Below are 54724 nucleotides of genomic sequence, written 5' to 3' on the forward strand. Positions count from 1 at the left end.
TTGTCAGTTTATTTTAGATTTATGAGTTTGACTGTCCCTTGGGTATCTTTCGTCCCTCTTTTAAGTTCATAATCCTCCAATCCTGTAGCTGCATTTAAAATTCCGCGAAATATAATGACGTTTGCGGTCAAATAGTTTCACCAAAGTCCAATAGTTGGAAATTTTTGACCGGTCCAATAGTTCAAAGCTTTTAATTTGCAAAATAGTAAAAACATTGTGTACTTATTTAATATAGAAAATGATAACTGAGATATAATAAATATATATATATATATCAAACGTCTGAATAATAGTCAACGATTTTTCCCACGTGGGAGCTGGATCGTTACAAGTAACGATACATGTACACAATAAAATAAATTATATAAACGCCTAAAAAGTGTACATAACAACACCAATGATATAAAAAGGAACTATATCAACTATATATACACAACTCGTCTAAACATCAACCCAGCAATGTTAGATCTGTAAATTTGCTTTCGCAAATGTTTGATTCTTCCCTCGCCGGGATTCGAACCCATGCTACTGTGATATCGTGACACCAAATCGTCTGCACTACAGCCGTCCCGCTAGACCACACGACCACCTGGGCTCTCAAAAAAAGAGCTTTCGCTGGCCGTGTGTTACCTTTCCTCGCCAGTTTTAATCAAGCGGCGTACTACAGTACATGAGATGTTATTGTTACAGATCAGCTAAATTATCTATAGTAAAGGATCCTACAAATTAATGTAATATACAGTCACAGAAAATAATTATATTTATAAGTACGTCTGAGTCAGTGACAACTCTACAACAGATGTATCCATCGGATCGCCATCAATGATGGTGATACATGGCTGTGTACATAATGTTTATACAACTCGTCTAAACATCAACCCAACAATGTTAGATCTGTAAATTTGCTTTCGCAAATTTTTGGTTCTTCCCTCGCTGGGATTCGAACCCATGCTACTGTGATATCGTGACACCAAATCGACTGCACTGCAGCCGTCCCGCTAGACCACACGACCACCTGGGCTCACAAAAAACAAATTTACAGAATTAACATTGTTGGGTTGATGACCCCCCCTCCCCCCTCCCCCCACTCGTTGATGTTTAGACGAGTTGTATATATATATACTATACAGCGGGACGGCTGCAGTGCAGGCGATTTGGTGTCACGATATCACAGTAGCATGGGTTCGAATCCCGGCGAGGGAAGAACCAAAAATTTGCGAAAGCAAATTTACAGATCTAACATTGTTGGGTTGATGTTTAGACGAGTTGTATATACATTATGTACACAGCCATGTATCACCATCATTGATGGCGATCCGATGGATACATCTGTTGTAGGGTTGTCACTGACTCAGACGTACTTATGAATATAATTATTTTCTGTGACTGTATCTTACATTAATTTGTAGGATCCTTTACTATAGATAATTTAGCTGATCTGTAACAATAACATCTTCATGCCTTATATATCATGTACTGTAGTACGCCGCTAGATTAAAACTGACGTGGAAAGGTAACACATGGCCAGCGAAAGCTCTTTTTTTGAGAGCCCAGGTGGTCGTGTGGTCTAGCGGGACGGCTGCAGTGCAGGCGATTTGGTGTCACGATATCACAGTAGCATGGGTTCGAATCCCGGCGAGGGAAGAACCAAAAATTTGCGAAAGCAAATTTACAGATCTAACATTGTTGGGTTGATGTTTAGACGAGTTGTATATACATTATGTACACAGCCATGTATCACCATCATTGATGGCGATCCGATGGATACATCTGTTGTAGGGTTGTCACTGACTCAGACGTACTTATGAATATAATTATTTTCTGTGACTGTATCTTACATTAATTTGTAGGATCCTTTACTATAGATAATTTAGCTGATCTGTAACAATAACATCTTCATGCCTTATATATCATGTACTGTAGTACGCCGCTAGATTAAAACTGACGTGGAAAGGTAACACATGGCCAGCGAAAGCTCTTTTTTTGAGAGCCCAGGTGGTCGTGTGGTCTAGCGGGACGACTGCAGTGCAGGCGATTTGGAGTCACGATATCACAGTAGCATGGGTTCGAATCCCGGCGAGGGAAGAACCAAAAATTTGCGAAAGCAAATTTACAGATCTAACATTGTTGGGTTGATGTTTAGACGAGTTGTATATACATTATGTACACAGCCATGTATCACCATCATTGATGGCGATCCGATGGATACATCTGTTGTAGGGTTGTCACTGACTCAGACGTACTTATGAATATAATTATTTTCTGTGACTGTATCTTACATTAATTTGTAGGATCCTTTACTATAGATAATTTAGCTGATCTGTAACAATAACATCTTCATGCCTTATATATCATGTACTGTAGTACGCCGCTAGATTAAAACTGACGTGGAAAGGTAACACATGGCCAGCGAAAGCTCTTTTTTTTGAGAGCCCAGGTGGCCGTGTGGTCTAGCGGGACGGCTGCAGTGCAGGCGATTTGGTGTCACGATATCACAGTAGCATGGGTTCGAATCCCGGCGAGGGAAGAACCAAAAATTTGCGAAAGCAAATTTACAGATCTAACATTGTTGGGTTGATGTTTAGACGAGTTGTATATACATTATGTACACAGCCATGTATCACCATCATTGATGGCGATCCGATGGATACATCTGTTGTAGGGTTGTCACTGACTCAGACGTACTTATGAATATAATTATTTTCTGTGACTGTATCTTACATTAATTTGTAGGATCCTTTACTATAGATAATTTAGCTGATCTGTAACAATAACATCTTCATGCCTTATATATCATGTACTGTAGTACGCCGCTAGATTAAAACTGACGTGGAAAGGTAACACATGGCCAGCGAAAGCTCTTTTTTTGAGAGCCCAGGTGGTCGTGTGGTCTAGCGGGACGACTGCAGTGCAGGCGATTTGGTGTCACGATATCACAGTAGCATGGGTTCGAATCCCGGCGAGGGAAGAACCAAAAATTTGCGAAAGCAAATTTACAGATCTAACATTGTTGGGTTGATGTTTAGACGAGTTGTATATACATTATGTACACAGCCATGTATCACCATCATTGATGGCGATCCGATGGATACATCTGTTGTAGGGTTGTCACTGACTCAGACGTACTTATGAATATAATTATTTTCTGTGACTGTATCTTACATTAATTTGTAGGATCCTTTACTATAGATAATTTAGCTGATCTGTAACAATAACATCTTCATGCCTTATATATCATGTACTGTAGTACGCCGCTAGATTAAAACTGACGTGGAAAGGTAACACATGGCCAGCGAAAGCTCTTTTTTTTGAGAGCCCAGGTGGTCGTGTGGTCTAGCGGGACGGCTGCAGTGCAGGCGATTTGGTGTCACGATATCACAGTAGCATGGGTTCGAATCCCGGCGAGGGAAGAACCAAAAATTTGCGAAAGCAAATTTACAGATCTAACATTGTTGGGTTGATGTTTAGACGAGTTGTATATACATTATGTACACAGCCATGTATCACCATCATTGATGGCGATCCGATGGATATATCTGTTGTAGGGTTGTCACTGACTCAGACGTACTTATGAATATAATTATTTTCTGTGACTGTATCTTACATTAATTTGTAGGATCCTTTACTATAGATAATTTAGCTGATCTGTAACAATAACATCTTCATGCCTTATATATCATGTACTGTAGTACGCCGCTAGATTAAAACTGACGTGGAAAGGTAACACATGGCCAGCGAAAGCTCTTTTTTTGAGAGCCCAGGTGGTCGTGTGGTCTAGCGGGACGGCTGCAGTGCAGGCGATTTGGTGTCACGATATCACAGTAGCATGGGTTCGAATCCCGGCGAGGGAAGAACCAAAAATTTGCGAAAGCAAATTTACAGATCTAACATTGTTGGGTTGATGTTTAGACGAGTTGTATATACATTATGTACACAGCCATGTATCACCATCATTGATGGCGATCCGATGGATACATCTGTTGTAGGGTTGTCACTGACTCAGACGTACTTATGAATATAATTATTTTCTGTGACTGTATCTTACATTAATTTGTAGGATCCTTTACTATAGATAATTTAGCTGATCTGTAACAATAACATCTTCATGCCTTATATATCATGTACTGTAGTACGCCGCTAGATTAAAACTGACGTGGAAAGGTAACACATGGCCAGCGAAAGCTCTTTTTTTGAGAGCCCAGGTGTTCGTGTGGTCTAGCGGGACGGCTGCAGTGCAGGCGATTTGGTGTCACGATATCACAGTAGCATGGGTTCGAATCCCGTCGAGGGAAGAACCAAAAATTTGCGAAAGCAAATTTACAGATCTAACATTGTTGGGTTGATGTTTAGACGAGTTGTATATACATTATGTACACAGCCATGTATCACCATCATTGATGGCGATCCGATGGATACATCTGTTGTAGGCCTAGGGTTGTCACTGACTCAGACGTACTTATGAATATGATTATTTTCTGTGACTGTATCTTACATTAATTTGTAGGATCCTTTACTATAGATAATTTAGCTGATCTGTAACAATAACATCTTCATGCCTTATATATCATGTACTGTAGTACGCCGCTAGATTAAAACTGACGTGGAAAGGTAACACATGGCCAGCGAAAGCTCTTTTTTTGAGAGCCCAGGTGGTCGTGTGGTCTAGCGGGACGGCTGCAGTGCAGGCGATTTGGTGTCACGATATCACAGTAGCATGGGTTCGAATCCCGGCGAGGGAAGAACCAAAAATTTGCGAAAGCAAATTTACAGATCTAACATTGTTGGGTTGATGTTTAGACGAGTTGTATATACATTATGTACACAGCCATGTATCACCATCATTGATGGCGATCCGATGGATACATCTGTTGTAGGGTTGTCACTGACTCAGACGTACTTATGAATATAATTATTTTCTGTGACTGTATCTTACATTAATTTGTAGGATCCTTTACTATAGATAATTTAGCTGATCTGTAACAATAACATCTTCATGCCTTATATATCATGTACTGTAGTACGCCGCTAGATTAAAACTGACGTGGAAAGGTAACACATGGCCAGCGAAAGCTCTTTTTTTGAGAGCCCAGGTGGTCGTGTGGTCTAGCGGGACGGCTGCAGTGCAGGCGATTTGGTGTCACGATATCACAGTAGCATGGGTTCGAATCCCGTCGAGGGAAGAACCAAAAATTTGCGAAAGCAAATTTACAGATCTAACATTGTTGGGTTGATGTTTAGACGAGTTGTATATACATTATGTACACAGCCATGTATCACCATCATTGATGGCGATCCGATGGATACATCTGTTGTAGGCCTAGGGTTGTCACTGACTCAGACGTACTTATGAATATAATTATTTTCTGTGACTGTATCTTACATTAATTTGTAGGATCCTTTACTATAGATAATTTAGCTGATCTGTAACAATAACATCTTCATGCCTTATATATCATGTACTGTAGTACGCCGCTAGATTAAAACTGACGTGGAAAGGTAACACATGGCCAGCGAAAGCTCTTTTTTTGAGAGCCCAGGTGGTCATGTGGTCTAGCGGGACGGCTGCAGTGCAGGCGATTTGGTGTCACGATATCACAGTAGCATGGGTTCGAATCCCGGCGAGGGAAGAACCAAAAATTTGCGAAAGCAAATTTACAGATCTAACATTGTTGGGTTGATGTTTAGACGAGTTGTATATACATTATGTACACAGCCATGTATCACCATCATTGATGGCGATCCGATGGATACATCTTTTGTAGGGTTGTCACTGACTCAGACGTACTTATGAATATAATTATTTTCTGTGACTGTATCTTACATTAATTTGTAGGATCCTTTACTATAGATAATTTAGCTGATCTGTAACAATAACATCTTCATGCCTTATATATCATGTACTGTAGTACGCCGCTAGATTAAAACTGACGTGGAAAGGTAACACATGGCCAGCGAAAGCTCTTTTTTTGAGAGCCCAGGTGGTCGTGTGGTCTAGCGGGACGGCTGCAGTGCAGGCGATTTGGTGTCACGATATCACAGTAGCATGGGTTCGAATCCCGGCGAGGGAAGAACCAAAAATTTGCGAAAGCAAATTTACAGATCTAACATTGTTGGGTTGATGTTTAGACGAGTTGTATATACATTATGTACACAGCCATGTATCACCATCATTGATGGCGATCCGATGAATACATCTGTTGTAGGGTTGTCACTGACTCAGACGTACTTATAAATATAATTATTTTCTGTGACTGTATCTTACATTAATTTGTAGGATCCTTTACTATAGATAATTTAGCTGATCTGTAACAATAACATCTTCATGCCTTATATATCATGTACTGTAGTACGCCGCTAGATTAAAACTGACGTGGAAAGGTAACACATGGCCAGCGAAAGCTCTTTTTTTGAGAGCCCAGGTGGTCGTGTGGTCTAGCGGGACGGCTGCAGTGCAGGCGATTTGGTGTCACGATATCACAGTAGCATGGGTTCGAATCCCGTCGAGGGAAGAACCAAAAATTTGCGAAAGCAAATTTACAGATCTAACATTGTTGGGTTGATGTTTAGACGAGTTGTATATACTATACATATATATATAAAACGTGAATAAAAGTCAACGATTTTTCCAACGATACATGCACACAATAAATAAATTATATAAACGCCTATAAAGTGAACACAACAACCCCAATAACAAAAAAAAAAGGATACTATAAATGTAACTATTTACAAATATTTCGGATAACAGATATCCATCATCATTATGATTGTGATGTTAAATGAATCATATGTCAGTCTTCTTATATTAAACTATAACAATCTTGATATCTAAACAATAAAAAAGTCAAACCGAATATCAGTTAAGACGCCTGCACCATTCTAAAAATGTGTTAAACATGACATAGGTTATATGGCTAGTTACAACAGAGAGTTCAAATATATGCTTTAAATAAAACTAATAATGTGCGATATGAACTAGCACAATTCTAAAACTTTAACCGTGGCGACAGTTATGATGTTATTAGAACGACTACAACAAAAATTCCAAATAAACAGCACTGAACGATCTAAATTTGAAAATATTTCATATTTGACAACGGTAGAGTAGTTACAACAGAGTCTGCGTATTTAAACATCGCAAACAAACGGCCGTTGAAATATAATGATAAATTTTGACTAAGGATTACTAGTTGAACATGGCTTGGTACTTTTAATCCATAAATCAAAGCGCTGTAAGGGCTGAAGGCAGTTAACCAATCAAAGCGCGAAAGCGCTGTAAAGGCAGTTAATTACAGGTTGTGTGTATTTCTAGTCCAGTTATATCATTATCTTCCATAGAACAGAGGTGGATTGTAGAATTTAAGATTTAGAGTTCTTTTGTACCTAGTTCACCTATATCTATAGTCTACTGTTTACAGTATATTTTCTGTGCCTCGCCATGAAATGTATTTTTAGCCATGGCCTTGTCAGTTTGCTTTAAATTTATGAGTTTGACTGTCCCTTTGGTATCTTTCGTCCCTCTTCTTTAGACATATAAGAACTTTTCCTTTTCAATATAAATAGACTATTTTTAATTATTGATTGTATACGCATATTCTATGACTCCCATAAAAAATAGTTCACAAAGATTGACTAGTCTCTGTACTGTGTGTATAGCAAGAACATCAAGTAACATAATGGTAAATGTACATAGTAACACATCAACTTTTTTGATGACCATACCTGCCAACTGTCAGTATTTGCAGAGTATTTCCCCCATCGAGCTCGAGGCTCCCAAATGGAAATTTTGTAAGAGCAATTTTGTCGACTATTTTAAAGAAAACAATTAATTCAACAATGGCAATGAGCTTGTTTATGCACGAAGAAGCCAAAAACCACATTAGAATATATTTGATGGGAATCCATGACAAATCGCCCCATTAGCAAATAGCCCCACTTTTTCACTAACTCGCCCAACTTTAAAAAAAAACTGCCCCAACCTGGATAACCAAATCGCCCCACTTGTGAAATGTGTTATATCCCTTAATATTACTCCTGCCAACTTGCCCCACCTAATAGAAAACGATAATATCTAGATAAATATATTATTAACCAGGAAGAATTTACTAATGCCAACTCGCCCCACTCATGTAAAAAGATGTTATCCCGTTGTATATAAGTTAAATTCCGTTAATATTACTCCTGCTAACTGGTCCCACCTAATGGAAATCGGTGAAATCTAGATAAATATATTATTAACCAGGATGAATTTAGTAATGCCAACTCTCCCCACTTATGGAAAAAGATGTTATCCCGTTGAATATAAGTTAAATTCCTTATATTGCATTATGATACAATTAACAGGTTTCTTTTCAATTGTTATGCAAATAACTAAGCTTCAAAACTTAGTTATTCTTCAACAATACATTTTTTTTTAGAATTATAATTTCAGTATATCAATAATAGTAATTAAATAAATTTTCGGTTTGTTTGTATTCTGTGTAGATTAGTTTTCATTAAAGTGGTGCGAGTTTTTATTTTTAATTATATATATATATATATTAATCTAAATATTACCGTTTTTTTATAAGTAGGGCGGGTTGGCAGGAGTAATATTTAACATGATTTAACCAATTTCACATGTGGGGCAATTTGATAAATCAGTTTGTGGCAGTTTTTTTAAAAGTGGGCGATTAGCCAGTGGGGCGACTTGTCCTGCTTCCATTTGAAGGCCCCCTTGAAGGTTTTGTATGACTATATGAACCATCTTTCACGTAAAACCCCCATGTGCATTTTGAAAAGTTGGCAGATATGTTTCTAACTCCAGGCAAAATCTACCGGTATGAATGAAAAAGAAGTTTTCAATTAAGGCTCTGTGGCCATAACAGCTGTCTCATTAGCATTTTAACCACTTCCCATATTTGCAATTAAAACAATAGAAGAAAATTATTCAACGCAAAAACAAAACTTACTTGTAAATATGAAATTCTCTTTACAGTATGAGTTTTTCTCATTGTTTGAGATTGTACATTAGTACCTGTAACTGCTTATACCTATTTCTTATTCACTTTTGCTTGATAAACTCACTAAATATCATGTATATACATTGTACCACATCTCCTTATTTTTATATGCATTCCAATAACATGAACAATTGTAATTCAATTCTATATACCAAAGCAAAATGAACTGCACCACTTTCATTCACTAGTATGCATCTTTTGGCAAAATACAAGTTCTTAAATGACACAAGATATTTTTATTGATAAAAAAATAAAATTTAGTATACAACTCTTTAACAGGTATAAAAAAAAAAAGCACAGCTGTGTCATAACTTGTGAAATCTGTGCTGAAAACATAGACATTGATGGTATTTGAGTTATTCCATATGTGAAGCTCAACATTAGCTCGTCAGTTGGTGGTGGACAGTTATAGTTCCTTTCTGCAGGCTAGGATGAATGACTTTTCAGGAAAACCAATTTCACAAATCAAAACTTTCCTCTAGATTTCTCCTACAATATTCATCCAGTTTAGTTCTTTTGGTTTAATTGGACACTGTCCTGATTTTTAATTTTGCAAACCATTCAGTCTCTTGCTTGCAAATGGTGCATGAAAATAGGATGGGTATGGCAGTAGACAAGTCTCTTTAAAGTGGGTTTGTGCCCTGAAAAAAAGTTTTATAACTTAAGTTTTTTTGAAACTTGTGCAACACACATACCTAAATAACTATGACATAGAAGAGAGCATCATTCGTGTCAATGTTTTGTTCCTGTTTACATTGTCATTGATATTTTTTCAGAAAGCCTGAGGCATAGGTCATGAATTCCTGTCATTACATCCTAAATTAACATAATTACTGCTAGAATAATTATCAGTATGATATACGTACACTATCATTGTACAGCCCAAGTCTTCAGTATATATAATTGTTGCATTCATTCACTCCTGTGTTCAGTCGTTCAAAAATATTTAAACATCAACAAATGAACTTTAATAAGGACAAGAAAACACTAGAAAAGATACGTATGAAACCGGGTGGAAATGGACATCATAAAAACTCGGTTGTAAACATATATGGATTCTTTATTAAAGGTCTTAGTAATCAGTTGTCTCGTATAAAGACCCTACAAAACATAATTATAAAATACTATAAATACAGGTGCAAAGATGGATAACTCTGACATGTTTATGAACAAGTACATTGCACTGTATAACATTCTAAGTAAAATAATATTCTCTTTCACATCTATAATTCTGTCTTAAAGACTCAACATAAACTTGCGTCTTACATGTATGAGTTTATGCATCTCATAAACTTAATTCAATTGCAATAAATATTCTATTACCATGTAAATAATATATTCTACATGAATTCCATAAAAAGTAATAAACTAAGCAAAACGGTAAAACATTAAAATATCTACATGCAGCAACTCAGCAACGCAAAGTAAGCAAAATAAGCAAATAACTAACCGAATTATAAAACAACATAATACAACTCTTTGCTTACCTCAAGTGCTAGTTTGAAGGCCACAAGACTTCATATGTGTATTGGCTACACGTACATCAAATATTAACCTGAAGATAAATATAAATTTATAACTAATGTGTTCCATGTCTATAATATGAACACATACCAAAAATAAGAAAATCTGTTCCCTTAGATACTAAAACATAATAAAGGTTTAAAATGCATATTTAACTATTTAATTTACTTCTTATTTATACACAAGAAAACTCTTTCTTTCTATTTAATATCATTTCACTCCAATGCTCTATTATTTAGTAATTATTTAATATTTTATTCATTTATCAATCTTTAATGATTTAAAGCATGTTATGGTTAATTAATTGTATTTATCACTCATAAAGGTCATATTCATACTACAGATTCATTTCTCCATTCAATCCAATCAATCTAACCAAATCTTGCATACTCTGTTAAAAACTCTAGGACTATTAAAATAATGTGAGAAAACTATATACAACTGACCTGTAAAGTAGAAATATGGATTCCCAAAAGATTCAGCAATAACTATACAATAATTCATATAAGACAATTTGCAAACTCCAAAATTGTGAACTCTATCTGCTTAGTATGACAGTTGAAATAAGAGTGCCCAGAACAATAGAATTTTCCCTCCAAAAAGAACATGTGACCAAAATCACTATCCATAAGAAACATAGCCTTAATTAAGATTCTAAATATAGAAATCAAGGTAACATAGACAAACAGGTACACTGGTCAGTTTAACAGTAATCAGACTGGACAAATTAAATACCATTCAATTTGTAACTATAATATCAATAGTATGAAAAACATTTTATTCCAATATATCTATTTCAATATATACAAATTTACATTTACAAAAATATGCTAAATTCCACTCTACCACACGTACATACAACCCGTGTTTAAGTGTATTTGAAAGAGAAATATATCTGGTTAAACGATGTATAAAGGAGGAAAAAATTGTAGATATTGCATTACGATGCTTTCTACCTAATAGCACGTGGATATGTTTACATATTTAGACTTGACCCAGTATGACCCGTACCTTGTAGGTCACCGCCGTCGTTTAAACACTAGACTACAGTCGTGTATAAGACAATAAAATGCTTAAGCCTGTACTATTTGTGTGAAGTAAATGTGTTTTTTCTGTACATTTAAATTGTTTTACCTGATAGCAAGGACGTATATCTATCCGTTTCCTTCTCAATTCACTTTGTCAATTTCTCGAAGCTTCTTCAAAACATACGTATTACTGCGCCCGGAAGTGAAAAAAAAAAATATTAGAAATCCTCGTAAAATAATGCTATTTTCAATTTTGTGGAATCCATTTTGTTATATTTATTATATAAAGATAAAAAAAAGTTACGATTAATTATGAATTTGCATATCATTATACGGAACGTTTATGGACTATTTTTCCATAGCTGTAAGTCGGTCATTTTGGCGGGAAATCATGTACACATACACACGTAGATTGGCTGGTACCTGATCGTAATGTTACACATCAGATATATCAAATAGCTAATACCCGGAACGTAGTACCGGGAACCAGGATAATACGTAGACAACATACATAACTAATACCGAAATTGAAAACTTTACGGTTTCTCGTTTATAAACCGAATTCCGCTTTGAATTATAGAAGATGCAATATTAATCATGTTCAGTCGACTTTTCATTGTTATATCAACGTCTGAACTAATTAAAAAAATCTTTAGATGTCAGATAACACTCGAAATTGACCCGACCTCTTTCCACACGGAATACAAATAATGATAATTTGTAGTCAGGTTGACTGCTTATAATGCAAAATACACATTAATAACAAGTTCTATAAAACGAACAATACACACTGATCGTTTCTTTAGTCCCCAATGTAAATGAAAGAAACAAAAACCATATCATACCATAAAAAGAAGAGGAGAAATTCGAACATTTCCGGATCTATTTCTGGCCAAAAGACCCCCTGCATAGATTGCGTATGAAAAGATGAACCTCATGACTTGAAAGTCAGGTCTTAAAGCACTGCCTTTAAAAACCAAGGCAACCGTAATTATGAAAACTGTGGCAATGTTGCCTCAACATTAAACATTCATATATAGTACATTCATGTTTATCTAATGATTTATTTATTAAGGCAAATAACTTATATGTTATCAAGGTTTCAAAAGCAATCCATATATCAATGTATATTTTTTATGGTGTGTCTGCAGTGGTACAAGTTCCCGATGATTGCAGTTGTTCTACTTGGTAGTTAACCTTGGTTTTATTTGACTGCTAGAAGTTCAATTTGACTTAGTATGAACATGTAATAGTATGAATGGACTGGTTTCCCTGGAAAGAAAACTGAGTTTGTGTTCTATAGTACAAAAGTTATGAGACACGAATCAGACAAATGTTCCCTACAACAGGGATCAAAGATGAGGTCTGACTGACTTGCCCATAGTAAATGTAAATGATTTGTTATTTTGTCCCATACATATGAATATATATAATTTAGGGGTGGGGATCTCAACGGTTTTTAAGTTCTCAAACAGGTAGGGGTAGGCAGAGGATTAAGGGGGCAGGGGCCCGGCCCCCCCTTTTAGGGAAAACATTTGGTTGCTTATATAGGGAATCACTGAAGCGTGACTGGAGCGGGCCCCTCTTAGGTCAGTCAGTGGGCCCCACTTATGAAAATTTCTGGATCCGCCACTTGGGGTAGGGTGACCCTAGGGACTTCCCCTACATTTCATTTTATTTGTTATATTGTCCCATACATGAATATATATGGATTAGGGGTGGGGATCTCATTGGTTTCCAAGTTCTCAAACAGGAAGGGTAGGGTGACCCAAGGGACTCCCCCTATATTTCATTTAATTAGTTATATTGATCCATACATGAATATATATTGTTTTGGTGTGGGGATCTTGACCGTTTCCAAGTTCTCAAACAGGAGGGTTGGGATGACCACAGGGACTTCCCTTATATTTCATTTGATTTGTCATATTGTCCCATACATGAGTATATATGGTTTAGGGGTAAGGATCTTGACCATTTCCAAGTTCTCAAACAAGAGGGTAAACAGTGACCTCAGGGACTCCCCTATCTTTCATCTGATTTGTTATATTGTCCCATACATTAATATATATGGTTTAGGGATAGGGATCTCGACCATTCTTAAATTCTAAAACAGGAGGGGTGGGGTGACCCCTAGCGACTCTTCCTATATTTCATTTGATTTTTCATATTGTCACAAACATGAATATATATGGTTAAGGGGTGTGGATCTCGACCGTTTCCAAGTTCTCAAACAGGAGGGGGTGGGGTAACTCCAGGGACTCCCCCATATTTCATTTTTTATTTATTATATTGTCCTATACTTGAATATATGCAGGGGCGGATTCAGACGGGGGAGGGTTGCGGGCTTGCACCCCCCTTAAATTTTCAAAGCATGGGTTGTTCTCAGCTTAATAAAGAATATTCCGATAATTTTACCTCAATTTTTTTTTAGCCTCGCTCTGCTCGGCGAAAATTTAAGTTTGCACCCCTCCTAACCTAAAGTCTTGGATCTGCCCCTCATATGGTTTAGGGGTGGGGAGCTCGACCGTTTCCAAGTTATCAAACAGGAGGGGGTAGAGTGGCCCAAAGAATGCCACCTATATATCATATGATTTACTTACATTAAGGTATATATAATATAGTTGCATTATTTGTGAAAATAAAGAATGAAACTTTCAGCTACTTTAATTGACCCTTCAAAATTGAGAAAAAAACAAATAACCCCTCGAAATTGCAGTAATATGTTTACACTTTAAAAGCATCTCACATGCATTATCATCATTTATCATTTATAAAGAAAATTTAGACTGTGACCATGAACATGTATATTGTTAGATATACTGTTCCCAGCTGTCACGTTGTATTGGATTTTTAAATTAAAATTTATCAAAAAGTAACTTTTAGTTTCTGAATAAAATATTTTTCTGCTTTTTCTTTCTTTTACATATATCTTTTGGTTTACAATACTAGTGTTTATATTCATTTACCATGCATAGATGTATTTTTTCACCTGCTTGGATTTATTTTGTAAATGGTCGTCAAACCCGGAATTACCCTTATCCGCTTCTGGAATCGGATCCGATTTTGTAAAATTTTGTCTTCACGGCCGCCATTGTTATGTGTTTACAATGTTGTTTTTGTCAATCAGATACGATTTTACTCGAATTTATACAATATTTGTCGGCGATTTTCTGTATAAAGCTAGCGGTTGAACAAAATGAACATCACCGTCACGAATAATAATGATAAAAATAAGTTTTTAGCTCGTTTAATTGGAGACTTTTGTGAACATGGTAAAAAGGTTTGCAAAGTAATTTCTTATTTTCTTTCAAATGTAAAGCGACTACGTCGGGCGTAGCTAGAAACCAACTATCCTAGTCGAAATTCCGCTTGCAAAAGTGGAAGGTCGCGGACCTCGGACCACTGCTAATTTGCACACCTGCCTCCAAATTGAAAAGCTACGAAAATTTTGTTTTCTAATTTGAAATTGCCGCCAACAGCATGAACAGTTGAACTTATTATATAATAGACTACTGACGTAGTTGTACTACGTATTGATGACAAACAATATTCCTACGACTTTTGTCATTTGGGAAATCTAAACTGCTTGTCTTAAGAGATTTTCGGCGATTAAATATTTCATACAATTATTCTTTGACATCTTAGCTTAAAGCACAAGTCATAATGAACTACACAAGGATTTTTAATAAGCACTACTTCCTATGTGTAACTTTAAAACTTTTGGATAAATCGACGATCATTTAAGGTTTTTCTGGTCATTTTTTTTGTAATCCAGAATAAAAAGTATTAAAAACGTGTTCAATTAGTTATATATAACATAGTAACAAGCTAGATAATAACAATGGCAAGTATTTCAGGATTTATTGGGTAGAACACAAATCTAGGGTGCTCGCATAATGCAGCTTAACTGCATAAAAAATTAAGCAATTTAAATTGGTATATTTAACAAATTTATTTAAGCGAAGAGTAAGGTAAAGAAATAGAAACAGAGACTGTAATAATAAGTAATATAACCCAAATGTGAAGCACTACACGAAGTCGGAACTACATCTTTTTATTTATTCCATTTGGTGACAAAGTTGTTAATTTTCTTATCCAAAATCTTTCCCGAATGAGTCTATCCTCCCTAGACCAAGCAGAGTTGTGGAAATGATTGTAATGGTCAGTCAATTGAGATCTGCCGTAGTGTAGCCAGGGGATCTCCAATGTCGACTGAAAGGGAGGTCTGGCTTGCATTGATAGTCGCTACGATGACCGTTCATTCGTTTGTGAAACGGCTGTTCTGACTCGCCAAATAAAGGCAACAGTAGCATACCGATTTTCAAAACTCATAAATCGATAGAAAAAAAATCCGGGTCACAAACCAAAACCGAGGGAAACGCGTTAAATATCAAAGAATGACGACACAACCTTAAAATGTAACACACACAGAAACGAACTAAGTACTAGACGAAATATGATGAGGATAACAAATATAACATCAAAACTAAATACATGAATTTAGGATAGAAAAGTACCGTGACACGTCATATACTGTTTACCACATTTACCCTGTAGGAGATACACAACATTTGTAGTCTTCCAATTAACATTGCAAAATATGGTGTATTCTGTACCAGTTGAGTGACTGTTTAAAGTCTTGGTATCCAGTATTTGTTTGCAAGTGAGACATGGTTTGTTTCCGCAACCCTTACAATATCCCACAGACAAGAGCCTGCTTGAGAGGATAAATCAGCTCTCACCTGCAAGTCTTTAAGGCTTTTGGGCCTACGAAAAGCCAATACAGGTGGCTTGGGAAAGTTCTTGGATAGTTTAGGGTGTTTTTCGATTTCGTTCCATTTTTCGCGGATTAGGTGAGATAAGTTTTCAAATTTTGGGTGGTTAGTTAGTCAACATAAAAGGCACCCTCTTGTTGACCTTTTTTGGCTTTATATTGTAAAAGTTTATCTCGGCTGATGTTGTTAGCACGAGGAAAACCTTTATCAGTATCTTTTGTTTTGTAGCCCCGATGTTTTAGATGACCGCGAAGTTCTTGTAGTCGTTTTTTTGCAATATCGTTGGTGGAGCAACTCCTTTTTATTCGTATGGCCTAGCTGTAGGGAATGTTTTTGGTGCAATGTTTAGGATGGTATATATGAATGCTTTTCAATAGTCCAGTAGTCAACACTCCGGTGTTGACATGCATATCAATAATATGGTCATTTTTATAAATTTCCTGTTAACAAAACTTTGAATTTTTCGAAAAACTAAGGATTTTCTTATCCCAGGCATTGATTACCTTGGTCGTATTTAAGAGGTAAAAAAATATCCTAAATAGAAAACTATTTAGGATATTTTTTTACCTCTTAAATTTTTATTTAATTTAATCATTGATAACATAAACAGGTGGCGTTTGTTGTATTTTGATACCTTTGTATGTGATTTAATAATTATATTTATATAGTTCAATATTTTTTACTAGCAAAAATGAGAGGATTTAATACATATTGAGAGTTCAAAATTCAAAACGAAAGAAAATATTTCCTTCTCAAACAAAGGCAACATAGTTTGGATACTTTAATTTTAGCTATTGCAAACTAATCAAGAGGAGAGTCAGTGCAACTGTCTGCATGATTGGTCTGTTATAGTTAAAATTACTATTGGACTATATTTTTGAATAGTTGGTATTTTATTATTTGTGGAAGTAAGTTGCTGCATCGTTCTTGAATAGTTATCAAAAGTACCAGGACTATACTTTAGTACGGCAGACGCGCGTTTCGTCTGCAAAAGACTCATCAGAAACCCTCATATCAAAATGTTTATTAAGCCAAACAAGTACAAAGTTGAAGAGCATTGAGGACCCAATAGAATGCTTCAATTATCAACTGTAATGTTTGTTAGCCTTATTATAACTATGCTTTTATATGTAATAGTTTGCTAAGGTTTTTCTACTTCAGGCATTGATTGCCTTAGCTGTATTTGGCAAAACGTTTAGGAATTTTTGTCCTCAATGCTCTTGAACTTCGTGCTTTATTGGCCCTTTCAACATTTTTGGATTCGACTGGTGAGTATTTTGTAGACGAAACGCGCGTCTGGCGTATATACAAAATTTAGTCCTGGTATCTTTGATGAGTTTATTTACAACCACTAGGTCGATGCCACTGCTGGTGGAAATTTATTTTCCCGAGGGTATCACCAGCCCAGTAGTTAGCACTTTTGTGCTGACATAAATTATCATTGATATGGTTATATGTATAAATTAACTGTTTACAAAGTTTTGAATTTTTGAAATACTAAGGTTTTTCTACCTCAGGCATTGATTACCTTAGCTGTATTTGGCAAAACTTTTAGGAATTTTGGTCCTCAATGATCTTCAACTTCGTACTTTATTTGGCCCCTTCAACATGTTTGGATTCGAGCGTCACTGATGAGTCTTTTGTAGACGAAACTTAGTCCTGGTATCTTTGATGAGTTTATTTACTAAAATTTTAACAGCTACTAGGTGTTGTGTTAGCTGTACCTTGGCTTGTATTACAATGAACATCACTGGGGGTTTTCATCTTAACAACAACTAGAATTCTTTGGAAATCAAAGTATTTATCAAAAAATTAAGTTTCAGGATTACCCGTAGTAAAATTAATATTTTATTATTAGTTCTGATATAGGGCTGGCGTGTTTTTTACAAGTAAAATGTATATGCGTAAAAGAGGGACGAAAGATACCAAAAGGGACAGTCAAACTCATAAATCTAAAAGAAACTGACAACACCATGGCTAAAAATGAAAAAGACAAACAAACAACAGCACACATGACACAAAATAGAAAACTAAAGAATAAACAATACGGACCCCCGTAATAGTCATGCAGTGAAAGTTTTCCATACAAAGTAAGAAATTCCCAGTTTGTGATAAGACTGATAAGCTAGCTATAGGCATGTAAAGAAAATCTTGCCTTTTCAATTATTTTTTCCAATTAAAAAAAGAAGTAAAAGCGCATCACACTCCTTATTCTATCCTGGCCGTTTATCTGATTTAGCTTGTGGAGTTTGAGACCTTGAGTGGGTCATGAAGAGGACACTGCCTTTACAAAGTTTGGAATATATCTGTTATTTTAAACTGTCCTATTCTTTGTTGAGTAGTGTTTGTCATGGCAAATGATGGTCCTTGCACTGACAATTTATTTTCATAATCCATGTGTGATTCATTTAACCCTAGCTCTTCATTGATAAAAATAGGATTTTTAATCACATCTGGAATTTGATATTGTAATGTCGTGTAAAAGTGTGACCATTTTTGTAGACATCAAATAGAAATACAAATTTCTGTAGTTCAACGAATTTGACTTAATTTCATTAAACAAAATACCAATTTCCATATCAACGAAGCTAGGATTCCACACTCTTAATTGGCAAATGTGTGGCAAAAGAAGCCAAATACCTAATACAATTCGTTTCATTAAGGAAAACGATATTATATCATACCATAAGGTTGAGAAAAAAAATCATATATACAACATACAAAAGTAATGAATATAACCAACACACTGCTAACAAACTCAGCTTGGCATAGCAGATTAAATTCATTAATGAGTCTATAAACATATGAAAACAATCCATGAGGTTAATCGTCTTCATGTGAGATATCTATATAAAACTAGAGGCTCTCCAGAGCCTGTGTCGCTCACCTGTTACTGTGTTTACTGATGCCGTCCATCTTCGTTGGTAGGCAGGTCATTAGACGCTTTTTTTAAATAGATATCCTAGTATTATGATTGTGGCCAAGTTTGGTTAAATTTGGCCAAGTAGTTTTAGAAAAGATTTTTATATAAGTTACAAAAATGACAAAAAGTTGTTCAATATTGACTATAAAGGGCAATAACTCCTTAAGGGGTCCTCTTACAATTTTGATCATGCTGACTTATTTGTAGATCTTACTTTGCTGAACATTATTGCTGTTTATAGTTTATCTCTATCTATAATAGTATTCAAGATAATAACCAAAAACTGCAAAATTTCCTTAAAATTACCCATTTTAGGGCAGCAACCCAACAACAGGTTGTCAGATTCATCTGAAAATTTGTGAGGGGATATATCTTATTCTGATGGACATTTAAATCTTGAAAGATTTGCCCTTAATGTCTTAGTTTCAAAGATATAAAGCAAAAACTGCTTTTTACCACTATGTTCTAATTTAAGCCATGTCGGCCATTTTGTTTGGTAGGCTGGGTCGTCGGACACATTTTTTAAACTATAAACCACAATGATAATTGTGGCCAAGTTTGGTTAAATTTGGCAAAGTAGTTTTAGAGAAGAAGATTTTTTTTAAAATGACGAAAAGTTGTTAAAAATTGACTATAAAGGGCAATAACTCTTTAAGGGGTTGACTGACAATTTTGGTCATGTTGACTTATTTGTAGGTCATACTTTGCTGAACATTATTGCTGTTTACAGTTTATATCTATCTATAACAGTATTCAAGATAATTACCAAAAACTGCAAAATTTTCTTAAAATAACCATTTCAGGGGCAGCAACCCAACAACAGGTTGTCCGATTCGTCTGAAAATTTCAGGGCAGATAGATCTTGACCTGATCAACAATTTTACCCCTGTCAGATTTGCTCTAAATGCTTTGGTTACAAAGATATAAGCCAAAATATACATTTTACCCCTGTGTTCTATTTATAGCCATGGCGGCCATCTTGGTTGGTTGGCCAGGTCACGCCACACATTTTTTAAACTAGATACCCCAAGGATGATTGTGCCCAAGTTTGGTAGAATTTGGCCCAGTAGTTTCAGAGGAGAAGATTTTTGTAAAAGTTTACGGACGACGGACGACGGACGACAGACGACGGACGACGGACGACGGACGACGGACGCCAAGTGATGAGAAAAGCTCACTTGACCTTTCAGGTCAGGTGAGCTAAAAAGAAGATGTGGTTTGATTGCCAATGAGACAACTGTCCACAAGAGACCAAAATGACACATACATTAACAATTATAGGTCTGTATTTTTTTAAAGGTTCTAAAAAAATTTAAGAGTTTGAACATTTGTATAAGAACTAAAAACAAAATAGGTTTAACTAGTTAGTATTGTATTGTGTCACATGTGTTACAGCTGACAGCGCTTTATTTTCATATTTAACCCTCGCTCTATTTGAAATGGATAGGACCATTTACTCAATTATCAATTCGTTTGTTAAAATTTTTATAACATACACAAATCTCAATCATGATGCAGGATTATTTGGACTTGTGTTTGACTGACAAATTTATATAGTGTAATAACAATACACTGATGATGTCAACAGTTGTTCATTTGATATAAAACATTTATCATTTATTTATTGCACAATAGGATTCAATAATTTATGAGGTAAAAAATACTCTGTTTCTTTACATTTTTATTTTTCTTAACAAAGGTAAAAAGTTAATAACATCAACAATAAAAAAAAATAGTAATACCCTCACATAATAATTATGACCAGAATATTTTAACAGATCTTTCAATTGGACGTCTACATGTCGGACATGCTGTTCTTTGATTTTGTGGTGAATATTGCTGCAGTCTTATTACACATTGTTCACAACAAAACACATGACCACAGGGGGAAAACACTATGTTTCTGACTTCTGTACAGCATATCCCACATATCTGTGTATTCCTTGATTTGAAGTCTTCTAATTCTGAAATATATCGAAGCTACCATTTTAAGACAACTGATCGATACTATGTATCATAATCATATACATAAAATTTAAGTGATAGTATAGGTGCCAAGGAGCATTAATTGCACATGTTAGATTTTAGGAAATACTGATACCAAATCTCAGAATGCAATATGCATTCAAATTAACAGTTGTGTCTTATTCTCTAACAATGTTTGAGTCATAGACCAAAAAAAATCATACTGACCCCATTGTACCCCAAACTTCAATCAAGTGTCATCAAGGTCAATGCACCATTTGTCATTTATTGAAATCAACAACAACAAAATAAAAAAAAATAATGTTTATTTTTCATAACATTTTTGCATTTGTATTGAACGTAATCATTTTAGTTATAGTTACTTCAATAATTGTTATTTTACATTTGTAATATATCGTAACGATAAAGGTAAACTGTTCCACATGTGTGTGCCAGATTACATTAAAGATTTCTTGAATTATTGCGTAAACCCCTGAGGGTTTACGCAGTATATATTGGACGAGTGATGTAGTCTTTCGGAACACCGGATGTTAGTCGGAACACTTCTGGTCTTTCTATGACCACCTTTCAAATACATGCGCAATAGCTATGACCACCTTTCAAATGCATGCGCAATATCTTACAAATCTGTTGAATATGCATTAGCATCTTAAGTTGCTATAGAGATATTTTACGTATGATCTGAAATTTATTATGATATAATATTTTCTTGCACATGATTACAAGCTGCTAATATTAACCTACATGCGTAGTATTTTAATTAGTCAAACGATGTAACCAGCTGTGTTTAGATATGAGATAAGATTTCATGTAAACAATGCGCTTTATATTCTGAACGAGAATAATTAAAAATAAAATCTTTAGAAAGAGTTTTAGTAGCATTTTATTTTAGATTTTACGTTTAGTGAAGATGTACATGTTGTAAAAAGCAAGCTATTTATTTTTTTATACTGAAATTAAAGGGAAGTCTTTCTTGAATATGATTAAATTACAGTTATTTTTTTTTTGGTTAAATATTGCAACTTTAATAAAAAAAAAATGGTTATTAAAAATAAAATTAAATAGATATTGAATATGAAAAAATAAAATATTTTGAACGAGAACAATTAAAAATAATATCTTTAAAAAAAGTATTAGCACTTTTTGAAATTTTACATCTAGGATAGACCAAGGACATGGAAATATAATCATAAATACGTGCCTCAAATAGGTGTAAAAACGAGGATTTAAAAAAAAATCGTTTATTGAAAATAACGTTAAAATTAATTATGAAAGTTATGTCCGTATTTATTTTCATTAATATTGCAAATTTAAAGTTATTTTCTTTGTTTAAATATTGCAACATTACTTACTTTTTTTAATTACCTCTGAATCCTTTTCGTCATTAAAATGCGACTGATAAGTATAGATATTCAATATGAAGGGGGACAAAATAACCGTGACTGAAATCTAAATCTAAAATTTATTTTAAAAAAATACACATTTGACCATGCAGATGTAAGAGCAATGAAACAACGAATTAAATGTGCCACTTTAATTACGACTGATAACCTAAAAATGAATCATGCATGCATTTTTAGCAGACTTAACCAGGTCGGCGATAAGATATCGAATAAAAAAAAGATATCGGGTTTGGTGTCAATGAGACAACTATCTGCAAGAAACCAAAATAACACAGAAATACAAACTATGGGTCACCGTACGGCCTTCAACAACAGGCAAAGCACGTACCGCATAGTCGGCTATAAAAGGCCCCGAAATGACAATGTAAAACAATCAGTCAAAAAAGAAAATTAACAAAGTCCGTATCATCGTATGCGTAACTTAGTTGCTCACCAGAGGAACTTTACGCAAGCGTTTAAACACGCGTTCCATAAGTTTGAAGTACGTCGAAATGCAAAGGTATACGCTTGGTGAACGCTTTTACTTCAGGAAAATTTTAATGGAACATAAAAAAAATCATTCAGCTCAAGCGTTTGTCAAACGTATATACATGTACCTGTAAACTGCACGCACATAATATACACGCTACACGAGCGTTGAAAACGCTACAGATAAGTTTTAGACACGTTAAGGCGGCACATTGCATACAAAAATACTCGTCGCCTTAAAGCTTTTATTTAGGAAAAGAAGTCCGATACGGGTGAAACTTCATCAAACCTACAGAAGATATTACACCCTCTCTAACCATGCAACATGGGACTAGACATAGAAGTACAGGAACTACTCACATTAGTTTGAGCTGTACAAGATCTACAAAAATATCCCGCCTGCCTCAAAGGTGCATATAGGATCGACCATGGTCCAGCACTTATGATACAAATACCAACCAGAGTTACAATGACGTGGTAGTAAGTCTTTAAAGGCCACCGAGCGGCCTCCAAAAATGAAAAAAAAAACTACTATTTAGTCGGCTATTAAATGCCCAGACCATTAAGATTTAAAAACAAAAATCAAACAAAACTAAACAGCCTTATTGATAACAAAATAATTTACGAAAACAACTTGACCGACATGAATTATGAACAACAATCACTGTACTACATGTTTCTGGCTTTAGAATGGACATTGGCACATAAACAATGTGGTGACCATAAACCCAACCCTCCCAAATGAACCAAACCTTAAGGACAACACATCGCAAGAAAAAACTGTAAAATATCAGTTGCAATTCGCGTCCCTAAAATTATGGGTACGTTGCACAATAATCACTTACATAAAAACAATAGACACAAATCACTGAAATAATCGCACTTACCGAAAGCTATTTCAAAGCTAGTGAACATGTAGACGAACCAGTGGACATAGACGGACTGGTAAACATGTAAACAGACGGGCGAATGTGACAGACTTATTGACAAACATTCACATATAGACAGACCTGCAGTTGGGAATGTAGGAAGACCAGGAGAAACGCTAAGGTACGCTTTACGCACACCCAATACACGCTTTAAGCTCGTTGTGCACACGATACAGATATGATTGACAGGTTGAATGCATCAAAATTACTAGCGTTTTGGTAGCGTGCATGATTTTTTTTACCTCGGGCGACGTACGTCGGATCTATACGTTGATGTGTGAAGCCGGTATTACATTATTTAAACCACTAAACAGGCAATGTCAGTTTCTAATTCTTATGCACAACAAAAGTAATATAAGACAATAATCTTTATTAATCAATTATCTAATATATATATAATGCCAAACAAGCATTTGGGTTTACGATTGCATTTCTTTTTTTAAAGAAAGCAACTTGTTCAATTTTGGGTGTAGGGTGTATGAGGTTTCCTTGAACAGAATTTAATAAAAATGAAGATAAATTGTCAAAGAGATTTAATACTCATAGACATGTTTAAACTTTGTATCAAGGAAACATTGATGAAAAACATAAGAAGGAAATTTTTATATTAGCATGCCAACATATCCGGTTTCTTATAATTAAAATGTAGTTACCATTGTTTAAGGCAAGTTGTTTTCTTTCAAGTTTTTTAATTTCTATGTCACGCTTTTTAATCTCATTATCACGCTTTTTAATCTCATTATCACGCTTTTCAATCTTATTATCACACTTTTTCAGTTCCTCTTCATACTCTTCCATAATCAATAAAACTCCATATATCTGCGCTGCCTTGGGTTCGTTAATTCGTTCTACATGTATGTCATTTTCTGTAGAATATAGTATCAAATGCTATAATAAATATAAGTATAATTATAAGCAATTAAATGATAGCACTGCCTTGATAAGAAAATTTAATGATTTTGATTAAAGAAGCATTTAGCAAATACAATGTTGATTATTTCCCTTTAACTGTTAAATACCTGTTTAAAACAGAAACTCAAGATTTTTATCATGGAAATCAGTTTGCTTTATTACTTTATTTTCTATCAATAACAGGAGATTACGAATGAATGCCAATCTACAGTGGAACTGTCATACAAGTTCCAAAGAAAAATACACCAATTAACATGTTAGCCTGCCATTTTAAACATGAAATTGAGAATGTATGTTCGTGGTATAATAACATTAATTTCGACATTTTCTCTCTTTATTATTTTTTTTTCAACTAAATGTTGAGGGGAGTACCACTCTTCCTCCTCACATAACACATTTTAAAATTCTAATTTTAACATAATCTTTAATTTAATTGATGGAATTCAAGAAAGTTTCTAGTAGAATATAACCACCTATATTGAAAGCAAAAAAAGGATTTATGAATATCACCAGAACAAAGTGCATTCAGAATCTTTTCCACATGCTGTTTTTTGTTTGGGTCAGTGGCTATTTCCAAAACTGCTCTTGTAGCTGTAGATGCTGTAAAAAGAGAGTTAGATGACTTGTGGTTAACAAACTAATAAGTGATTCCTTTACAATGTTTACTATGAACCAAAATGAAACTGTCCAAACAAGTGGTTTAAAAACAAACACTTCATTTGTAATATTGTTACCAGAAGTATATAGAAAACAAATTTGGTTAAGCATTTTCAATGAATTTATGATAGATAAACAAACATGAAATACACAGAAATGAACCAGGTCTAGTCTTTGATATTGATACAGAATGTGCATACTTCATTTCCTGTATAAGAATCTTTGTAAATTTAGATAAATTCTGACAAGATATTTTCAAGAAGATGCAAAAACATATTAATTAGAGAAAGAAATAATTCCTACGTATTTCTACAGCTTTGCTGTCAGGCTTCATGCTTTAAAATGAACTATTATAGCTACGTTTATAAAACGAATCAGGCTAAATTTATTGGTTAATGTGTAATGCATATGAAACTAAATATTAATTAAACAGTTATTGTTATAAACCATGAATGACTTCCGTTAATGAACACTATTTTATGAAAGAATTAAAATTTATATTTACCAAGGTATGGATGAGTATTTCCTCCTGAAATAATGTTTGTTGATCCACTTGTGTTTCTCAAGTCTAAGTCTAAATCTTTAAGCACCTCATCTGAATATGCTACAGCACCTCCTTTAATATGAGCAAATTCATATTCAGTACATGATAAAGTCGTATAGGTACATATTGATTATTGCATCACATTTTCCATATTGACCCTATGAACAATTGAAGATTCATTTGTCTTACTAATTTATTTTTTTTCATTTCAATAATATCTTCATAATACGTCTTCATAATTCCTGTAACCACATAAGTTATTTTTCAACTTTAAACAGACACAATTTGTTTTTAGCAATAACCAACATTGTACATGGCTTTCCAAGTAACAGGATTTTTGTAAATGAATAACCTGCCCTGGTCAGAGCTGCAAATAATAAATGGGGAATGTTTCCACGGGACACAAAAGATCCCACCGCTTACATATAAGGTTATAAAGGGCAAGGCTTAAAAACTGTGAAAGTGAAGCTACCCAAGTTTGTATTTGATTTGTGTTTTGTGGTAATAAGCATGGTGTATAAGTTTCACTTATTGGGATGTGTCTATTTTTTGTGTTGCATTTTGTCGGGTTATATAATGCATTTCGGTTGTTTGCTGTAATTAGTTAATATCTCAGTTTTATCATGTATATCTTTTGTATAGTCATTTTATAAAATTTACACTTGCAAAAGTATCAATTATTCTAAATAAAACGGATGTTCTGGTACATAACAGAAAACTCTGGCCGTTTTTGGCACAACTTTTTTGAACTTTTGGTCTTCGATGCTGTTCAACTTTGTTCTTATTTTGGCTTTCAAACTTTTGTATCTAGGCGTCACTAGTTCGCCTTGTGTGGACAAAATGCCCTTCTGGCGTATTAAATTTTAAACTTGTTGCCTTTTGTTAGCTATTATTCGTGTGTTTCTTTGTCAATTGCGTTCTTCTATTTATTTATATTGTAGTCCTGTAATGTTGTGTTGTCATTTTAATGTTATATTTATTATGGCCATACCAGAGGGAGGTTTGGCATGCCACAAAACCAGGTTCAACTCACCATTGTTTCCTTTAAAAATGTCCTGTACCAAGTCAGGAATATGGCCATTGTTATGTTATAGTTCGTTTCTGTGTGCCATACATTTTCACATTGTGTTTCCGTTGTGTCGTTTGTTGTCTCTTATTTTTTAGTGTGAATTCACATTACTATAAGACGTGTCACGGTACTTATCTATCCCAAATTCATGTATTTGGTTTTGATGTTATATTTGTTATTCTCATAGGATTTTGTCTTATGCTTAGTCCGTTTCTGTGTGTGATTCATTTTAATGTTGTGTCGTTGTTCTCTTATATTTAATGTGTTTTTAGTTTGTTACCCCGATTTTGTTTTTAGTCCATGGATTTATGAATTTTGAACATTTTCATAACATTTGGTTGAGACAAACTTATGTTAAATAAAGGGAACAAAGAATTCAATTATTTTCCATTTGTAAAAGAGTATAACTATTGACCGGTATAAGTAACACCACCAGAATTCAAACCTGATCTGGGTTTTGTGATATACAAAAAAAGATGTAATATGCATTGTGTCTAAGTGTCATAAAATTTGCTTGAGGCAAACTAAAGTTATAGAATGGAAACGAAAAATTCAGCAAATTTTCCATTTGTAAAGGAGCATAACTCTAGAAATGTATAAGTGACGCTACAAAAAATCATCCTTGATCTGTGTTTTGTGAAAATAAGCATTGTATATAAGTTTCATAACATTTGGTTTAGGCAAACTAAAGTTAGAGAACATAAACCAATTTTGGGATGTATGAGACATACGAATGGACGGAATGTTACAAACAAGGGTAAAACTTTATGTCTTCTCCGCTACGGCAAGGGCATAAAAAATCTTCACTAGCAACGAACATTTTCCAACACAATAAGAAAGAAATAATTGCGTAAAAAAAGTGTACATAGCTTTTTAGATGGTAAAGTTGCAAAAAAATCTGCAAGCATAGCTAGAAATGGTTGTCCCTTTGCCAGTAAATATATTCCTTATCAAATTTTATAAAACATAGAGATGTGTTTGTATTTTTGTGTCTTTAATGCTGTCATTTGCAGTGTTGCTTTCTATAACTTAAGATTCCGATTTTTTTTTGGTTATATTTCACATGTCAAGTTTGTTTTATATAAGTTTACTACAAACTGTATATAGCGAATATAATACAAAGCTTACCAAGTTTAGGTACTGTTGATGGCTGCTTATGAAGAAGTGGCTGAAATATAATTGAATAAACATATTTATGTAACTGTGAGATATTAATACTTTGTGACAGGATTTTTTTCATTTAAGTAGTAGATGATAAGACAGTGGTAAGCGTTTGAAGTAAGAGGGGGATTGCAATGTCAGTTCAATATTTAGAAGAACAGGTACTGTAGAACAGAATAGACATTTGTGTTGGTGTGTTAGAATAAATAAATCATTTTATTTTTATCATGAAACGTTTTATTTGCTATATATATATATTTTTGAATGCATAAAATCCTGTAAGAATCATGCCATGTTCAATGATTATTTTAACACCGGTATGCATTATATTTTTCAACATTTTACACCTCACTTATGCTCAGTATAAAGATATTTACAATTTTAATACCTACTGATGTTAAAATGAGCATCGTGCATGGCATGAAAAAAATATTCACTTCTACTACTCATGGTTGTTAACCTTTTTATTCTATTAATGTGTCAGAGGACTGTCATGTTCTATCTACCTCTGTACTGTAATCATTCATCCAAACACATTTATGATTACTGAATAGTAAATGTCAATCATCTTTGTAACCAATATTACCTAGGCCTGAGTAGAAGATAATGACTCTTGCACAACCTACTAGTGCCATTTTCTTAATAATAGTCAAAAGATAACCTTTTTATGTTGATTTTGTTAAAAAAAACAACAACAACAAAAAACAGAACTATGATGTACTATTTACCATTTTTGTCTCAACAAATTTGCAATCAGGGCTGTGCTTTTTATGCTCAATCCATGGGTTCTCATGTGGTTCCCATTTTGCAAGCATACTCCACAAGAGAAGCACTTCACCTCATCATTTGCACCTGTATAGAAAAAACCAGCACTTGCTAAATCTACTGGGGTCTGTATTTTTGGCCAATTACCAAAAGATGAGAGTCTTACACTATAGTCTGTATATCTAAAATCATTATGACTTTCTTCTTCATTACTACATTGCTGTCCTTCTTCTTGGATTGGTGTGAACTGCAATATAAAAAAGGCATGAAACAATAACAAACACTTAGTATCATAGTGTGAGGACTACACCAATATTGCATGAAAGTATATTTTTCTTAACTGTCTTCAGTACTGACAACTCGTTTTTTACTTTTTACTGTCAAAGAACTGTGATGAACCCTGATTGAAGGTATATGGCTAAACAATCTCCATGGAGATGAGATGTACCAATGCTTATACAACTGCATAACAAATACCTTTGATTTATGATAAGTTTTTCCCTTTAAACAAACCTGATCACAAACATTAACTTGTAAATTACGTAAACGTTTATAGGTTAATGAACCATGATGAGAGAGTAGGGCTATATGATCTAAATGAAACGATACTTGCAAATGCCAATATATAACAAATATTATGACTTACAATTGCTAGTTCATCTTTAACTGAATGAGTCACAAACTAATACATGTAAACTAATTAATCCTCCTGATCTGACCTATTCACAAATTAATACATGTAAACTATGCAAAATGTTCATAGTCAACAGACCATGACTAAGAGGGCGGGGCCAAATAATCTCCACGGAAATGAGATATTACAACTGCATACAAAATATCATTGACCTACCACTAAAAGTTCCCCATAAACTGACCTCATCACAAACTAATACATATAAACTAAGCAAAAGTTTCGAAGTCAAGAGACCATGACTAGGGGTGCAGGGCCAAATAATCTCCATAATTATAAGATGAGCCAATGCTTATAAATACGACTGCATTTCAAATATCATTGACTTACCACTTGTGCTTCACTATAAAATATAAACCCAATCACAAACTAATACATTGAATGCCCCACTCACACTATTATTGTTTATGTTCAGTGGACCTAACGTGAACTAAGTTTCTGGAACTAATCAAAAACTACCTTGACCAAAAACTTTAACCCGAAGCAGGACAGAAGGAGAACTGACTGACGAACAAACGGATGCACAGTCCGAAAAACATAATGCCCACAAATGGGGCATAGTGGATGGGGCATAAAAAACTATGTTTATGTCATGTATATGTGACATCATGCTATTACTACCAATGACCAAATTTTTAAAGTTACAGCAGCAGATCCAGCCATTTTAAAAAGGGGTTCCCAACCCAGGATAAAGGAGGAGGTTCCAACCATATGTCAACATTCAAATGCATTGCTCTTCCAATATAAGGGGGGTCCGAGAGCCACCCCACCTCATCCCACCTCTTGATCCACTACTGATTTACATAATTTTGATGGTTGACTGGTCTGTCATATAGTTTAGAGTGACTGAAATTATAATATATTGATAATATGCTTTTATAAAATTATCTTCACTGATCTTTTAAAACACATTTCATTAACAGATACATATGTTTGAAAATGAGGTAAAATCTATTTTCACAATTATTAGGTCATCAAAATTTGCAAAGATCCTCTTCACGCCGGTGCTAGGGGCCATCTGTTGAAGCCCTCATCTTGACCTTGAGGTGAAGAACAACAATAAAAAATATTGTTGCTTTTTTTTTTGTGTATTTTCTGCTGTACTGATTTTGTCATGAATGGATACCCTATATGGTCATTTCCTTTTTTTCTATTATACAACTGATACTGTACTATAGAATTAATCTTTAAGGTTATCACAAACAAATTATGACAAATGAAAATGAAACTTTATTAAGACTAAGTTTGCTCCCACCAAGCCAATCTGTTTCAGATGTTAAGAGGTTTCAAAATTTATAGGAATAACAATTTCATAGTATTGGCACACTAGCTATTTGGAATGGCTAGACATACATGTATAAAGCTTCTTACCGATGCTGATGAACTATAACCAGTATCCAACAAACTTCTACTTCGTAATGAATTACCAGGCCTCCCTTTTGTTCTTGTTTCTTCACTTCTTGGTTCATTTTGACTTTCAACATTTGATGTCCTTCTAATCCCAATAGAAAGACAGTTCTCATTTTCAGACCTGATTTCCCTCATTTCACTACTTGCAAAATGACAAGAAGGAGATATTTGTCTATGGATTTCCTGATCCCTATTGTTGTGATTGTCTATCCAATAAATACCACATTTATGACATTTACACTGTCCATTGTCAAAATAAAAGCCTGCTGCTGCGAGTTTTATGTAACTGATGTTTGGAAGAAAATTTAGAGGACATCTTGAGAAGGTAAAAAAGCGAGCATATTCCAGGTCATAACATCTATCAATTGGCATACCCATGGAAAGACGTCGGTAAAACTCCATTCCACTCATCCTTATTCCATTTAAACTTCAGCACCTGTAATAATGTGTTAAAAATTATATGACTTTCAAAGACTTTAGAATATTTTGATAAAGTTTGTTAGTTTGTTACCCCGATTTTGGTTTTTTGTCCATAGATTTACGAGTTTTGAACAGCGGTATACTATTGTTGCCTTTATTTGTCCAATATCAGAAAACAATTTAATCAATGATTTCAATTAAGTTTAAAACTGAATAGAACAATGCTTTCTGAACACATATATAAAAGTCTTTGAAATTATATACTAATCTTCGTAAAGTGGCTTAATCTAGAAAATGCTGGCCACTATATAAAAGTGTGACCATTAACTTAAGTACAAAACACTCCAAAAATGACATTTGTTCAAAGTGTTAACTTAGGCAAAATGAAAGTAATACTTGTTGTACCGCTAACCCTTCGTACACTTATTTCAGGACCTACCCTTATTCCTTTTCGTCAATTTTGAACAATCTCTATTTAGGTCAATTGGTTTCCTTTATTAAATTCAGTTGAAACATTTTGGAAAATAAAATTATGTGCCTACTTACTACCTATACTATTTTTTTCATCCTGTTAGCAGTTCGCAGAAACAGGGAATTATTTTGTGAGTCTTATTTAAAAGTATTATATCATATTGACATCACTGTCATATATTCATATGAAATAACCTTTCTTGAAATCTTAATTGTGTTTAATCAAATCGAAAACTTGAATTCAAATTCTTATTTTACCATTCATTTTAATTATTCAACAAATTTGTTCATTTAATGAGGTTGGTTCATGTTGATGTCAACCACAATCATTTGTAGTTCAGCAAATTCATTTGATCATCTTCGTTTCAGTATTATTACTAGATAAATTTTAGTTTCTCTAACTTACAATTCCGTTTTAAAATTATTACTACATTGTCAATAAATGGGACTGCTGACAAAGCTATGCAAATAACCTACGTTGGCGTCACACTGTCTATGATACACCTCTCAAAACATTGAGCGCCAATTGACTCATTCCAGTTTCCTGTCTCAAGATTAAAAATGTGTTATATTGGGCTACCAGTTTAAGATATGGCAAATTCCCAAATTTCGATATAACTTTTTCAAATAACGAAAAGACTGTACTTTCATGTTCAACTTCGTTGGAATAATTGTAGATTCGATAAAACAAAACAATTCTGTTGGAAAAATATGATATTTTAAAACGTACTTGAGAACAACAATATGGGAACAGACCGTCTCTGACTTAGCGCCGGATATGCTACACATCTAATAGAGTTGTGGCGACCGACAGTTAATATGTGACAATTACAAAATTTGCATCTTTAAAGGGAAGAAAGCTGACCTTTTTGTTGTAAATAATCTAAATTGTTAAATCTGTAAAGAGATCATGAATATCATTAAAACCCTATTCAATATTTTCAAGGCGAAATTTATTGAAATGAAATGAAATAAAAATGTCACCAGTGTCAGATTCGGTGGGAGTACACATGCGTACAGGGATAATGTTTGAAAAAAAAATCATTTTCTACTCTCCGTAAAATTAGTTCCTTTGGCATCCATATCATTTTGGCTCTAGTTACACCACTGTTATTTTTTACATACCATTTTATAAATGACATCGGTTCAAGGTTTTAATAACAGTTAAATGAATCTTCTACTTTTTTTTAATGCAATTGAAGAATTGTATAAATGTACTTGTATTTGAGCATGAACAATTTATTGTTGATTATTTTTTATTGAGAAAATTATAACACTCAAGATGATCAAACTAAGTTGTGGAACGGATGTCATTTATAAATGTTGATGGTAAAGTGTTGTACTGTTATTATTACTGTTTGTATTCTTTTTAGGTGCTGTATTGGCATACCTGATAAGATGTTTATTCAATTTTCCATGCATACTTAATCATCATTTTACAAGCTTCTATATAATAATTATTCAACCATAGAATGTTGGTCACATCATTTTGTTGACATCAATATCAAATAATATAAATAATGATAATATAACTGATATAGTTTAATATCTTATAATCTACAGTCTTTACAGTCACTTGCTTACCAAAGGCAAGACTAATGAACTACCACAAGTACAAATGGTCATTCAGATAAGAAAACTTAGTTATGATGTTATGTACATACCCTGCTTTGGCAATGAATATGACAGTTGTTTTCCGCTTCCTTCCTTATTATGTTTATATATCTATAATGCCCTTTCACTGATAGTTATCAAAGGCACCAGGATTATAATTCAGTACGCCAGACGCGCGTTTCGTCTACATAAGACACATCAGTGACGCTCATATCAAAATATTTATAAAGGCAAAACAAGTACGAAGTTGAAGAGCATTGAGGTTTAAAATCATACTATATTAAAGGTCACAAATATGTATTTTCTGTTTCCAATAAAATGAGAAAATAATTTATAACCCAGTTCTCCCTACTTTAATTCGTTTTTGGTCAATTTTGAACAATTACTTTTTTTAAAAAGTCAATTGGTTTTCTTTGTTTTATTCAGTTGAAACATTTTCGAAAATAACATTATTTGCCAACCTACATGTAACTACCTACACATTTTTTTCATCCTGTTGCAGAAACATGGGAAATATTTTAAGTCTTATTAAACAGTTTTACATCATATTTAAATCACTCTAATATATTTATATCTAATAACCTCTTTTGATAATTAAATAAATCGGAAATTTAAAATCCAATCCTTATTTTAACATACTTATCTATTATTCAACAAATTTATGCATTTAACGATTTGCATTTTTTTTTGTTCCACAAATTCATTTTATCATCTTCATTTCAGTTGTTTTACAAGATAAATTTCAATTTCTCTAAATTTACAATTCCATTTTATAATGATTGTCACATTATCAATGAATGGGACTTCTGACCAAGCTGTGCAAATGACCCACGTTGACGTCACACCGTCTATGATATACCTCTCAAAAAATTGAGCGCCAAATTTGACTCATTCCAGTTGCTCTGTCTCTGGATTTAAACTGTCTTATATTGGTCTACCAGTATGTTTCTACAGGTAAACCTATTTTAAAATATGTCAAATTCCCAAATTTCAATAACAACTTTTCATATAATGAAAAATCTTTACTTTCATGTTTTACTTTGTTACACACCAGATTCCGACTTAGACAAGGGATAAATTCGATATCTACTTTCATATCTATAGATAACAAATGATATCCTGATATTGTTTCCTTTGTTTTTCTGTGTCAATGTGTGACAGAGTATGACTCAAGTCATTCCTATGCTCTTAAGTACCGGTTCCCATCTAGGTACAAATACTAATTTATATTTTAACAGATTATCCATTTTGTAATATTGCAAAATTACTTAAGGTCTTCGATTCATGACATGAGATTTGAGGTTCTCATTAAGGACGTTTTTGGGAAATCTAGAGGTCCAAGTAATTTCATATCACAAATGTTTTGGCATTATAAACTTACACATAATCACTTAAAATTCTTAGTAATCAAAACTAAAAAATGAACTATTGGGAGACTCAAATTCCCGAAAGGGGGATCACTCAGGTTCCTATGTTCAGAAGTTTCTTATACAGGTGTGTCGCTGTAATGGGTCTGTATTTGAGCTGTCAAATATAAGATTGGGTGGAAAATATTTTACATTCAATATTTATGATGACATGAATGATTGCAGTTTCAATAAAACAATGAAATTCTGTTGGAAAAATATGAATTGGTGGGCATTTTAAAACGTACTTAAAACCCACATTTGAGAACAGATCGTCTCTGAGTTGGCGCTTTACATGCTACATATCTAATAGAGTTGTGGCGATCGATAGACAAAATGTGACAAGTACAAAATTTGCATTTTTATAGGGAAAGAAGCTGACCTTTTTGTTGTAAATAGTTGTTTAATCTGTATATAGATTATGAATATAATTAAAACCCTATTCAAATATTTTAAAGGCGCATATTTATTGAAATAAAACAAAAATGTAACTAGTGTCAGATTAGGTGGGAGTACACATGCATACAATGAAAATGGTTGAAAAAAACATCATTTTCTACCCTCCGTAAAATTTGTTCATTTTGCATCCATATCATTTTGGCCCTAGTTACACAACTGTTATGTTTGACATTCATTTTCATAAATGACATCCGTTCAATGTTTTAACTACAGATACACGAAAATATTACTTGTCTTTGGTGCAATGTAAAACTTGTATAAATGTACATGCATTTGAGAATGAACAACTTGTTGTTGATTATTTTCTATTGTGAAAATTATAGCACTCAAGATAATAAAACTAGCTTGTTGAACGGATGTTCTTTATAAAAGTTGATGGTAAAGTTTTTTGGTTGTATTGTTAAAAACAATATGTTAACTTTTCTCTTGTGCATTTTTGGGGGTTATATTTGTATTTGGTTTCTTTAGGTTCTATATTGGCATACCTAACAGAAGGTTATTAAATTTGCCATGCATACTGAATCATCATTTTACAGGCTTCGAATTAATAATCATTCAACCATAGAATTTTGTTGAAATTCATATTAAATAATATAAATAATGATGATATGACTGGTATAGTTGATATTAAATTTTTTTTTTTATAATTTACAGTCTTTACAGTCACTTGCTTACCAAAGGCAAGACTAATGAACTACCACACGTACAAATGGTCATTCAGATAAGAAAACTTAGTTATGATGTTATGTACATACCCTGCTTTGGCAATGAATATGACAGTTGTTTTCTACTCCCTCCCTCAACACACAACATTTACTGAATTTTATTTTGCACACAGGCATTCCATCCACACTTATGATAATTTTAAGCATGCTTCTTGTTATCCTCCACGATTCTAAATCACTTTTTATATTTAGATAAGAAGTCTAGAAGCTAAAGATTTCAATTATGTTTATATATCTATAAGGCTCTTTCACTGAACCAGTTTAAAATTACACTTATAATGTATAAACCAAATATTGATTTTCTTTTTAAACATAAAGTGTTTGTGACTTACCCAGTTCCCCCTACAGATAATCACTTAACCTTAAAAAAAAGATAACATCTTAAATAAATAATTCTTGTGTTAACCACTTATAGTCTGATTATTTGATTTGATACCTGTATGTATCATATTTTCACAATTTGTCAATACATGATTTGGATGATTGTCTCAACTTTTTTTTTTTCTTAAATTGTTACATTATCGTAAGATATGCTTAATTTTGAGTCGAGTAATATTTTGCAAATGATCCTACATGAAATAGGATACAATTGAGAAATATTGTTCTGCTAGAATTAATCTAAACTTTTTCAAAGCAAATTTTTATTTAACAGAATACTAGCTATCCAGCTATGTTGATAAGTCGTTCACCTAAAGATATTTTCTTTATATTATTTCTGTAGACTTAGTTTTGATTTTAATTACCATGTATTGTCAATCTTTGGGGATATTTCAACAGGAAACCTCATTTTTTGCCATCCCTTTCGACATCAATAGAATTTTGTATGAATATTTACCTACAGTCATGATGATCTTTTTATAATGATTTTTTTTCTATGAATTGTATTTAATTTACCTACTCTATATTCCTGAACAAAATTAATGGCATGGACATCGTTTTTTCATATAGTTTTTCATTCATTTTGGATGGGTTTTTTCGCGGGAAAATCGCGAAAGACGTAAGGAACTTGTCATTTTGAAATTCATAAAAATATGATTTGCCTGAGCTGTATTGCCTGCCACAAGATTGATGACGCTAAATGGAATGTACACAAAGCAATGGAGGCCAGAAGTGAGATTTTGTGAAGTTCAAGAATGTTTTTAGACATTCGGAAGTCAGGATTGAAACGGCCATTAGAAAATTGGCATGTTTGAGCAATACTTGAGAATAACAATGAAAACGTACCTTTAGACATGTTTTTTTATTCAAAAGAGTAGGAAAAAACGGATCCTGCACTGATTTTCTACGCTGAAAGTAGCAAAGTGACGTCAATGGGTAGTTTCTCCGTGTGTTAAGTTCAACCACAAATACCGAACGAACTAACAAGATGAACGATTTTAGACTACGGTAGATATGTACTTTTGTCCAAAGAAATATCAGGAAACATGCAATTAAATTAATGATTTCGTTTAATATTGTTATAGAATCCCAACAAATAATTTCTTGTAATGTGACAAATGAGCAGACATGCGCACTCCACTACTCAAAATATAATTCAAGTACAACTTTTAAATATCTTACTTTCCGTATGACTAACCTTTATTTTAACATACTGATATAAATAACTAAAGAAAATTATCATATTCATTGAAAGTTTAAAAAGAAATGAATACTTAGTACATTCGAAGGTAATTGTTAGTGGACCATATTCATAACAAACGTATACGTTAAAGTAAGGCAAAGTAGTAACATTGTTTTCTTTGGATTGATCAAAGGATTAAAAATCAAACTCTGTGTTTAAACAAAGTTTGTTTGGTAACACTTTTTTTTATATAAGTTCTATTCCCAACTGTCACCTTTTGTACAATATATAGAAGATAAACTGTAACTGTTCTTTGACCACTTTAGAATGTTATAGTACATTTACTGTTTTGTGTAAGAAAAACTTGATCAATACTATTTATCCTCTAGTACATTAATTGAAATTTCAATTACAGATGTACATTAAATTCATATTGCGATAATGTCAAAGTAGCTGGGGCGACTTCCTCCCTCTTGGATTTCTAAATAGCTGATAGCAATCAGTTTAGATCTTAAATGAAATGTGCAAGTTACAAAAGTAGGATGTAACTCATGTGACATACTTTTCATGAGAATATAAACAAGTTCGCATACATTGAAATGTCTCACCTCCTTTACTAACCATTAATCTTATGTTGACATTCCTAAATGTAAAGTTTTACTACAAGTATCACATACACTTAACATAAACCAGAAAAATGAGGCCAAGATCAAATAAACCGAACGAGAAATACATGTACACCTTTCAATCATTCAATACATCAAATATAGTTGACCTATTGCTTATAGTTTGTAAGAAATAGAATTAACCAAGAAAACTTGACATTGACAAATGAATCATGAAAATTTGCCGATCTCAAATTGATTTATTTATCAAGTTCAAATGACCCTTGAGACTGAACCTGTGTACTACATCAATGAATTTGTCTGGCCATTTCAAACTAAAACTAAGCTTTACAGTTATATATATGGTGCAAGAAAAATCGGTACCGTTAATTTTATTACTACCACTGGGTCGATGCTGGTGGACTATTAGTCCCCGAGAGTATCACCACCCCAGTAGCCAGTACTTCGGTATTGGCATGAAAATACGGAATTTTTGTGTTATCAAAATTTGCTGTTACAAAATGATAGAAATTATTATAAATTAAGGAATGTATCTCCCTCATGCAAAGCTCTGATTCCTTTCACGGATTTGGCTATACTTGTTGGACCTTTTGGATTATAGCTCTTCATCTTTTATATAAGCTTTGGATTTCAACTATTTTGGCCACGAGCATCACTGAAGAGACTTGTACAGTCCTTGGATGGTGTAAACATCCCACTAACACCATACACCATTACACCATACACCGTGCACCATACACGTTACACCTTTGCACTATACACCTTACACATTACTACATTACTATTATTGTTTATGTTTACAGCTCGAGAAAATAAAATAAAAAGAATTTCGTGTTCAACCAATGAAATGTCGAACACCATCATTCACACCATTCCCGATCGCACATTACACAATCACACCATTCCTCAAACACCATTACAACATTCCCCTTACACCAAACACCATAGCATCATACACCTTACATCATTGCACCATATGACATACACCATAACACCATACACGTTTTTTTGGGAAGTTTACACCATCCAAGGGCTGTATTGTCGAAATGCGCATCTGGTGCAAGAAAATCGGTACCGTTAATTTTATTACAGGTGGGGATCTCAATACCTTTTAAGATATTCTAAGTCTCAAAACGACAAGAGTTGGGTATTCCCACTGGGAAGTTTTTTTTGTCTTTCATTCTTTTCCACTTGACATGAAAACTAAAAAAATCTATGGTTAAAGGGTATGTGAATATCTAAACCATTTTCAAGATTATTTTGATATTTTGAAAAGGCAAGTTTCGGGTCCAGTGTATTCTATTTGATATGTCTTGTCATGTGGAGCATTATTCCATTATTTGATTTTCCTTATCTTTTACGGTTTTTGAGTTATTTGAAAAGTAATGTTCAAGGTCATGAAGAACATTGACGATAACCGACAAGTTGGTCATATGTTCTGAAGACCCAATATCTTTATCACTTATTACTGTTCTCAAGTTATAAACATTAAAATATAAGTAACAAATTTACATATGGTTCTTAATAAGACCACACACACCTTTTTTACGCTCCCAAAATGTACATTCTAAACCTCAAATCAGTCAAAATTTAGTTTTGATTTAGCTAGGAACATATAAGGAAATTGTAAGGATTTCTGAAAAAATGTCGAAAACAAGTTCAATTGTGAACAACCCGGAATAATAAAATTACTAGTAATAACTGACCAAAAACAATGTTTTGGCAAAAATCACCCTTTTTGTAATACTGCAATTTTTAGGTCAAAAGGGGAACTTAGAGCACTAACCTGAGTACTGTGCATTTATTATTAACAAAATGAAAAAAAAAATCCATTTAACTTTACATGCACTTCATCTTGGAATAGTTTATTCTATAAATTTAGGTAGATGTGACAGCATTAAAAATCAATAAATTCCTCATTTTAGAATAGTCTATGTACATTTAAACAGTTATCTGAATGGTTTTACACTACTAATTTTGGGACCCTTTATAGCTTGTTGTTCGGTGTGAGCCAAGGCTGCGTGTTGAAGGCCGCACATTGACCTATAATGGTTTACTTTTTTAAAATTGTTATTTGGATGGAGAGTTGTCTCATTGGCATTCACACCACATCTTCCTATATCTATGATCATTTTTCAATGTACACCTATATACAATAATGATTCAATTTGTCAGGTGAAATTTCCCATTAATTCCTTACAGAAGATTGCTATATTTTCTTCATAACTAAAGAAAGAGTCTACCACTTATCCCACTACTAAAACAGTTTTTCAATACAAATGTACAACTCACCATTGTTCAGGTTCAGTAGTACATACATTACGGCCGACACTCGGCTAACCGAGAGATTGGTCGGTTAATCTATATTGAGTATGCGGCTATATCGGCGGTTGGTCTGTTAATCGGGTTGGCTAAAGTCTGTTAATCAGGTGTTATCGGGAAAATCATTGAAAGTTCAGCATGTTTCATTGTATAACTTTTTAAATATATTTTCATCATAAAAAGTATTCATGTCTAACAAAACAATTCAATGTACTGAATTCAGTGGTGTAATTATTATTTTTCTAGCTTCGATGTACGATCTATAAAATGAAAAGGCGGATTACTCATCAATAAATATATACACATTTTACACACATAAAATGTACACAAAATGACACATTGGTTAAATTTACTTGCATTCAATATTTTGAACATCGAAAAAAGAAAGGCATTATGTTTGTTAACCATGTTGATATCATTGTGTGAAAAATCTACACGAAAATCTTTATTTTGGTGTCATAAATCAATCTTTATTTAAAACCTGGACTGTTAATGGGTCGGATGTATAAAACCCGGTCTGTTAATTGGTCTGTTAAGAGTTATGAATGGCAATAAAAGTATAATTTAATTGATGTATGGGGTGTTATCGGATCAAATGAGTAGGCTCAAGACGAGCGGCTTAAATATACGAAAACAACACATGAGCAATGAAACATAACATATACGGAAACAACACATGAAATTTAAAATTGATAAAAATGGTTTCAAAAGGTGTAATATTAAAGTAATATTAATTTCATCCAAGAATGAGCGCATATATCATGTTGATTCTGTTTAATTGTCATGAATGACACAAATTTGTCATCTACATTGGTAACCAGTATATAAATCAGAGATAATCGTCGTAATGTAACTAAACATCAGTAAGTAAAATATATTGGGATGACAAAATATGAAAAATGAAGAAAGAATAATGAGTAAGATAAATAAAATGTAGAAAAACATGACATAACAATTTAAACAATACAGAAATAAACAATACCCCCAATCCGGACCCTCATGGAATACACGAGAATCTGGATGGAAACGCAGAATATCGAATAATATATAAGGACAGTAGAGAGTGATACATTGCTAAAAACGAGAGAAAAAAATACTTGTTTAAGAATACACACATGAAATACCGTTGGCTGTTGAAACAGTAACGGATTGCGATGTACACTTATATTGGTGACAAATTCTAGAAGTTTACATGCGGACAACTATGGTGGCAGATTAATGCCATTTTGCGTTTTAAAAAGCGCTTTAGCGTTTTCGCCTTACATATTCTATAGGGCGAAAACGCGAAATTGCAAAGTTATAAACGCGAAAACGCGAAACCGATTTCTCGTTTTCGACTTCGCGTTTTCGCGTTTTTGACTTCGCGATTTCGCCTTTTCGCGATTTTGCGTTTTCGCCATATAAAATATGAAAGGCGAAATCGCGAAAAAGCGAAATGGACTTCACCGGCCACCATAGACAACTGTAGTTCTCCTCTGCACTTATGTAGAAAGGAACTAAACGGAATAAAATGAATTGAAACTTAAAATAACCAAATGTAGCTGCATTCGCTCCTTTCCGTTTACTTCTTTAGAGTGATTTGTAAACAACATATGATTAAGTAATAGAAGAAAAGAACCAATTGGATGATGCTGACGAATTGGGGTTTAACGTCCAGTGACAAATATCATGTCATATGTGAACGAGAACACGTTATATGTACCCTGTGTTGTATTAGAAAGACACTTTCGGAATTGAGAACGTGCTACTTCGAACAGACACAAAAATAAGGCTGATTGAAAACGTCAATAAAAAATTCATGCATATTCCAGAGGCCAATCCATATCACTCTATATTGAAGTGACAACATCCTTCAATAAAATGCAAAGAAAGTCAAAATAAAAATGCTTTTTCTAGGATACTGTGGCACCGTATTGTCATTTTTGTTTACTCAGGAACATCTCATTCTTAAATTATTCAAGGGGAAAATATAAAGGTAGCAAAATTATTGTCGTGGCTAAATAACTCGTAACTGACACAATTTCAATTGTCCAACCCATTAACAGACTTTATTCCCATAAATTTCACTAAAACGTGGTATTATTCACGTTATTTTACAATTATGAAATATTTACTAATGTCAATTTATTTTTTAGAACCACAGTACTATTTTTTGTCCTTTAAATGATACATGTATCTAAATTTGTTTGTTTCGCCTTTTATTAAAAAAATTGCTATGCGTATAAGCATAAATACTACATACCTGCGCGACGCCTTTTAGTGTGACTGAAAACTGCGCAGACTAAGAAATGTTTTTACAAGTGCAAAATGTTCTATGATAGATATCATTTTGTCAGACACTTTTCTTTTTTTGATTTGGTTCTTATAACATGCCAAAAATCTGTATATTTAATAGAGTTTAACATTAAATTAAGCGTTTTACTCTTAACAGACGTATAACCAACCTGATTAACAGACCAATCGCCCATATAGCCGCATACTCAATATAGATTAACCGACCAATCTCTCGGTTAGCCGAGTGTCGGCCGTGAAATAGAAAGGGACTTAGTTTTTTAGTATTCAATATATTTCATAGAGTCGACAAAAATTCAAAGAATTCTAATATCAAGAAAAATGTGTGGAAAATATTTCTTTGACTTATAAATGGACAAAGAAGTCATTATAGCCTTAAGCACTTGAAAGTAAATCCAAAAAATAAATATACTTACCAACTACAACTAGCGTATTTCTACCTTTCAACTCCCTCTTTTTATAACCAGTGACAATACACACAATTGATTTAATTCAATGACATCGATCTTTAAAGTTTACCACTAGCTTCACTTCATTTCTGGCAATGTAATTACTTCAGTGAATACAGTTAAACAGATAGTATATTATAACAAATATTCATCAAAACAAATTCAACTACTTCATGCAATTTGTGTGCTTAAAATCCAAAAACGAAAAAGGACATGACACTGCTATTGACTTCCTTTGTTACAAATCGTTACAATTTGTTCATAATTTGACAAATTTTCTCTGAATGAAAGGACAGAAGTAAACCTAAGTAATAATTATCATATCTTTTGAAGGAATGTCAATATGTCTATCAGTTAATCAAAGCGCTGTAAGCGCTGAAGGCAGTTAACCAAAAACCAAGGCAACCGTAATTATGAAAACTGTGGCAATGTTGCCTCAACATTAAACATTCATATATAGTACATTCATGTTTATCTAATGATTTATTTATTAAGGCAAATAATTTATATGTTATCAAGGTTTCGAAAGCAATGCATATATCAATGTATATTTTTTATGGTGAGTCTGCAGTGGTACAAGTTCCCAATGATTGCAGTTGTTCTACTTGGTAGTTAACCTTGGTTTTATTTGACTGCTAGAAGTTCAATTTGACTTAGTATGAACATGTAATGGTATGAATGGACTGGTTTCCCTGGAAAGAAAACTGAGTTTGTGTTCTATAGTACAAAAGTTATGAGACACGAATCAGACAAATGTTCACTACAACAGGGATCAAAGGTGAGGTCTGACTGACCTGCCAATAGTAAATGTAAATGATTTGTTATTTTGTCCCATTTATATGAATATATATAATTTAAGGGTGGGATCTCATCGGTTTTCAAGTTCTCAAACAGGTAGGGGTATGCAGAGGATTTAGGGGGCAGGCCCCGCCCCCCCCCCTTTTGGAAAAAAATTGGTTGCTTATATAGGGAATCACTGAAGCGTGACTGGAGCGGGCCCCTCTTAGGTCAGTCAGTGGGCCCCACTTATGGAAAATTCTGGATTCGCCACTGTGGGTAGGGTGACCCTAGGGACTTCCATACATTTCATTTTATTTGTTATATTGTCCCATACATGAATATATATGGTTTAGGGGTAGGGATCTCATTGGTTTCCAAGTTCTCAAACAGGAGGGGTAGGGTGACCCAAGGGACTCCCCCTATATTTCATTTAATTAGTTATATTGATCCATACATGAATATATATTGTTTTGGTGTGGGGATCTCGACCGTTTCCAAGTTCTCAAACAGGAGGGTTCGGATGACCACAGGGACTTCCCCTATATTTCATTTGATTTGTTATATTGTCCCATACATGAGTATATATGGTTTAGGGGTAAGGATCTTGACCATTTCCAAGTTCTCAAACAGGAGGGTGAACAGTGACCTCAGGGACTCCCCCTATCTTTCATCTGATTTGTTATATTGTCCCATACATGAACATATATGGTTTAGGGATGGGGATCTCGAACATTTTTAAATTCTAAAACAGGAGGGGTGGGGTGACCCCTAGCGACTCTTCCTATATTTCATTTGATTTTTCATATTGTCACAAACATGAATATATATAGTTAAGGGGTGTGGATCTCGATCGTTTCCAAGTTCTCAAACAGGAGAGGGTCGGATAACTCCAGGGACTCCCCCTATATTTCATTTTTTATTTATTATATTGTCCTATACTTGAATATATGCAGGGGCGGATTCAGACGGGGGAGGGTTGCGGGCTTGCACCCCCCCCCCCCTTAAATTTGCAAAGCATGGGTTGTTCTTAGCTTAATAAAGAATATTCCGATAATTTTACCTCAATTTTTTTTAGCCTCGCTCTGCTCGGCGAAAATTTAAGTTTGCGCCCCTCCTAACCTAAAATCCTGGATCTGCCCCTCATATGGTTTAGGGGTGGGGAGCTCGACCGTTTCCAAGTTATCAAACAGGAGGGGGCAGAGTGGCCCAAAGAATGCCACCTATATATCATATGATTTACTTACATTAAGGTATATATAATATAGTTGCATTATTTGTGAAAATAAAGAATGAAACTTTCAGCTACTTTGATAATTGACCCTTCAAAATTGAGAAAAAACAAATAACCCCCGAAATTGCAGTAATATGTTTACACTTTAAAAGCATCTCACATGCATTATCATCATTTATCATTTATAAAGAAAATTTAGACTGTGACCATGAACATGTATATTGTTAGATATACTGTTCCCAGCTGTCACGTTGTATTGGATTTTTAAATTAAAATTTGTCAAAAAGTAATTTTGAGTTTCTGAATAAAATATTTTTCTGCTTTTTCTTTCTTTTACATATATCTTTTGGTTTACAATACTAGTGTTTATATTCATTTACCATGCATAGATGTATTTTTTCACCTGCTTGGATTTATTTTGTAAATGATCGCCAAACCCGGAATTACCCTTATCCGCTTCCGGAATCGGATCCGATTTTGTAAAATTTTGTCTTCACGGCCGCCATTGTTATGTGTTCACAATGTTGTTTTTGTCAATCAGGTACGATTTTACTCGAATTTATACAATATTTGTCGGCGATTTTCTGTATAAAGCTAGCGGTTGAACAAAATGAACATCGCCGTCTTGAATAATAATGATAAAAATAAGTTTTTAGCTCGTTTAATTGGAGACTTTGGTGAACATGGTGAAAAGGTTTGCAAAGTAATTTATGGAAGCAAGTTAAATCGTACCAACGAAAACTCGTACCATGTTAACTCGTACCAAAAAAGTTAACTCGTACCACTGGGAAGTCGTACCACTGCAAACTCGTACCATCAAAAATATATTAAAAGTTACGAATATTTTATGGTATTTTTTTTTAAACTTGATAAACCTAATGTTGAATTACTTGAATTTTATACTGGATTTAAATAGACAAAAATACGAATGTTTTTTCTAAAAGCTTTTTTTTTTAAGCTGATCTTTCAAAGTAGTTATAATCCAGAAGAAAGTAAAAACATTGCTTTAACTGTACCTTAAGTTGAATATCTATATCCAAATTATCCAAATTAAATTAATTAATGCTGTAATCCATGATCACATATTGGATGCTATGTTTACAATTGTTGTAAGCCATGTGCTTTTTGGCGGGAAAATTAGGGAACAGGAAACAGTTACATTTCATTATAACTTGTTATTTATAAAAAGTAAGAATTTCATTTTGGAAATCATTTTGATTTACTGCTAGGATTTATTCAAGAAAAATTAATTTGGAATGATTAAATATTAAATTCAATAATTATCAGTAAAAGTTTTTCTTTCAAATGTAAGGTGACTACGTCGGGCGTAGCTAGAAACCAACTATCCTAGTCGAAATTCCGCTTGCAAAAGTGGAAGATCGCGGATCTCGGACCACCGCTAATTTGCACACCTGCCTCCAAATTGAAAAGCTACGAAAATTTCTTTTTCTAATTCGAAGTTGCCGCCAACAACATGTACATGAACTGTTGAACTTATTATATAATAGACTACTGACGTAGTTGTACTACGTATTGATGACAATCAATATTCCTACGACTTTTGTCATTTGGGAAATCTAAACCTCTTGTCTTAAAAGATTTTCAGCGATTAAATATTTCATACAATTGTTCTTTGATATCTAAGCTAAAAGCACAAGTCATAATGAACTACACCAGGATTCTTAATAAGCACTACTTCCTATGTGTAACTTTAAAACTTTTGGATAAATCGACGATCATTTAAGGTTTTTCTGGTCATTTTTTTGTAATCCAGAATAAAAAGTATTAAAAAAGTGTTCAATTAGTTATATATAACATAGTAGCAAGCTAGATAATAACAATGGCAAGTATTTCAGGATTTATTGGGTAGAACACAAATCTAGGGTGCTCGCATAATGCAGCTTAACTGCATAAAAATGATGATGCAATCTCATTGAGAATACCTATAAAATACAAATTTAATCCCATTGTATTTAACAGGTGATTTCTAATCTTTTATATCTTTTTTTAAAACATGTGACCCGTCTGTTAGAATTTTCACTTTTTGACTATTGACAGTCAAATTACCACTACAACAGTAAACCACAAGTACTTAATATACAATAAAAACTTTCAAATTGTTAAAAACACTATAACATGTGGTATATAATAACCCCTTTTCAGAGTTACTTAGTAGGTTTAAATATCTATTATGAGTTACAAGGCTATTAAATCTTACTTTTTTCCAATCATAATTGTTTAAAAAAAACAATTTACTTAGATTAAATATATAACTTCTAAATGATCAAAGGGAATAATTTATCGAGTTTTTTCCCTAAATTCAAATTAATTACTGGTAAGAACTCATCACATATTTAGACATAATTTCCTGATCTCAAGTTTGTTTTTTTACCAAATTCAAATGACCCTTGAGACTGAACCAATTTACTATATCTTTGAATATATCTGGCCATTTAAAACAAAAGCTTTACAGTTTATAGGTGGGGATCTCAATAATTTTAAAGACGTTTCAAGTCTCAAAATGGCAAGGATTTGGGATGCTCAGTAAGGTTTTTATTGATCTTTTAATCATTTCAACTTGATATTATAAACAGCTGCGCCATGAGCGCATGATACGCTCGACGTCTTGTGTGGAAGTTTTATGCAATAATCATAAATAGTTTCTAAGAAAGTTTTAAGCGATAACCATTTATTGTTTTTGAGACACGGCGGGACATGTTAAACCCTCAACCCTGTTTTTTTTAACAAAAAACTGGATATCACTAAAATAAAATTTTGATTCAAGCCAAAACGTATACAGATCTTTAGATTAATATAACAAAGAAGTGTGTACAGTTTGTAGCAATAATCATAAATTGTTTTTGAGATACGGCGCGACATGTAAAAAAAACTCCCTTTTTTTTTACAAAATACTCAATAACTCAAAAATAAAATTTCGAGTCGTCACCAAAAAGTATACAGATCTTTAGATTAATATAACAAAGCAGTGTGTGAAGTTTTAAGCAATAATCATAAATCGTTTTTGAGATACGGCACATGTAAAAAAACCCTCCCTTTTTTACAAAGTACTCAATAACTCGAAAATAATATTTTTAATCATCCCCAAAAAGTATACAGATCATTAGATTAATATAACAAAAAAGGTGTGTAAAGTTTTAAGCAATAATCATAAATCGTTTTTGAGATACGGCGCGTCATGTAAAAAAACTACCCCTTTTTTACAAAATACTCAATAACTCAAAAATGAAATTTTGAACCATCACCAAAATGTGAAATCAAATGCCCTCTATATCAAAAACTTGTTAAGGGATGTACATGTGTTATGCATTCAAGAACACTGGCTTTTCAATAAGAAAAAGAAAATCATAGCTGAAATTACTGAAAATAGCGGATACATAGCTAAAAATGTTGATGATAATGACGATCCTGATTTCAACGTATCAATGAAAAGGGGATATGGTGGAGTAGCCATAATCTGGAAAAAAGAAATTAATGAAAATATAAAGGAACTGATAGACGGTGGAAATAGAATACAAGCCATACATATTCAACAAGGAGACAAACCAATATGTCTTATAAATGTATATATCCCATCAGATAGCAAAAATGCAGACATCGATTACAAAGACACATTGGCTCAAATTGATGAAATGATAGAGAAATATAAAGACACACACGAAATTATAGTATGTGGAGACATGAACGGGTCACTTAATAGAAGCTCGACACCTCATGATAAAATCCTAAAGACATTCTGCAAGGGAAAATGTATAGGAAATACTGAGAAATGCCCAGTAAAAGAGACATTTTATCACCAGAATGGTATGTCGAAAGGACAAATTGATTACTTACTCTTCAAAAGTAACTCAGAAATCATTAACAAAATCAAACAAATTGATGTCCTTGATATATACTGACCCAGAGAATACCTCGGACCATGTACCTGTTATCTTGACACTGAAAGCCAACTGAAAAAAGTCAGGGAAAAAGCAACAACTATCATAGCAAAACCTAAATGGACTGACTGCGACCATCAAATTTATAAGGAAGTCATCAATAAAGATCTACCAAAACTCATGCAAAAATCAAAAGGAATCATTGAGCAAGATATAAGAAATCTAGAAAAATTGCTACATAAAGCCGGAGAAGCGGCAATCCCAAAGTATAGAAGAAAAATCAAAATCAAATCAAAGGAAAGGCGATATGGAATGAACAAATAGATAAGGCATCAAAGCAATCAAAAAATGCATATAAAGTATGGAGGCAACATGGAGCATCTCAATAAAGAAAGTAATGAGTTCAAAATCAAAATGACAGCTGCAAAAAGAATACTTCGAAAAGCACAAAGACAAGCCTATGCCTCGCAGAGAGAATCAACAGCGGGAAAAATTATGAAAGCTTCAAATGCAGATACAAAACTTTTTTACAAGCTTATCAACATGCAAAGAAAAACACCACTTACTAATACCAAGATACTGAAACTAAATAAAAAAAATGCAGAAGATGGACCAAGCATAATGAACATCTGGCAAGAACATTTCCAACAACTAGCTACACCATCTAGAGGCTCTCAAGAGCCTGTGTCGCTCACCTGTTACTGTATTCACTGATGTCGGCCATCTTTGTAGGTAGGCGGGGTCATTAGACACTTTTTTTTAAATAAATACCCTATAGCTAGTAATGATTGTGGCCAAGTTTGGTTAAATTTGGTCCATAGTTATAGAAAAGAAAATTTTTGTACAAGTTGCAAAAATGACGAAAAGTTGTTCAATATTGACTATAAAGGGCAATAACTCCTTAAGGGGTCCTCAAACAATTTTGATCATGTTGACTTATTTGTAGATCTTACTTTGCTGAACATTATTGCTGTATACAGTTTATCTCTATCTATAATAGTATTCAAGATAATGACCAAAAACTGCAAAATTTCCTTAAAATTACCAATTTTAGGGCAGCAACCCAACAACGGGTTGTCCGATTCATCTGAAATTTTAAGAGGGGATATATCTTATTCTGATGGACATTTAAATCTTGAAAGATTTGCCATAAATGTCTTAGTTTCAAAGATATAAAGCAAAAACTGCATTTTACCACTATGTTCTAATTTTAGCCATGTCGGCCATTTGGTTTTGTAGGCAGGGTCATCGGACACATTTTTAAACTATATACAACAATTGTAATTGTGGCCAAGTTTGGTTAAATTTGGCCCAGTAGTTTCAGAGAAGAAGATTTTTGTACAAGTTACAAAAAATGACGAAAAGTTGTTAAAAATTGACTATAAAGGGCAATAACTCCTTAAGGGGTTGACTGACAATTTTGGTCATGTTTGACTTATTTGTAGGTCTCACTTTGCTGAACATTATTGCTGTTTACAGTTTATCTCTATCTATAATAGTATTCAAGATAAGAACCAAAAACTGCAAAATTTCCTTAAAATAACCAATTCAGGGGCAGCAACCCAACAACAGGTTGTCCGATTCGTATGAAAATTTTAGGGCAGATAGATCTTGACCTGATCAACAATTTTACCCCCATGTCAGATTTGCTCTAAATGCTTTGGTTTCAAAAATATAAGCCAAAATATACATTTTACCCCTGTGTTCTATTTTTAGCCATGGCGGCCATCTTGGTTGGATGGCCAGGTCATCGGACACATTTTTTAAACTAGATACCCCAAGGATGATTGTGGCCAAGTTTGGTTAAATTTGGCCCAGTAGTTTCAAAGGCGAAGATTTTTGTAAAAGTTTACGGACGACGAACGCAGGACGCAGGACGACGGACGACGGACGCCAAGTGATGAGAAAAGCTCACTTGACCTTTCAGGTCAGGTGAGCTAACAATAGAGGAAAATTTTGACACTGAAAAACTAGAGCTAGTAGAAATACAAACCAATATAATAGAATCCATAGAAAGGGAAAAAGGTCAAGGCATAGATCTTGTTAATGTAAAGGAAGTAAATAAAGCTATAGAAAAACTTAAAGCAGGAAAAGCACCCGATGAAGATGGAATTTCAGCAGAACACTACAAACATGGGATGGAAGAGTTAACTCCCTTTATAGTACATCTGCTTAATTTAATCTTAACACATTTGGATGTACCAATCTTCCTAAAGACAGGGATTCTAACACCAATCTTAAAGAAAGAAAAAGACAAAACATTACCATCTAGCTATAGAGGAATAACTGTAACTAAAACCTTTGCAAAGATATTACAAAGTATATTGAAGGATAGAATTGACTCTGTATTTAACAACATACAAAGCTCCATGCAAAGAGGATTTACAGAAGGAGTATCATCATTATGTGCAGCATTCCTCACATCAGAAGCAATCGATGAAAGTAAGAAATTAAAGATACTGCTGATCTTAATAACTCTTCATGCAGAAAATGCATTTGACAAGCTAAACCATGAAATACTATTCAACAAACTGTTATGATATTGTAATTATTATGTTTATTTATGTTGGCCTAATTTGTGTTGTATGGCCTGATAGTTGTTTACCAAATAATCTTATAACTGTGCAGTTTAGGAATCACTGGAACAATCACAGAATGATTGGAACTTTCTAGAATGATCCTTATAAAAGATGCGTAATTTAAACTTCTACGTTATTCCAGAAACTTCCGTTGTAACTTTCCAGGATTTTCCACAATGTTCCATTATAGAGTGTTCTAGAATTTTCCATGACAACACTATATATACAGACACTAAAGTTAAATTCCATTAATTAAACTTGGACTTAGACATTGATAGACATTAGTATTCACGGCATTTGGATTGACACTTTTATTCTACAAACAACATCATACTGGATTGTGACCTTAGTAGTGAACATAATATTCAGATTGGATTCCGAAAGATTTCCGGATACAGATAAAGATAAAAGAGTGGACTCATATTTTGACAGTTAAGTTATCAGTCATATTTGTAAAATACTTCTTGTAAACTTTTGTATAATAAATATTGTTAAATTTTAGTATTGATTTGTGTCTTTTGTTGGCTACAATTTAAAGGCGATTTCTGGCCGTAACAAAACTGTACCATTATGGAATAAAAGGAAAACTCTAGATATTACTGAGAAACTTGTATAAAGGAATGAGCGTTAAGGTTAAATGGGAAGGGCAATGTACAGAAGATGTAATGGTGCTACAAGGAATTCAACAAGGTGCAAAACTATCTACAACACTATATAAATGCTACAACATCATACTGGATAGCATATTAAAAAGTGGACTTGGAGCATGTATTGGTGATATAGTCCCTGCACCAACATGTGCCGATGACATTGCTGTCCTGGCAAATAGTACTGCAGATGCACAAGGAATATTAGACATAGTACAACACCATACAAGCAGAGATCTAGTCAAAATAAATCCAACTAAATCTGAAGCTGTTCTATACAATGCAAAAGGCTCAAACATATCAACATTGCAATTTGAAGACAATGACATCAATATAACCAATGAAACCAAACATCTAGGTATCAAAAGAAACGAGCAAAACCGTGCAAATATCTCAGAAAGAATAAGAACCGGTAGGGCAACAATATACAGCCTTCTAGGAGCTGGGTTACATGTCAGAAGGGGATTCTCACCCATGGTCGCATACAAGCTATGGAGAACATATGCAGTACCAAGAAGCATATAAGGATTTGAGGTGATGAACTTACTTGCAAAAGAAAAGGATATGCTAGAACTGGCAGAGAGAAAAATCCTCCGACAAATTCAAGGGCTTCCAAATAATACAGCAAATATGGCTGTCTATACCCTGGTAGGAGCAGAACCTATTGCCATCACATTAGACAAAAATGTACTTACCTTCTTCATGAATATTGTTCGAAATTCAGGAACCATAGAATGTGAAATTCTGCGCCGACAAATAGTATTTTCAGACGAAAAAGGAAAAGACTTTATCAACAGAGTAGAAAAAACTCTATCAAAGTACAATTTGAAATCTAGTAGCTACTACATAGAAAATCCACTGAATAAAATCGAATGGAAAAGACTAGTAGGAATAAAGATCAAGGAATACTGGAAAAATGAATGTCATAATGAAAAAATGGAAAAAACATCACTTAAATACATAGAGATATAGAACAATCCATTAAATGAAGCTCACAATATATGGAAAAGTGTAAAAAACTAGTAAAGATGTAAAGGCAGGAGAAACGTACATATTCCAAGCCAAAAGAGCTAAGTTCAATCCGAAAGTTAACCCGATGTGTACAATCTGTGAACAGGGAAATGAAGATCTAGAACATTTTATTCTACACTGCAAAGAATTAGAGCAAATAAGATCTAAATACTGCTCAAAAATTGAACAGACAATGGATGAAATTGATACCTCAACATACAAGAAGACCATACAACAAGGGAATTTACTGCAGCTCATAATGGACTGTACTAGCAAGGACATAAACTGTTACTCAACTGTGTATGAAAACATTGAAACTCTGGCTAGAAATATGTGTTATGAGATGCTCTTGCTGCGCACAAAAACGATAAAACACTTGATCACAAGTACAGTATAAGCAAACTTTTTAAAATAAAATAGTTCATTACTAAATTTTATTAGTATATCATCTTACTATTTATGACTTATAAGTATTTAAAAATAAATCTTCTCTTTTTAAAATTGTAAGATATCAGTTATAATTTAAAGAATAATGACAAGATTTCCATATAGCAAATTAAACTGTGAAGAAAATTTATGTATATATTATAGCTTATATTTTTTCCAAACCCCAACCATTTTACATAAGTCTTATAAAATATAATTGTCATTATAGTTCCCGATGTATGTATAGCACTATTAACTAATAATTATAAGTAATTTTAATTTGAGAACATTTTAATTCTTATTTGTAAATATATGCAGTTGTTTCTTAACATTTTCTTACAACCCAGCACATATGAATTATTATATATCTTTTAAAATTTTATGATGACAACCCTATGAATTAATTATGATATCTATCATTTAGTGATCATTATAACCAAATTCAGTCATCTGTATATAATCAATTGTTTCCTTATGTTTTAAGGTGTACATAGTTGCTAAAACTATACCCTTTGGGTAGTGCTCCACAATTAATGGAGGAATATACAAGAAACTGAACTGA

The 54724-nt window shown here is 33.5% G+C and overlaps 1 protein-coding gene and 1 long non-coding RNA gene across 2 annotated transcripts; both read right to left on the reverse strand.

The window, feature by feature from the left end:
- Window positions 1-10002: 10002 nt before the first annotated feature.
- LOC139518895 (uncharacterized) lies at window positions 10003-11253 on the reverse strand. The gene is made up of 3 exons (XR_011663476.1): window positions 10973-11253; window positions 10490-10557; window positions 10003-10103 (listed from the first exon to the last, which is right to left on the reverse strand). It is a non-coding gene; the product is annotated as an uncharacterized lncRNA (long non-coding RNA).
- A 9754-nt stretch (window positions 11254-21007) lies between these two features.
- Window positions 21008-31658, reverse strand: LOC139518658 (E3 ubiquitin-protein ligase XIAP-like). The gene is made up of 7 exons (XM_071310132.1): window positions 31209-31658; window positions 29220-29393; window positions 28349-28388; window positions 26113-26223; window positions 25461-25550; window positions 24692-24904; window positions 21008-21216 (listed from the first exon to the last, which is right to left on the reverse strand). Exons 1-7 carry the CDS (start codon window positions 31656-31658, stop codon window positions 21008-21010), a joined length of 1287 nt encoding a protein of 428 aa, XP_071166233.1.
- Between the last annotated feature and the right edge of the window lie 23066 nt (window positions 31659-54724).

This window comes from Mytilus edulis, chromosome 4, assembly GCF_963676685.1.
Source record: "Mytilus edulis chromosome 4, xbMytEdul2.2, whole genome shotgun sequence".
Taxonomy (NCBI): domain Eukaryota; kingdom Metazoa; phylum Mollusca; class Bivalvia; order Mytilida; family Mytilidae; genus Mytilus; species Mytilus edulis.

Coding starts and splice junctions, on each gene's coding strand:
- LOC139518658 (XM_071310132.1), bottom strand. CDS start 31,658: ATGAGTGGAATGGAGTTTTACCGACGTCTTTCCATGGGTATGCCAATT. Junction 24,905..25,460: donor TCTGAATGCACTTTGTTCTG/GTGATATTCATA, acceptor TATATTCTACAG/AAAATGACATACATGTAGAA. Junction 21,217..24,691: donor ACAACTTGCCTTAAACAATG/GTAACTACATTT, acceptor GATATATTTCAG/AATTAGAAGACTTCAAATCA.